The 72,089-nt window shown below is 35.9% G+C and overlaps 1 pseudogene; it reads right to left on the bottom strand.

The window, feature by feature from the left end:
• Positions 1–22,112: 22,112 nt before the first annotated feature.
• On the bottom strand, positions 22,113–69,332 carry LOC100614778 (chromobox protein homolog 1-like; annotated as a pseudogene).
• Positions 69,333–72,089: the final 2,757 nt, after the last annotated feature.

Genomic DNA, 72,089 nt, shown 5'->3' with positions numbered 1-72,089 from the left:
AATGAAATCCAATACATTATTTTTGAAACTTTGAAATTTTAAAGGAGTCTGTTTAAGTATGATTCTTTCTTTTAATTCACTCTTAGCAGCACTTGGAGGAGTCTTTCAAACTGAAGACTTATCTCTATCTTTACTTCTGAAGAATTTGTTGAGTATTTTTTTTTTTTTTTTTGAGACGGAGTCTCCCTCTTTCACCCAGGCCAGACCTTAGTGGTGCTATCTCGGCTGACTGCAAGCTCCGCCTCCCAGGTTCACACCGTTCTCCTGCCTCAGCCTCCCGATTAGCTGGGACTGCAGGCGCCCACCACCATGCCCAGCTAATTTTTTGTATTTTTAGTAGAGACGGGGTTTCGCCTTGTTAGCCAAGATGGTCTCTACCTCCTGACCTCGTGATCTGCCCGCCTCCGCCTCCCAAAGTGCTGGGATTACAGGCATGAACTACCGCGCCCGGCCGAGTATTTCTTTTTAAGAATTTGTTTCATGCATTTTTTTCCTGCCAACTTTTCGGAGGCTCTTGTTGGACATGTGGAACCATCAAGTACTCTTTATTTCTTTTTTTTCTCCTATAATTTCCATATAATTACACTATGTTGTGAGTTATTTCTTTTTTTTAAAAAGTTTCCATTTGTTATACAAAAGATATACCAAACATGTAAAATATACAATAGATATATTAAAATATTTAATCTTTTAAAACTACTTGTTCAGTAGTTCTGTCAGAGGCATGTGAACGAGAGCAACTCCATCTTAAACAGAAGCTGGGTAAAATGAGTCTGAAACCTACTGGGCTGTTTTCCCAGAGGGTTAAGGCATTCTAAGTCACAGGATGAGATAGCATGTCAGCACAAAATACAGGTCATAAAGACCTTGCTGATAAAACAGGTTGTAGAGAAGGAGACGGCCAAAACCCACCAGAACCAAAATGGCGATGAGAGTGACCTCTGGTTGTCCTCACTGCTACACTCCCACCAACGCCCTGAAGTTTACAAATGCTATGGCAACGTCAGGAAGTTACCTATATGTTCTAAAAAGAGGAAGCATGAATAATCAGACCTATTGTTTAGCATGTCATCAAGAAATAACCATAAAAATGGGCAACCAGCAGCCCTTGGGGCTTTCATTTTGCACTGCGGACTCACCCTAAATTCTTTCTTGCGTGAGATCCAGGAACCCTCTCTTGGGGGTCTGGATCAGGACCTCTTTCCTGTAACAGTTTCATTTTTATAACTTACTTTCTTGTTTTATAGATATTGTATCTTCTTAAATATAACAGATTGCATTAAAGAATTCTTTAATTTTTTACTTCTTTCCCAATTTAGTTTTTCTTGACCTTTCTCTTTCAAGTGGCTGGCATTCCTCATATGCTGGAGATCTTACTTATCTATGCATATTTTAGAAGAAAGAATGGGTATTTAGCTTCAGGTTTCTTTACAGTTGTGTAAATACTGTTTCTTTCCAACTGAACAAGAAGCTGTCTACATGCTTTACTATTTGACGAGAAAGAAAGCAGGTCTAAAGCTGTCTATAATACTTTGGGTTCTCTCTGTGACAGAATTAGAGGTTATAACAGATTTTTTTTGTATCCAATTGTTTTGTGCCTACGTGTACCACAGTCTTCTTGGCCTTGCAAGAATTTTTTTAACCTACATTACATTATAATGTATGCAACTCTTATGCAGCTCAGAATGTTAACTGAGAAGAATTCTTTCCCTGTTGGAAATATAGTTTCTTAATGAGTATGACATTAATGCAAAGGGAGTTACTGGCTTATATATCAGTAACTAGGGCTTCATTCTATGATGCTGGAGGCACCCATATCTATTATAGAATTATAATTCACAAAAGATATGAACTCTCATATCCCTGAGGTGATGCTTTTTTCTCCACACCAGAATGTGCTGAAGAAACATTTTGCTAAAGAAATGTTTAATGGGGTTGTATAATGTGAGCATGCAGGCTAGTAAATTAGTGGAGTAATGCTTTCTTAAGCTCTTGAAGAACTACGAGATCTAGATCAGTGCTGTGTGATTAACATTTCTGTGATGATGGTATGTATTACATCTGTATGCCTAATAGGACAGCCACTAGACATATATGGCAATTGCACACTTGAAACATGACTAGTGTGAGTGAATAATTGAATTTTAAATTGTATCTAATTAAGTTAATTCAAATTTAAATATATAGCCACATTTAGCTAGTGGCCGCCACATTAGACCTATCAGACAGGCTGGATCTAGAAACTCAGTATCAGTTTATCATTCACTAATAGAGTTAATATCTATCTTATTGAGCTGTTGTGAGGATAGCATGATATAATACGTAATACATAGTAAGCACTCCACAGATATTTGTGAAATTATTGAGGGTTAATTTTTCAGTACACATACCAAAGCCAGCCAAAACATCTACCCAGACTATTATCTTAATACCTGGTGTCAATTTTTAGTGAAAATGAATTGTTATCAACTGACCCCTGATGATTTTATTTTCTGTATTTTTATATATATTGAATAAAATTTACCTCTTTACTTTCTGTCTGAAAATCAGTCTTATTTTTGCAGCATTGTATAATTTGGTAAACCGTACTTCGAACTCAGTGATTCAGATAAATTCAATTTAATTCATTTTAGTAAGTTTAAGTATGCCACATGCTCTTTTTCTGGCTGTTTCTTTCTCTTATAATTGACTTAAGCCTTCAATTTTTTTTTTATGAAATAATAAAGGAATCTTTGTGAAATAGCAAAGATCTGTTTGTCTATCTATTTACATATCATTGTATTTACAGGTGTAGATAGTGATTAAAAACTATTTTCACATTAAATTAAAATGACTCATCGTTTATATAATATTTACTATGAGTATATATTATGTAAAGTATAAGGAGGGATTTACTAATAACTTTGTTCATTCTCTATTAAAAAGCATCATGGGGTATAGGATAAAATTTCAGAACACCTACATTTTAGTAATGATTCTGTAACCTTGGCACTATAACTTTGGGGCTAATTATGGAATCTCTCTAAGCTTCAGCGTTTGCATCTATCACATAGAAATGGCAGTCCAAAAGTCTAGTTTAAGATCTTTTGTGGTAATTAGTTAAAACAATAAAAATTAGTAAGTAATTAATTAAAAATATGGTAGATTTTAAAAATTCCCATTGGATATTTAAAAGTTCAACATAAATTTTTGAATTAAATAATATTACAATGTTTAATAATACAATGGAAAATAATTCTAGATTGTATATCTGCTACCACCATTTAAAAAGCCAGTTGGCCTTAAGCAAACATGTGAACTTCCATTCCCCTACCTCAAAGTGTGGATAATAATACCTGCCTTCTCCAAACTCCCTGGACTATTGTTAAGGCCCAGGAAAATTCACATGAAAACAATTGTATGAACTAATGTGCTTATTATTAAAACATTATAAGACAATAGCAAATCACTGAGTGAATAACACACAAAGACATCAGGTGCCTTGGGGCTCAGAGAAGTGACAAATTTCCAGCCTGAGCTGGACAAGGAAAGCTCTGTAGAGGAGGGATTGAAAGCAAACAGGAATGCGCTACACTCAACCCCATGTTTCAACATTTTTTATTTGCATTCCTCTCATTTCGAAATCTAAAACAAATTAAGATAAACTTGAGGGTCAAGGAAAGGGCAGCGGTAGATAATAGTTCTGTTTAATGAAATATTACTGTGTCAACACAGAAATACAGAGTAGTCAAATAAATTGTTAGTGTTTCATTTTATATTCTGTGAAGTCTGTTTTATAATCAGCAGAGACACCAAATTCATGATGTGTCAGAATCATTTCTATTTTATTTCAAATGCTATTTAATATCAATAAAAATAAAAACAAAGGTATAATAAAATATAATAGCTTGATTTCCTTGTATTCTGTCCTTGTTCCTTAATTTCAGTGCAAATTACATTTCAACTCCTGATGATATTCGGTTATTTTTGTTCTCCAAATATGTCAGGCCTCTGAGCCCAAGCCAAGCCATCGTATCCCCTGTGACTTGCAGGTATACATCCAGATGGCCTGAAGTAACTGAAGATCCACAAAAGAAGTAAAAATAGCCTTAACTGATGACATTCCACCATTGTGATTTGTTCGTGCCCCACCCTAACTGATCAATCTCCCCCACCATTAAGAAGGTACTCTGTAATTCTCCCCACCCTTGAGAATGTACTTTGTGAGATCCACCCCTGCCCTCAAAACATTGCTCTTAACTTCACTACCTATCCCAAAACCTATAAGAACTAGTGATAATCCACCACCCTTTGCTGACTCTCTTTTCGGACTCAGCCCACCTGCACCCAGGTGAAATAAACAGCTTTATTGCTCACACAAAACCTGTTTGGTGGTCTCTTCACACGGACGCACATGAAATTTGGTGCCGTGACTCGGATCGGGGGACCTCCCTTGGGAGATAAATCCCCTGTCCTCCTGCTCTTTGCTCCATGAGAAAACATCCACCTACGACCTCAGGTCCTCAGACTGACCGGCCCAAGAAACATCTCACCAATTTCAAATCCAGTAAGCGACCTCTTTTTACTCGCTTCTCCAACTTCCCTCACTATCCCTCAACCTCTTTCTCCTTTCAATCTTGGCACCACACTTCAATCTCTCCCTTCTCTTAATTTCAATTCCTTTCATTTTCTGGTAGAGACAAAGGAGACATGTTTTATCTGTGGACCCAAAACTCCGGCGCTGGTCACGGACTGGGAAGGCAGCCTTCCCTTGGTGTTTAATCATTGCAAGGATGCCTCTCTGATTGTTCACCCAGGTTTCAAAGGTGTCAGACCACACAGGGATGCCTGCCTTGGTCCTTCACCCTTAGCGGCAAGTCCCGCTTTTCTGGGGGAAGGGCAAGTACCCAAACTCCTTCTCTCCATGTCTCTACCTCTTCTCTGCATGTCTCTACCTCTTCTCTGCTTTCCTGGGGGAGGGGCAAGTACCCCTCAACCCCTTCTCCTTCACCCTTAGCAGCAAGTCCCACTTTTCTAGGGGGCAAGAACCCCCAATCCCTTATTTCCGTGCCCCAACCCCTTTCCTGCTTTTCTGGAGGGTAAGAACCCACAAACCCCTTCCCTCCATGTCTCTACTCTCTCTTTTCTCTGGGCTTGCCTCCTTCACTATGGGCAACCTTCCACCCTCCATTCCTCCTTCTTCTCCCTTAGCCTGTGTTCTTAAGAACTTAAAACCTCTTCAACTCTCACCTGACCTAAAATCTAAGCATCTTATTTTCTTCTGCAATGCCAGTTGACCCCAATACAAACTCGACAGTAGTTCCAAATAGCCAGAAAATGGCACTTTCAATTTTTCCATCCTGCAAGATCTAAATAATTCTTGTCGTAAAATGGGCAAACGGTCTGAGGTGCCTGACGTCCCGGCATTCTTTTACACATCGGTCCCTCCCTAGTCTCTGTGTCCAGTGCAACTCGTCCCAAATCTTCTTCCTTCTTTCCCTCCTGCCAGTCCCCTCAGTCCCAACCCGAAGCGTCGCTGAGTCGTTCTAATCTTCCTTTTCTACAGACCCATCTGACCTCTCCCCTCCTCCCCAGGCTGCTCCTCGCCAGGCCGAGGTAAGTCCCAATTCTTCCTCAGCCTCCGCTCCTCCACCCTATAATCCTTTTATCACCGCCCCTCCTCACACCTGGTCCCACTTACAGTTTCATTCCATGACTAGCCCTCCCCCACCTGCCCAGCAATTTACTCTTAAAAAGGTGGCTGGAGCTAAAGGCATAGTCAAGGTTAATGCTCCTTTTTCTTTATCCCAAATCAGATAGCGTTTAGGCTCTTTTTCATCAAATATAAAAATTCAGCCCAGTTCATGACTCGTTTGGCAGCAACCCTGAGACACTTTATAGCACTAGACCCTAAAAGGTCAAAAGGCCGTCTTATTCTCAAAATACATTTTATTACCCAATCTGCTCCTGACATTAAATAAAACTCCAAAAATTAAATTCCGGCCCTCAAACCCCACAACAGGATTCAATTAACCTCGCCTTCAAGGTGTACAATAATAGAAAAAAGTTGCAATTCCTTGCCTCCACTGTGAGACAAACCCCAGCCACATCCCCAGCACACAAGAACTTCCAAACGCCTGAACCGCAGCAGCCAGGCATTCCTCTAGAACCTCCTCCCCCAGGAGCTTGCTACAAGTGCCAGAAATCTGACCACCAGGCCAAAGAATGCCTACAGCCCAGGATTCCTCCTAAGCCATGTCGCATCTGTGCGGGACCCCACTGGAAATCGGACTGCTCAACTCACCTGGCAGCCACTCCCAGAGCCTCTGGAACTCTGGCCCAAGGCTCTCTGACGGACTCCTTCTCGGTTTAGCGGCTGAAGACTGATGCTGCCCGATCACCTCGGAACCCCTGTAGACCATCACAGATGCCGAGCTTCAGGTAACTCTCACAGTGGAAGGTAAGTCCGTCCCCTTAGTCAATACAGAGGCTACCCACTCCACATTACCTTCTTTTCAAGGGCCTGTTTCCCTTGCCCCCATAACTGTTGTGGGTATTGACGGCCAGGCTTCTAAACCCCTGAAAACTCCCCCACTCTTGTGCCAACTTGGACAACACTCTTTTATGCACTCTTTTTTCTTTATCCCCACCTGCCCAGTTCCCTTATTAGGCCAAGATATTTTAACCAAATCATCTGCTTCCCTGACTATTCCTGGACTACAGCTGCATCTCATTGCCGCGCTTCTTCCCAACCCAAAGCCTCCTTTGCGTCTTCCTCTCCTATCCCCCCACCTTAACCCACAAGTATGGGACATCTCTACTCCTTCCCTTGCAACTGATCACATGCCCATTACCATCACATGCCCATTACCATCTCATTAAAACCTAATCACTCTTACCCCGCTCAACGCCAATATCCCATCCCACAGCATGCTTTAAAAGGATTAAAGCCTGTTATCACCCGCCTGCTACAGCATGGGCTTCTAAAACCTATAAACTCTCCTTACAATTTCCCCATTTTACCTGTCCAAAAACCGGACAAGTCTTACAGATTAGTTCAGGATCTGCGCCTTATCAACCAAATTGTTTTGCCTATCCATCCTGTGGTGCCCAACCCCTACACACTTTTGTCCTCAATACCTTCCTCCACAACTCACTATTCTGTTCTCGATCTTAAAGATGCTTTTTTTTACTATTCCCCTGCACGCCTCATCCCAGCCTCTCCTTGCTTTCACTTAGACTGACCCTGACAGCCATTAGGCTCAGCAAATTACCTGGGCTGTACTGCCGCAAGTCTTCATAGACAGCCCCCATTACTTCAGTCAAGCCGAAATTTCATCCTCATCTGTTACCTATCTCGGCACAATTCTCATAAAAACACACGTGCTTTCCCTGCTGATCGTGTCCGATTAATCTCCCAAACCTCAATCCCTTACAAAACAACAACTCCTTCCCTTCCTAGGCATGGTTAGTGCAGTCGGAATTCTTACAAAAGAGCCAGGACCACACCCTGTAGCCTTTCTGTCCAAACAACTTGACCTTACTGTTTTAGCCTAGCCATCATGTCTCCCTGCAGCGGCTGCTGCCACCCTAATACTTTTAGAGGCCCTCAAAATCACAAACTATGCTCAACTTACTCTCTACATTTCTCATAACTTCCAAAATCTATTTTCTTCCTCATACCTGATACATATACTTTCTGCTCCCTGGCTCCTTCAGCTGTACTCACTCTTTGTTAAGTCCCACAATTACCATTGTTCCTGACCGGACTTCAATCCGGTCTCCCACATTATTCTGGAAACCACACCTGACCCTCATGACTGTATCTCTCTGATCCACCTGACATTCACCTCATTTCCCCATATTTCCTTCTTTCCTGTTCCTCACCCTGATCATGCTTGATTTATTAATGGCGGTTCCACCAGGCCTAATCGCCACACACCAGCAAAGGCAGGCTATGCTATAGTACAGCTCACTAGCCCGCCTCTTAAAACCTCTCATTTCCTTTCCATCGTGGAAATCTATCCTCAAGGAAATAACTTCTCAGTGTTCCATCTGCTATTCTACTACTCCTCAAGGATTATTCAGGCCCCCCTCCCTTCCCTACACATCAAGCTCGAGAATTTGCCCCCACCCAGGACTGGCAAATTAGCTTTACTCAACATGCCCCGAGTCAGATAACTAAAATACCTCTTAGTCTAGGTAGACACTTTCACTGGATAGGTAGAGGCCTTTCCTACAGGGTCTGAGAAAGCCACTACAGTCATTTCTTCCCTTCTGTCAGACATAATCCCTCAGTTTAGCCTTCCCACCTCTATACAGTCTGATAACAGACCAGCCTTTATTAGTCAAATAAGCCAAGCAGTTTTTCAGGCTCTTAATATTTAGTGAAACCTTTATATCCCTAACAGTCCTCAGTCTTCAGGAAAAGTAGAACAGACTAACGGTCTTTTAAAAACACACCTCACCAAGCTCAGCCACCAACTTAAAAAGGACTGGACAATACTTTTACCACTTTCCCTTCTCAGAAGTCAGACCTGTCCTCAGAATGCTACAGGGTACAGCCCATTTGAGCTCCTGTATAGATGTTCCTTTTTATTAGGCCCCAGTCTCATTCCAGAGAGCAGTCTAACTTAGACTGTGCCCCAAAAAACGAGTCATCCCTACTATCTTCTGTGTGGTCATACTCCTATTCTCCATTATCAACTACTTATAAATGCCCTACTCTTGTTTACACCACCGGTTTACACTGTTTCTTCAAGCCATCACAGCTGATATCTCTTGGTGCTATCCCGAAACTGCCACTCTTAACTCCCTCTTAGAGTGGATAGATGATCTTTGCTGGCAGGGCACCTTCCAATACTTCCACCCTGATGAAGTTCTATTCTTTACTTTTATACTCACTCTTATTCTCATTCCCAATCTTATGCCACCCTTTACCTCTCCCCAGCTATCTCCACCACACTATCAACCTTACCCATTCTCTCCTAGCCGCTTCTAATCCCTCCTTAGCGAAAAACTGCTGGCTTTGCATTTCCCTTCCTTCCAGTGCCTACCCAGCTGTCCCTGCCTTACAGACAGACTGGGGAACATCTCCTGTTTCCCTACACGTCTGAACTTCCTTTAACAGCCCTCACCTTTACCCTCCTGAAAAACTCATTTACTTTCTAGACAGGTCCAGCAAGACTTCCCCAGACATTTCACATCAGCAAGCTGCCGCCCTCCTCTGCACTTATTTAAAAAACCTTTCTCCTTATATTAACTCTACTCCCCCCACATTTGGACCTCTCGCAACACAAACTACTATTCCTGTGGCCGCTCCTTTATGTGTCTCTCAGCAAAGACCCACTGGAATCCCCCTAGGTAACCTTTCACCTTCTCGATGTTCCTTTACTCTTCATCTCTGAAGCCCAACTACACACATCACTGAAACAAATGGAGCCTTCCAGCTCCGTATTACAGACAAGCCCTCTATCAATACTGACAAACTTAAAAACGTTAGCAGTAATTATTGCTTAGGAAGACACTTGTCCTGTATTTCACTCCATCCTTGGCTATTTTCCCCTTGCTCATCAGACTCTCCTCCCAGACCCTCTTCTTGTTTACTTATACCCAGCCCCGAAAATAACAGTGAAAGGTTGCTCGTAGATGCTCAACGTTTTCTCATATACCATGAAAATCGAAACTCCCCCTCTACGCAGTTACCCCATCAGTCCCCATTACAACCTCTGACTGCTGCCCCCCTAGCTGGATCCCTAAGAGTCTGGGTACAAGACACCCCTTTCAGCACTCCTTCTCACCTTTTTACTTTACATCTCCAGTTTTGCCTAGCACAAAGTCTCTTCTTCCTCTGTGGATCCTCTACCTACATGTGTCTACCTGCTAATTGGACAGGCACATGCACACTAGTTTTCCTTACCTCCAAAATTCAATTTGCAAATGGGACTGAAGAGCTCCCTGTTCCCCTCATGACACCAACACGACAAAAAAGAGTTATTCCACTAATTCCCTTGATGGTCGGTTTAGGACTTTCTGCCTCCACTGTTGCTCTCGTTACTGGAATAGCAGGCATTTCACCCTCTGTCACGACCTTCCGTATCCTGTCTAATGACTTCTCTGCTAGCATTACAGACATATCACAAACTTTATCAGTCCTCCAGGCCCAAGTTGACTCTTCAGCTGCAGTTGTCCTCCAAAACCGCCGAGGCCTTGACTTACTCACTGCTGAAAAAGGAGGACTCTGTATATTTTTAAATGAAGAGTCTTGTTTTTACCTAAATCAATCTGGCCTGGTGTATGACAACATAAAAAAACTCAAGGATAAAGCCCAAAATCTTGCCAACCAAGCAAGTAATTATGCTGAACCCCCTTGGCCACTCTCTAATTGGATGTCCTGGGTCCTCCCAATTCTTAGTCCTTTAATACCCATTTTTCTCCTTCTTTTATTCAGACCTTGTATCTTCCATTTAGTTTCTCAATTCATCCAAAACCATATCCAGGCCATCACCAATCATTCTATATGACAAATGTTTCTTCTAACATCCCCACAATATCACCACTTACCACAAGATCTCCCTTCAGCTTAATCTCTCCCACTCTAGGTTCCCACACCGCCCCTAATCCCGCTTGAAGCAGCCCTGAGAAACATCACCCATTCTCTCTCCATACTACCCCCCAAAAATTTTCGCCGCCCCAACACTTCAACACTATTTTGTTTTATTTTTCTTATTAATATAAGAAGGCAGGAATGTCAGGCCTCTGAGCCCAAGCCAAGCCATCGCATCTCCTGTGACGTGCACGTATACATCCAGATGGCCTGAAGTAACTGAAGATCCACAAAAGAAGTAAAAATAGCCTTAACTGATGACATTCCACCATTGTGATTTGTTCCTTCCCCACCCTAACTGATCAATCTCCCCCACCATTAAGAAGGTACTTTGTAATTCTCCCCACCCTTGAGAATGTACTTTGTGAGATCCACCCCTGCCCGCAAAACATTGCTCTTAACTTCACCACCTATCCTAAAACCTATAAGAACTAATGATAATCCACCACCCTTTGCTGACTCTCTTTTCGGACTCAGCCCACCTGCACCCAGGTGAAATAAACAGCTTTATTGCTCACACAAAACCTGTTTGGTGGTCTCGTCACACGGACGCACATGAAAAAATATACTATCTGAATTTAACAAACTATTGCTAAATTTTTTGAAATAAATTTTTAAATACTTTCTCATTTTGTACCAAAAGTACAAATTTTACAAAATGATTTATGATTTTAATAATTACTACTAACAAAACATTTTTAAGGAGGATGATTCCATTTGGATTATTAAAGTAATTTATTATAAAATGTAATTATCTTTTTAAAAGTGTTTCTTGTTTCCAAGATAACTCAACTGTTTATTTTTGTAAGCTTTTTTCTTGGATGGAGATACTGTTTCAAAGTATTTTATTTTAGGTGAATATCAGTAAAGAGCCACTCTCAAAACAACAATCACTTGCAAAGATTCCCCTAGGATTAGATAGATTGTCAACATTTTTCTAAATTGTTATTTTCCCAGAAAATGCATGACTCCTTGTCTACTTTTTTGAAACAATAAAATATAGAAAAATTATTTACAATCTCTAATTTCTAGAATTAAATAATAAAATGTCATTTAAAAAACTATCACACAATCTGAAATAAATTAAGAAGAAAAATAAGCAATCATAATTGTAATGCAAAAATGCATATTGTTAACTTTTTATGTGGCATTTTCTTCTGTCACTACCTGTATGATTTTCCTATTTTAATTAAGTTTTGTACTTGAGAAGAAAAGGTAATTGTTTCTAATACATATTAGTTATGTTTAAATTCTTAGTTTCCACAAAAAATTTTTACTTTTAGCTATTTTAATCACACATAGATTATTATAATAGGAAATATTATAAATATAAAAATAACAGAAATATTTTACTTTATAAGACACAATAATATTTGATCGCAAGAATTCAAATTCACACAAAAGATGTTAAACTGTGAACCTGGAGTCTTTTTTTTTTTTTCTGAGACGGAGTCTCACTGTGTCGCCCAGGCTGGAGTGCAGTGGCACCATCTCGGCTCACTGCAAGCTCCGCCTCCCGGGTTCACGCCATTCTCCAGCCTCAGCCTCCTGAGTAGCTGGGACTACAGGCGCCAGCTACCACGCCCAGCTAAGTTTTTATTTTTTTTTGTATTTTTAGTAAAGACGGGGTTTCACCATGTTAGCCAGGATGGTCTCGATCTCCTGACCTCGTGATCCGCCCGCCTCGGCCTCCCAAAGTGCTGGGATTACAGGCTTGAGCCACCGCACCCAGCCTGGAGTTGTTCTTTAATAAAAGAATTGCAGGCAACATTACTGCAAATGTTTCATTGCATCTACATAAGGACAGGAACGATTAATTATAAACAGCTTCTGCTGAGACTTTGGTGGCTAAATCACAGTTTATTTAATAACTGATATTTTTGTTGAGTCGGTCTACAAGACTTGTGGTATTTGTTCCATGTGTGATTGATTTTCACTGAACATATCAACAGTGAAAAACAAAACCATTTAAAAAATTAAGGTCATTGCCCTTCCATAACTGGAATAAGTTTTATATTTAACTATATTTTAATTTTATTTCATAGCTACAATGATACTAAAATGTTCTTTGCATGCATTTTCTAACCAAAAAATTTACAATAAAAATGATAGATTTCTGCAATGAGAAAGATGCTTATGGGCCCCTGCAGACAGAAATCTGGAGAGTAGCAGTTAGTTATACAAATGCTTCTGAGCTTCATCCTAATTCATTACAGATTTGATTTTAGATGCACTCTATATTTTTTCCTGCTCTATTTTATAAGCCTAAACTTTTGCGACCCAATGTAAGACTGTATTTCTCTAATTTCCTGAAGTTACCTCCTCTATTAACCATTTTCAAAGCCTTCCTGAGCTCCCACTCAGGTCATTGGTTATAAGGAAAACATTAAATTTTAAGTTGTGTCTTATTGGAATGAAAGATTAAATTGGAATCATTTAACCTGATTGTCCTCATTGCTGGTTCATGCTTAAGTTAAATGTACATTCTCCACTAGAGCTAATCAGCCTCTGATAAACTATGTAAATTAGAAGACCTGGGTTTCTTTCTCAACTCAGCCCATTGCATGTAGTTTGGCCTTAGGAAAACAAGTCATAGTATTTACATGTAATTATAGATTTCTGCCAGAGTTTTTGCCCAGTTACACTAAGAACATGTTTGGACATAGTAATATAAAGTGTTATTTCCACCCTAATTAATATAATCTCATGTACTGATAATTTACATTGAGTTAACTATGTCAAAATTTTGGAAACTCTGAGACATCTTTTAAGTTCTTCATCTTATCTTCAAACATGGCTCTTCATTTATCTATTTTTCTCTCTGATAGCGTACAATGTTTTTGATGTTACAAACACTCTATACATACTTATCTACTACAGAGGTCCAGATGCTTTGCGAATTTTCAATATACTGATTGAAAGAAAAGCGTTTTCTAAAGCTAGGATTTATTCTTTTAGGTGAGGAGTGTGGGATAAAGATCTTATGGCATATACCGCACTATCAGAGCACATCTTCAGAAAAAGAGATCCTAGGATCTTTCAACAAAATAGTCACAGTGTTATTAACCATACTTATTCTCCACTTAATTTTGTCCTAGTCAGCCTGAACACATTTCCTTTTGTTTTGCATCTTCTAGTTTCTTGCTTTTTTATTTTTGTTTTTGAGAGGGAGTCTCGCTCTGTCGTTCAGGCTGGAGAGCAGTGGCATGACCTCTGCTCACTGCAACCTCCGCCTCCCAGGTTCAAGAGATTCTCCTCCCTCAGCCTCCCGAATAGCTGGGATTACAGGGGTAAGCCATCACACCAGCTAATTTTTGTGTTTTATTAGAGATGGGGTTTCACCATGTTGGCCAGGCTAGTCTCCAACTCCTGACCTCAAGTCATCCGCCCACCTTAGGTTCCCAAAGTACTGGGATTACAGAAGTGAGTCACCATGCCTGGCCAATTTCTTGCTTCTATTGCCTGACATTGAGATCATCTTATATATGCACATTCTTATAAATAGCATTTCACATTATTTTCTTCTGAACCAAACACACTAAACTCATACACAAAGCCCTGAAAAAAAAAATTCAACTTCTCTAGTTTGTGCTCTCTACCATTCAGTCACCAGTCTGAAACAATTGTGTTCATTTTTAGTATCTAATTAAACACAGTTTTATTATATTTTTGGAGACTCAATATTTTTTCAGAATTAATTTCAATTGTTATAGTTTCATATTTAGTTCTATATATTAATACATATTCTATATTTAAAAAGGCACAAGAAATCTAAACTGTTTTTTTCTGCAAATTTTGTGGTAGAACATACTCATTTTTTAATGAAAAATAAATGGACCCCAATGGACTTAGTGCTAAAAGTTAAGAGACCAGAGGCGGAAACCACAGAGCCAGATATTTTAGCCTGTTTAGACAAAGCTTTGAGATAAATTATTAGGATAAGGCAGAATATTACTCTCACTATGAGTTTATGATTAACACAATTTATTTTATGTAAGGTCATGGGTACTGAGGACATTTTTTGTGTCATGTAAGTAACAAATAGAATCGGTTAAACATTTGTGATGAGGAGTTTATATGTGGGGAAAGAAAAAAAATCTGCAATCAAGATATTCCCAACAAAAAGAAAATAAGTGAAGCTCTTTGAGTTAAACTATGTTTTATTCATCTTGGTGCAAAGTAGATCACATATGGTAGGTACTCAAAGTTTGGAGAGTGAATGAATACAAGAATGTTAAATGAATACTCTAGGTGATGAGGAATAAAATAAACTAATATTTGATTGCTATTTATCTTTTGTAAAACACTTTTGAATAGATGATCCATCCCCTTTTTATTACAAGGAACTGTGAACTAAGTTGAGTGACCATTAATTACTAAATCCTTTTCAAAAAAAAGAGTGTTAAAGCTCAAAAAATTTAAGGAAAGGTGCAAGATTAAAAGTTGCAAAACAGGTCTGGTTCCATTGCCACAGCACCAAATTCTCCTTTTTAAAAATAGCCTCAGGTGCCTCAGTAAAACACATACAAAGTAATTCAAACAAAAATGTGTTCAACATAAAACAGTGGTTGAAAATGTTATTTAGAAATACTTTTAGCTTCTGACATTAAATTGCATGGTACTTGAAAATCTTTTGTAAGAACTTAATTATGTTATAATTTCAAAAATATAGTTGCTATACATTAAATATAATACAACTCACATACTACTAAGTGTTGTAAACTATGATTTCTATACATAAATGTAGTTGCATTATCATTAGGCACATTAAAATTAATCTCATGTCCTTGAATACAAATAAATTGGAAAAATTATTCAAATTTTATTAAGTTCAATTGTACATATTTTTGAATATTTACATGGTCACTTTTAAACATATTTTATTAAATAAGTTTTATGGTAACTCATTAAAATATTTAGAATATTTAGTCTTTCTAAGAGGAAGTTTTATGTTTATTGGAGAATGAACACACTTTACATACTAAAGCCTTCAGTTCAGTTCCAATCTCATAGCACAATAGGTTTAATAGTTTGAACTTTTTATTAAGTGGATCTTTTGGTCATAATTTATCACCATTCATTCATTCCATAATTTTTTGTTGAGAAAAGACTATGGACAGGCCGTTATCTAGTTATTAATAGTATAGTGGTGAAGGAAGGAGTCAACATCCATGCCATCATATAACTTATCTTGTAATGTGAAGAGGACATATCAGAAATACATAAAATAATAATATATAATATATCAGTTGGTAAGAGCTACGCAAATATTTAAGGAGAGAGGAGAACAAAGAAAGCAATGATGGTACTGGAGGTTATTTGAATTTTAGAGTCAGGAAAGTCTTACTGTTTGAGAAGTCATTTGGCGCCATGTAGAGAAGAGAATAGACAGTGTAGTATGTAGTAGTGGAAGGAGAGAGGGATAGTGGTAGTATTCCAGGTACCTGCAAGTTCAGTGCCTTGATTTTGCATTATGCTGGAGAGAAGAAAGCAAGGATAGGAGAGTAGGAGATGAAGCCAGAGACAGCCTAGGAATAGATCACCTAGGACATTGTAGGTGTGTTAGTAGCTGTATTAGTGGCTGGGGAGGATTTTTATACTGTCTTCCCTCATTTTATTTTAAAGGGTATAATGAAATGGTCAAATTTATTTATTTATTTATTTATTTATTTATTTATTTATTTATTTATTTTTGAGATGGAGTTTCGCTCTTGTTGCCCAGGCTGGAGTGCAATGGCATGATCTCGGCTCATGTAATCTCCATCTCCTGGGTTCAAGCGATTCTCCTGCCTCAGTCTCCCGAGTAGCTGGGATTACAGGCACGTGCCACCATGCCTGGCTAATTTTTTGTATTTTTAGTAGAGATGGGGCTTCACCGTGTTAGCCAGTATGGTCTCGGTCTCCTGACCTCATGTCATCTGTCCTCCTCGGCCTCTCAAAGTGCTGGGGTTACAGGCCTGAGCCACCGCGCCTGGTGTAGAAATCACTGTTTTTTTTGTTGTTGCTTTTTTGTTTTTTTAGCTGGAGTCTCACACTGTTGCCCAGGCTGGAAGTGCAGTGGCTAGATCTTGGCTCACTGCCTCCTGGGTTCAAGTGATTTCCCTGCCTCAGGCTCCCAGGTAGCGAGTAGCTGGGATTACAGATGCACGCCACCACAACCAGCTCAAATTTAATATGAATAGTGAAAATGTGGATAAACATGGTACCTATTCAGTGCTGCTGAGAGTGCAAATGTCTCAATCACTTTGGAAGGCAATGTAATGCTATACTTTGAAGTTGAACATTTATATACTGTATAAGCCACCAATTCTGTTAATAGGTGTACTCCACAAAGAAACTTGCAAATGCATATTAGAATGCATGCACACCATTTCTTATCAGCACTGTTTACAGTTGCAAAAATCTGAAAAACCCTAAAATATTCATTGACAAGGAAATCCATTATAATGTTGGATTATTATGTAGAAGAGAAAATGTATGAGCTAGATGTCAATGCAGCAACATACATAGATCTTAGAATCAGTGGATAGTAAAATCAGCAAGTTCCAGGAGATGACACAGGGTATGGTAGTATTTTTATAAGTATCTATAAAAACAAAAATAGTTTATTTGATAACTACATATATAACCAAGCTAAACCAAAAAAAGTAAACAGAATGATGAACAACACACAACAATTAACGAGGTAAGATGAGAGAAAACTACATAGATACATGCAATAGTATTGACAATTTTTCCAATTCATAAAATTGAGGGTAATTTAAAGCTGTTTGTTTATCATTTTGTTTATATGTATTATGTATCAAACATTTTATAAGACTTAAGTAATTAACATATAAATATTTACTTTGAAATATTAGTAGAAAAATACTAACTGATGAAAATAATTTTAGTACAATATAAATCAGAAGCATGCCATTGGTATATAAAAAATTGATCAGGAAAATGCACGTTTGTTATCTGAAAAATACTTTAATGCCAAAATGCATGAAAGGCACTGTATAGTTTTGAGCAGAGTAATATGGTCAGACTTTCATTTCAAGGTATTGCAGGATTGCTATGTAAAAAATAGACCACAGGTAGATAGAGATTGATGCAGGGAAACTAATTAGGGGACTATTTCAGATGAGGGATGATTGTAGCTGGAGTAGACCTAGCAGTGGATATCGTGAGAATTGTTTTGATTCTGGATATTTTTCATAGCTATATCTATGAAGGTCAACATTAAAGAAAAGAGATATCAAGGTTATGGACCTTGACATTGGAGTAGAATGGAGTTGACATTTAATGAAATGGGGAAGACTGTAGGAAGGACAGGTTTAGGGGATGGAACACAAGAGTGTGGCTTTGAACATTTTAGACTTGTGATGTCTATTACACATAGAAGAAAAGATGAGAGATCAGTGTCTAAGTTCAGGGGAGGTATTAGAGCTCCAGCTATAAATGTGGATGTCATCAGTATTTGATATTTACAGTCAAGAAACTAGAGTTGAAATGATTTAGAGGTTAAGCCTTGACAACCAAAGGAGACTGAACACGTGAGGCCAGAGAGTGAATACATTGAGGGAAGGCAGTCCTGATGTCCAATAAGGGTAGCATTTGAGAAAAAGTAAATGACCAGTTGTGTTAAATGTGGCAGATGTTATATAAGAGAAAGTTGAGACCTGATACTGGATCTGGTCTGATAAAGGGCATTGATTAGAGTGACAATGGAGGCCCACATACTATGCCTGAGTATTCACAAGTTATGAATCAAAGCAGTCAATTCTTAAATTACCTCTTCATTTCCAAGTTTACAAGTATATCTTCATAAAATACAAAAATATGTAAACTTATTTTGTCAAATTATTGAAGATGAGCCACAAAATTAGATTTTAAAGAAAAAAGGAAAAGCAAAGGGAAAAAGTGACATATGATGTCACTAAGAAACCTTACAATTTTCTGCAAGAATCTACTGTATTTATTCTGAGAGGAGGGATTTGTGAAGCTAACTTGCCTTTTCTACTACTTAAGTATTATGTTCAAATCCACTATTCAGTTCACATTATCTGAGTCAGTCATTGATGGCAGCAGATTCAAAAGCCACAGACTTTCAGAGCACCTGGATGCTGGCGCATGTTTTTTTGAGAACAGAAGGCAGGAGATGTGGAGAAGTATTCTCCAAAGCCTGAATAATATTCAGTATGTGAATGAATGTTTTAGGTCACTGTGTGACGTACTAAAGATCACATGCCAAGTGATGGAGGCATCTATGTGTTCTTAAATAACATTTTTTTCTTCCTGTGGGCAGAGGTGGTAAGCTTTATGACTTGTATATGCCCCCAGATACAAGTAAATATGATTATTCCTAAACCTCATCATCTCTACTTCAAGGTTGGCATGGTGGAACGTGGAAATGAGGAGTATTGGAGCTTTGATTCCTTAGGATTCCCTTTGTTGCACTCTCTCATTTCAATGCTTCGGATCAGGGAACATGTGGAACTCAGAGGTTGTGGGCTTGAACAGCTCCAAATGCCATAGCTGAAGCTGGATGCTTTTTTTTTCTTTGTCTATTAAAGGATGTAAATATTGAAAAAAAAATCAGGCCTTGGAAGTTAGTTAGTTCCATCCGTCTTTACTTCATGACACCTTATATTTTCTAGAACTAAACAGATAATCTGGCATCATTTTTATGCATTTCTGATATTCAGAATTGAATCAAGACCTACTTTCTAAGGACTGAGTTGGCAAACTGAATATTTTGTTTAAGGTTATTTCTCAGATACTTATATTTTTTATGACAAGTGAAAAAAATTGAATTTGAATGAGGATATTTGAGGAGAAAAATAATTTCTTTGCTAAGTGGAATTCAATATAAGTGCCATTTAGAATTTAGATATTTTCAGATACTTATTTTTCCGTGCATGCGAAGTTGAATATTATGCTAAATATGAGAGTCAAGAAAATATTTTATAAAATGAATTTAATCAGTTTTAGTTTGGTTGCATAAAAATATGCTATCAGAAGCTATGGCAAATTGATTTTTGGATGGAGAGGGATTTCCAAGGCATTAAGCGATTTGCTTTTGCTTGTCAGCAACATGGAAGCAAGAAATATTTTATCTCATTTGGGCCAGTAGTTCTTGTCTGGTTCATTAGTTTTCATTCAAGTTCATCTACTTGCCACGGTTAATACACGAATGCTTTAATGAGTGTGTATAAATAAGCTGAGGCTGAATTTGGCCTATAAATTTCTAGGATGTAATTGCCTCTAGAATATACGTACATAGTTGTCCTTCTTCTAATTATTTTCAATTAGTATAGAATATAAGCCAAACTAGTACTTTTTACGTACAAATGTGTGTGTGTGTGTGTGTGGGTGGGTGGGTGGGTGGTCACTGCATTATTCAGAACTCTGGAAATTAGTTAATTAGAGTTTAAGTTCTTGATGCTTTAATGAGCACAAAATCTAACTATTATAACATTAGAGAACTTTCAAACAGATTTGATAAGATATCAACTTCCTTCTAAAATTTTTTAACTTCTTCACCTCAGCACAGGTATAAATAGCTTCTTTATTGCATGGAAACTTTACTAACTTTTCTATTTTAACATACATCATGTTTACTATAATTTTAATGTCATCGTCACAAAGAAAACATGGGCTTCTTGGGGGCGGGAACAATAAAGCATTCACTGATGTTTTCAGTAAAAAACTGCAATGGATAAAGCCAAGTAAGCTTAGCAAATATTTATTGACTCTTATTATGATCTTCTTCCTCTTACTGCTTCCTTGTAAATAGTTTTCCTCCTCTTTCTTTGTCCTTCCTCCCAATATTTAGTACTAAAGCTTATAGCCTTATACATGTTTATTACATCTGTCAGAGTTCATCTCTTTTCATAGCTATAGCTGCTACCTCGAAAGCAAAGAGTCATGTATTTAGCCTGTCCTCTCAATTGCATCCTGTCTCATATTAAGCTTGTCACGGAAGGATTCCATATCTGTCTGATGCATTTCCCCTGTTTTCTTCACTGCTTTTGCTTCCTAAAATCTGGCCTACTGGTATAACCACCTTTCAATTTGTGTTCTTCACTTCAGTACCTTTTCCTTCAGTCTATCTTTATTGTTTGTGTATTTGGAGATTAAAGAACTGATTTTATTAAGATAAAAACTGAGAGCATGCATGGTATGAAGTTTACAATAAAACAAGGTTTTCACAGAAACCTAACAAATGACTAAAAAGATTTCACGATGTAGTACTAGATTCAGGTCTAGACAATGTCAAGAGCTTGTTGTTCTCATGATTCAAGACAGAGCACTTTAGGTATCAGTTAATTCTTAGAATATTTTTTAAAAATGTTTTTCTGTTGAGGGGTGTGTGTGTGTGTGTGTGTGTGTGTGTGTGTGTGTGTGTGTTTTAAAGTGAACCGGTAACCCAGTATGAAAGTTTAAACTTCTCTTGAGGACAGAACTTTTGAAATTATTCAACCTTTGAGTAGATTTAATGAAAATTGTGCTGTCTGTGGCTGACCCCTTCCACCAGTGGTTTCAGAGTTCGAAACTCAAAAAAAAACAGAGACACTTCAAGAATTCTAACAATGTGGGTTTTTTCCTTTTCCTACTCTTCCATCTACTATGCCACCTTCTTCCCCTCCCCAAATAGTTCAGCCAGTGCATTCTATGAACAAGCTGATATTTGTAACTTCATAATTAAGAAATCAAGGGTCTTCTTGTCTAATTTCAAGAATTAACACCTCCGATACAGAATGATATGCCTGTTTATACTCTCCAAGAAAAGACTTTCCTCCTCAGTCAGTTACCATCTTCAAAATGGCAGCTTTGGAACTTATGAAATGGTCTTTGTGGAGAAGAGCATTAAGCTCAGGCAGGGAACACCTTCGCTTATAGATTTCAGGTATTTACAACATCTAAACAGTCTATTATAGTCCTCATTTATGGTGTCAATGACATTTTTTGAAAAGGTAAAATATTGTGAGCATAGAAGCAAGTAGTTAGTTACCTGTTCTTTCCACTGTTTTATCATTTCCTGAATCAGGCCCCAAATTTTAACCCAAAAGAACCTGTCCATCTCCCTTCCTCCCTCCACATCCCTCCCACCCCCAAATAATACACCAGTAATAGCCCCAAACTACACACATGCTATGCTGTAAAAAATGCATAGTTAACACTACTGGGAAGAGGACTGTGGATTGTAGAGAGGCTCTTTGAAGATCTACAGTATCTTTTTTGCTCTCCCACACATCCAAATCCGCAGATTTTGTTCGTCATTGAAGACCCGTTGTTTTTCTCAGCAAAGTGCAAAACTGGTTGCCTTGAAACATTTATCCCCTTCCCCTTCCATATGTGCACACTATATAGCTCCGAAGGACGTTAAAGCACTTGGGTTGCTGCAGGACACAGAAAACTATACTTGCTCTTCAAAGAACATCGTCTCAAGCCACTTCTATGGTGACAAGACAAGTAGAACTCTTGCCCTTCCCTCTTGAAACCCACAGTCAGATGTCACAGAAGCTGGTACTCAGAAGAATTAATTCTTGTCATCATTCTTGTTATCATCCTCTGAGGGGTAGAAATACCACACTGGCCTTTCCTCACATAAGGATATGTCCGTCTGTGAGCACTTGACATTGGCTTCCGTGGCAGAAGCCAGGTCAGCCTCATTAGAGGCTTTCCATTTCATTAGGAACACGGGCTCTCTCTCCACTGGAGTCGGTAGCTCCAATAATCCTCTGTGACTCAAAACCCAGGGCAAAGCCTCTCTCGGCTTTTCTGACGACTTCTTCTTCTTAGGTTTGACCTCCTCTCTCTTACCTCCAGAATCAGAAACAGCTTTTTGCCTGCCTCCCTCTGACTCATCTGTCTCGTGCTGTTTTCTGTGACTACAGAAACTCAGCAATGAGGTTCTCATCTGGCTCCCCCTGTGTTTGTCGTCCTCATCTGAGAAACCCTTCCACTTTAGCAGCTATTCCACTTTACCCTTCACCACACAACAGTGGAGAAGTTCTTCCACCACACACTCCTTTTCCTCATTCGGCACCTCTACCACAGTTTTTTCTTGTTTAAAGTTTTCCACATGGTGCCTGCCAGCTTTCTGGTGACGCTGAAAGGGTCACCAGACGCTACTCAGAGCAGCACCCAAGAGCCAGAGAAGAATCGGTGCCGTGCTGCTGGCTTGGCGTGCGGCTCGCTGGGGACTGGCGCCCAGGAAAGCAACAAGCCTGGTGGTTGAGGTGGAGCCCTTCACTGAGGTGGTGAACCGCAGGCCCTGGACAACCGCTGTCTCCTCTTCCGAGCCCCTTTCATCTATCTTTTATCCTAACAAAAACATTTTTATCTAAAATATATAATATCCCTGCTCTTTCATAGCACCATAGGGTGACTATCGTCAATGATGATTGTATTTTTTAAAATAACTTAAGGAATAAAACTGGATTACTTGTAACTCAAAGGATAAATGCTTGCGGGAATGGATACCCCATTCTCCATGATGTGCTTATTTCACATTGCATGCCTGTATCAAAACATCTCATGTACCCCATGTATATATTTCTCATGTACCCCATGTAAATATATATACCCACTATGTATATACCCAAATATATATACTCACAAAAATAATAAAGTATTCAAAATAAAAAATAAAGTACATATTAATTTATATCACTCTTCTGTTTCAAAAATCTCCCACATACAGCCCTTTGATATCCACTATGAAACTTAAGCCACATTTCTTTACTCATTTCTCAAAACTTTCCACACTCTATAATTCACTATTCTCTAAATATTGCCATGGGATTCTTTAGCTTGATGTATTTTATTATGATTTATTTTCTATATCAAAAAAATTCTCTCATCTATTAGTCATTTTTAAATAACTAGCTTAAATATGAAGACTTTTCTGCAGTTGGATTTAATCTTATGTTTTTGGAAATCATATTTTATTTGAACTTCACATCATATCTTGAAAATAATCATTTATGTAAATATTTATCTTTTTTACTATATTGTAATCTTCCAAAAGACAGATAAGAGAGTGCTCGGTTTAGTGGAACATTTGTCCAGTATGAGTGATGGTAATGTTCTCCAGCCACATCTTTCTCTCCTGACTGAATCTCTCTCTATATCACATTGAAAAGGACCAGGAAGACTTTTATCTCTGAACCCTCTAGACTTATGACATTAAAAAGCATGAACCTAGCTTATAGTTCTATGATTTTACCAATTCTTGATAAGCAGTCAGAGACAGTAATATAATTGACAAAGTAAATGTTACTAACAGAGTAACATTTAGTTGCATTTCACATCATCTTATTTCTTCTTTTTTTGTTTGTTTGTTTTTTGTTTTTTGTTGGTGGTGTGCTACTTCTTTTTGTTGACTTAACCAGGAAACTCATGCATGATAGCAAACATGTTCTTACCTCTTATTGTCTCCTGACAGATACTACTGATAATACCCAGTGGAGTTCTGTAAACACAATATAATCTGATTAGGTAATTGGGTTTTTGTTTGTTTTTTGTTTTTTTTATCCCTTTGATTCTTGTCAATATGTTACACTTAAAACTATGTTATACGGACATTTCTAGTTCTTTAAGCCACATATAAATTCAGTAAATGTTCTGCCACAATTAAATATACTAGATGCTTAGATGAGTATATTCTTATTTTATCATTTATACAGTATTTTAAATTACTTTATCTGCTTTTTAAAAACAATTGTGCTATTAACTTTTTCTTTCTTTTCACTCAGATTTCATCAACACGTTGGAAATACAACACATTTGCAAATAAGTTGTGATAAATAAATACTTATAATGTGGCTGGAGTTTTTATTTTTAGTTTTTAATTTTTATGGGTACATTGTAGGTATAAATATTTATGGGGTACATGAGATATTTTGATACAGGCATACAATGCATAGTAATCACATCAGGATAAATAAAGAATCTTCATACCCCATTGTGTATCAAAATATCACCTCAAACATTTATCCTTTGTTTGTGTTACAAACAATACAACTTTACTTTTTAGTTATTTTGAAATGTACAATAAATTATTATTAACTATAGTCACCCTATTGTGAAATGTACAATACATTATTAACTGTAGTCATCCTATTGTGCTATCAAATACTAGATTTTATTCATTCTATCAAGCTATTAATATATTTTGGTACCTACCAATTATCTCCACTTCACCTGCTCCCCAGCTATCCTTCCCATCCTCTGGTAACTATTATTCTCTATCTCCGTAAATTCAATTGTTTTAATTTTTAGCTGCTATAAATAAGAGAAAGCATGCAAAGTTTGCTTTCTTTGTCTGGCTTATTTCACTTAACATAATGACCTCTAATTCCATCCATGTTTTGCAGGGTCTCATTTTTTAATGACTGAATAGTACTCCATTGTGTATATATACTACATTTTTTTTATCCATTCATCTGTTGATGGACATCTAGAATGCTTTCAAAGCTTGACTTTTTGGAATAGTGCTGCAATAAACGTGGAAGTGCAGATATCTCTTCACTGATTCACTTCTTTTTGGGTATATAACAAGCATTGGATTTCTGGATCATATAATAGTTTTATTTTTATATTAGAGGAACCTCCAAACTGTTCTCCATAGTGATTGTATCAATTTACACTCCCACCAACAGTATACTATGTTTCCTTTTTCTCCACATTCTTGCCAGAATTCATTATTGCCTGTCTTTTGGATGAAAGCCATTTTAACTGGGGTGAGATTATATCTCACTGTAGTTTTAATTTGCATTTATCTGATGATCAGTGATGTTTAGCACCCTTTATGTATCTGTTTACAATTTCTATGTCTTATTTTAAGACATGTCTCTTCAGATCTTTTGCCCATTTTTTAAACAGATTATTTGACTTTTTTCTGTAGAGTTGTTTGAGCTTCTCTTTTTCACGGTAAACATGTATTTTAGTTATGAATTCCTTGTCAGAATGATAGTTTGAAAATATTTTCTCTTATTCTGTTGGTTGTCTTTTCACTTTGTTGATTGTTTCTTTTGCAGTGTGGAAGCTTTTTAACTTGCTTTGATCTCATTTGTCCATTTTTTATTTGGTTGCCTGCCTTTTGCTTTTTGCCAGTTCTTGTAGGGTATTCCTCAAGAAATCTTTGCCCAGAACAATGTCCTGGAGAGTTTCACCAATATCATTTTTCAGTCATTTCATAACTTGAGGTCTTATATTTAAGTCTTTAATCCATTTTGATTAGATTGTTTTTTACAGGGTGAAAGATAGAGTTTTAGTTTCATTTTTTTGCATATGAATATCCAGTTTTTCCCACACCATTTAATGAAGAGACCGTTCTTTCTTCAATGTATGTTCTTGGTATCTTTGTAAAAGATGAGTTTGTTCTGTTCCATTGATCTATATCTCTGTTTTGGTACCAGTACCATGCTGTTTTGGTTACTGTAGCCTTGTAGTATAGTTTGAAGTCAGGTAGTGTGATGCCTCCAGCTTTGTTCTTTTGGCTTAGGATTGACTTGGAGATATACCTAATGCTAGATGACGCGTTAGTGGGTGCAGCGCACCAGCATGGCACATGTATACATATGTAACTAACCTGCACAATGTGCACATGTACCCTAAAACTTAAAGTATAATAGAAAAAAAAAAAAAAGAAAAAAAAAGACGAGTTTGTTGTAGATGTGTGGATTTGTTTCTGGGTTCTTTATTCTGTTCCATGAGTATAAGTGTCAGTTTTTATGCTAGTACCATTCATTTGTTTGTTACAGCTCTGTAGTATAACTTGAAGTTATACCGTAAATGTGATTCCTTCAGTTTTGTTCTTTTTTTCTCAGAAGAGCTTTCACGATTCTGGGTCTTTTGTTGTTCCATATAAATGTTAGATTTTTTTTCTATTTTTGTGAAGACTGTCATTGGTATTTTGATAGGAATTGCATTAAACCTGCAGATTGCTTTGGATACTGAGGACATTTTTAACAATATTGATTCTTTCAATCCATGCTCGTATTTTTTTTTTTTTTTTACATTTTTGGATTTCTCTTTAATTTATTTAGTCCATGTCTTATAGTTTTCATTGTAGAGACTGTTAACTTCTTTGGTTCAGTTAATTCATACACATTTTATTTTATACTTAGCTATTGCAAATTAGATTATTTTCTTGTTTTTGATTTCATATTATTCACTGTTGGCATAAAGAAATGCTATTGACTTTTCTATGTTGACCTTGTATCCTGCAACTTTACTAATTTTTTTATCATTTCTAATAGTTTTTTGTGAACTCATTATATTTTTAAAAATATAAGATCATATCATCACAAACAAGGATAATTTAACGTCTCCCTTTCCAATTTAGATGCCCTTTATTTATTACTTTTGTTTAATTGCTCTAGCTAGGACCTCTGTTACTATGTTTAATAACAGTGGTGTGAGTGGGCATCCTTGTGTTCCAGATCTTAGAGGAGAAAGGATTTCGGTTTTCCCCGATTCTGTATCATACTAGTTATGTGGCTTTTATTGTGTTGAGGTATTTTCCTTATAGACCCAGGTTTTTTTTAGGATTTTTATCATAAAGGGATGTTGAATTTTTTTCAAATGCTTTTTCAGCATCAATTAAAATTACCTTAGGGTTTTCATTTTCATTTTATTGGTATGGTGTATCATATTGATTGATTTTCATATATTGAACCATCCTTGCATCCCTGGGAATAATCTCACTTGGTCATGATGGGGTTCTCTTGTAGGTGACCTGCACCTTCTGTCTAGTTGCCTTTAAGATTTTTTTCTTTTGCATTTATCTTAGAGATAGGATGGCTGTGGGTCTAGGGATGGTCATCTTGCATGGTATCTCACAGTGGTTCTCTGAATTTCATGAGTTTGAATGTTGTCCTCTTCAGTGAGGGGGAAATTTTCTTGGACAATATCCTCAAATATGTTTTCCAAGTTGCTTGCTCTCCCTTCCTCTCTGCAGTAATGCTAGTGAGTTGTACATTTTGTTTCTTTCTATAATCCTATTATTTTCAAAAGTTTTTTTCATTCTTCTTTCTACTTTTTTTGTCTGACATGTGATTTGGAGAACTGTCCTTTGCTCTAAGATCCTTTTCTCATCTTGATGTATTCTCGTGTTAATTATTGATTCTTCTATAAAATTCTTGTAATCAGTTTTTCAGCTGTATCAGATCAGTTTGAGTCTTTCTTAAAATGGCTATTTTTGTCTTTCAGCTCTTGTATCACTTTATTGGATTCTTTAGATTTCTTGGATTAGGTTTCAACTTTCTCCTGAATCTCAATTATCTTTGTTGCCTTCCAGATTTGGAATTATGTTTGTCATTGGAGTCCTTTCAGCCTGGTTAAGAAATATTCCTGGAAAACTAGTGCAGTCATTGGGAAGAAGACACTCTGGCTTTTTGAGTTGCCAGAGTTATTGCACTGGTTCTTTGTCATCTGTGTGAGCTGATGTCCCTTTTATTTTTAAGTTTCTGTCCTTTGATGTGGCTTTTTGTTTTTTATATTATTTGATGCCCTTTTGGATTTAACTGTGGTATAAGTTGGGAACAGTCAATGGGCTCCATTACTGGATAATTTTAGGAGGTAAAGACTCAGCTCAGCACTCCTGGGCTGTGTGTTCTCACCCTGGCAGTGGAGCCAGGCCCAACTTGGTTCTCTGGACCCTCTAAGTTAAGCACCTGCTGCACTGGGGGGTCTGAGGTGTTCCTGGTCACTGGCAACAACACTCAGGTGGTAGGTGCTAGCAGAAGCACTTTGTTGGGACAGTGGAAGCAGGGTATACTCTCATGTGTGCATGTACCACTGGGGGTGGGGCAGTGGAAGCAAGATCCATGCAAGCATGTGTTCTAGCAAAGCAGAGGGTGAGTGGTGGGCAAGTGCATTCCAGCAAAGCAGTGGTGAGAGGCTTCGGTTGAGTGTGTTGGCAGGAACCTGTGGGCAGGTGCATGATGGTGGGGACTCATCTGCAGAAGCTATCTGATGGTTGTGTTTGCTGGCAAAGGAGCTATGGTGGTGGCCACTGTGAAATATGCTGCCTGGACATCTGAAGCTATGCTACAAGTGGCCATGACAAGGCAGGGATCCCAGTAGAGGACAGCAGACACAGGGGTGCTCACATACACTGGCCCCATCCCATGTGCAAGACAACTGTGCTCTTTCCAGGTCTGACAGTCAACCAAAGACCAAAGCCATCTAGAGGAACACGGCAAGCCTTGGGTGATAGGTGTTCTTGGCTGTGCTCCACTGCAGCTGTTCCCATGAGCTTCACTCAGGCTGGAGGTCTATCATTGCCACCTTTCCAAGCAGCTCTTGCCTCCAGCTCAGATGTTTGTGGTGATCGTGGGGTATCCTGCAGCTTGGGTTTCAAAAGTCTGTGGAGACTGTGGGCCAATGCTTTCCTATTTCACTCACTCCCCTTCCAGGAGCTCCTGGGAGGCCAGGAATCAGTCCTGGTGCTAGGAAGTACTTTGCAGGGTTCTCAGCTTCCTCTCCAGTCAGCCCATGGTCTGTATCCTCCCTCTGTCTACTCTCAATGCCTTCTCTTTGAAGATCTGGTTGGAGTGTACCAGTATTCTTGATGATATTGTCTCTCAGTGGGAGATGCTCGTCCTGGCTGCATCTACTTGGCCATTTTGGCTATTCTCACCAGACTTGTTTTAATGCCACAGAATTGCTCACAGTTTCTTTATTGATTCCACTCTTTCTTTGTCCCTCCAGGCCATTCTTTCTCTTCTACATGCTGCTTCATATACTGGGAAGCTAAACTGATCTATTTACAGAATTTGGTATTAGTCTGCTCAAGAATTTAGTATTTTCCAGGTTTATTCTTAGAAGGTTGTAGTTTCCACAGTTTTTTAATTTCCCCTAAATTTTTATTTTGTATATATAGAAGTGTTCATAATGATCTGTGAGGCTCTTTTGTACTTCTGTGGGATCTATAGTAATGTCACCATTGTCATTTCTGATTGTGCTTATTTAAAAACCTTTATTTTAAAATAATTATGCATTTACAAAAGTTGTTGAGCTAGAATGGAGAAGTCCTGTGTATTCTTCACCCAGGTCACCCTGTGAGTTAAACATTTTAAGTTTTTATGAAGTCCAATTTATTCATTTGTTTTCCTTCTATGAATGGTGCTCTTGGTGTCTTGTCTGAGAATTTTTTCATAATCCTTAGATCTCAAAGACTTTTCAGAATATTTTTTCCTAAATGTTTTGTACTTTCCATTTTATATTTAAACATTCTAATTTGCGTTAACTTTTGTATAACGTATGAGGTTTCGGTTGGGGCTCATTATTTTGACTACAGATAAATTGTGATATAAAATTTCATCAAAATAATTACACATACACTGTATAAATAGAGCATTCTATGTAAAATATCATTAAGTAAAATGTAGAATTTGTTAAATAATAAGCAGAATTCACAATGGTATATTTACCTTGAAAGTAAATTTACTTTACTAATTAATTTGTTTTCTAACTTATTCTTCACAAAAAAGATCTCATACAACTTGATTTGAAGTACTAAACTGAATTGTTTGATTATAAAAATTGGAAATCAAAAGGATTTGTAAGAAATATGTTTTTTCATGACAGTTAAATCTATTTTGTCACTAAGCTGTTGTTTTTCTCCTTTTTCAGATTTTTGTCCAAAATATATTTTATAATTTTATTATAATTCTGAAATAAAATATAAATTTAGAAAAGGGAAATTAAAAACTTGCATTTTATATATAAAACATTTTAATAATTTTAACCACTTACAGCCAAATAATTACTTTTATGGTTGCAATTTTTTAAGTGACGCTGTCTGCTCCTAATGGTGAATCATTCTTGTAAATAAGAATATTAACAAAAGTGTATATAGGGTATACTTTATATAAATCCCATTAGTATTCTTTCAAAATTTTAAACTTTTGGATGTGAAATAGTTAAGACAATTTTGTTACATGTTCATGTGGACTCCTCCTCATTTTGCTAGGATATCTAAATGTTATATTACTTGAATACTACCTAGTAACATTTTCAGTGATATAAGCAGTTATCAGTGTTTGATTCTTTCCCAGTGCTCAATTATGTACAAATTATGTACAAATACATTTATTTTTTATTAAAAATATAAATGAAACGTTACAAGAATAAAGAATACTTCATGATTTTAAAATTCCTGAGAATGTCTCAGAATTCTAATTTTTCATTCCAAAATGCTAGTAAATAATAGCTGTTGGGATTTGAAAAGAGTATATTTTTAGTTAATGGATTCAATTAAAATTGGACACAACATATTATAAATTTTTTTATAAAGTAATGGTTAATATGTTTTTAAAAATATAAGTTTATATCTGGGACAAAACTATAAACCTCATTACAAGACAAAAAATAATTGAAAAGGTAAAACAAGTAAAATATTTTAAATAAGATATACATAAATTAATATGTAATATGCATAATAATTATAAAATATTTTAACAGAGTTGAGACGTAATCTAGAAATTGTATCAATAAATATGAACAGACTTAATTCAGTTATTAAAATAAATAAATATATCTTTTCAATTTTAATTACAAAGCAAAACCCAACTCTGTGCAGTGTATGAGATGCACCTAAAACAGAATGATTTGGAGAAGCCAAAATTGAAGAAGTAGATGAAGATACATCAGAGAAATAAAAATGATAAAAAAGTTAAAGGTAAAAAAGCAACAAAATACCACTGCATATGCATTAAGAATGATTAAAATTCAAAACCCTGACAACACAAAATGCTGGCAAGATTATGGAACAATAGAAACTCTCATTCACTGCTAATGGGAATAAAAAAATGGTACAGTCAATTCGGAAAACAGTTTGGTGGTTGCTTAGAAAGCAAAACACAGGCTTAATATACAATCCGAACTGGGGGCAAAACTAAATATATATTTTTAAGAAAGAAGACAACAGCCAGTCTACAAAAGCTACATACTGTAGAATTCCTATAAATATAATAATAGAAATTATAATGAGTATGTAGGAATTCCTACTGTATAATTCCTATAGGCTACATGACATTTTAGAAAAAGCAAAAGTTTAGAGTCAGTAAAAAGTTCAGTTATTGCCAGATAGGACTGAGGGAGGGTTGGATAGGTGGAGATAGATGTTTAGGGCAGTAGATCTATTCTATATCATACTCCGATGATGAATATATGAGTACACATTTGTCGAAATCCATGGAGTGTAAAACACAGAGAGCCCTATATAAACTATGGACTTTAGTTAATAATAATATTTAAATACTGGCTCATCAATTATATCAAATATATAACAACAATAAAACATTTTTAAAAATAAGGGAAACTATGGGCTGGAGGAAATGAGTTATGTAGTAACTCTCAGTACTTTCTGCTCAATTGTTCTGTAAATATAAAATTAATTTTATTACCATGTGATCAGAATGTCGTTTGCAATGTTTCTATTCACCTATGTTATCTTTGTGACCTAATATAAGTTCACTGTTCCAGATGTTTTGCACTCACACGAGAAGTTGCATTTTTCATTATCGGGGCATAAAGTTTGAAATATATCATCATAACTGTTACACCATTTTTTTGTTATATCTTTTCATGTCTATTTAGCCTGTCTCATAGCAAGAGTGATGTGTTAAAGTGTTCTGTTTTTAATATGGTTATTGCTAGTTTTCTGGCATGTCCCTCAGTTTTGTTTTATAAAAATAACTAGTATGTTATTTGGGGCAGATATATTCATATTTGTTCTATCTTTTTTTTTGTTTGAGACAGAGTCTTGTTTTGTCACCCAGGCTGGAGTACAGTGGCGCTATCTGGGCTCTCTGCAAGCTCCGCCTCCCAGGTTCACGCCATTCTCCTGCCTCAGCCTCCCGAGTAGCTGGGACTACAGGCGCCCACCACCACGCCCTGCTAATTTTTTGTATTTTTTTTAGTAGAAACGGGGTTTCATCGTGTTAGCCAGGATGGTCTCGATCTCCTGACCATGTGATCTGCCCACCTCGGCCTCCCAAAGTGCTGGGATTACAGGCGTGAGCCACCGCGCCTGGCCAATTGTTCTGTCTTTATTTTAATTCATAGGTTTAAGTTTTACCTTATAGTCTCAGGAAAATAAGAAAGAATTGCAAGATATTTTAAAATTTAGCCCCAGAGTTCACACAGTACTACTTTGGTCATACCCTTTTGTTCAAGGCAGCCACAAATACACCTACATTCAATGAAATGGGCATAGATATCACCACTTGATGGAGGGATTTTTAATATCATATTGTAACTAAAGCACTTGAGAGAGATTATGTGGTGGGTACAATCGTTAGAAAATTCTAGCTGCCACAGATGGCTATTTACTTGTGATAATAAATAAAACCAAGATTATGGTGGATAAGAAAACACTGGAAGCATTACCCTTAAATGCAAGAACATCCATTATCTTCACTGCTATTCAACAAGGTGCTAGAGGTATTAGCCAATAATTTTGCCAATTATTAGGCAAAATAAATCAATTGGAGACATAATTATAAAGGTGAAATAAAATAAAATATAAACACTAAATAAAATAAAAGATACAACTAATATCCCTAATAGCTAGAGAACTCTTTAAAATTGAGACAGTAAGGACCAAAATCCAATATGAAAATGGAAGATATATGTATAATATTTTATACTGTAATATGTAAATAATAAAACATATTACATAAATATATTATATCTCTAGAGATAGATTACTCCTAAACATAGAAAGAAATGTCCAATTTTTTTAATTATTAAAAAAAGAGATAAATTCTACTATCTGCTTAAAATGCATCAATCCAACCCCAAAGATAGGAGAAAGTCTACAAAATCATAATTTTTCTTGAACCTGTGATAAAGCTGAGAACTGAGATTCTATAGTCATCAAGTAGATTGAAATCTAAAGAAAGACAGGTGCCTCCAAAGAGAAAAGGGACACAAAACACACTTATCTTGGTGAGAACCCAGAGATAGGGATTTTGTCACCATTAAGGAGTCACATTTCTGCTAAAATTTTCAGTAAATTGCTAAAGACTGGGTGTGGGCTAGTAAGAGTTCTTAGAGCCCTGGAAAACCATGGATACAAGGGGGAGTTCATATTCATTCTTAACGTTCTTGATAGGTTTCCCTCCAAATGCTCATTAGAACGATTGAAGGCAGGGCAGGTGACTGCAAAACATGCAGGTCATGGCGTGTGTTGTTGCAACCACTTCTGTGAAAAAGGCATAAAAGTCCACCAAGATTATTTTATTCCTTTACCGAAGCTGGGTGAGGGCAACAAACACAAGAAACAAAGCCAAAAACACATAAAAGCCTTCTTTTCTTGAAGAAGGAGCAGGAAAACATCCGGGGCCCAGATCACTGGAAATTCTCCACCACTACTGGCAGGAGCAGGATCACTACAAGATCCTTAGCACTGAAATCAAGAGACATAGTGCCTACCTATAACACTAAGACAACAGGAAATGCCCTCCATCTCACCACTTCTTCTGCACTACACTGACACTCTAGTCCTTAGTTAGGCACAAAATAGTGCTAGAGGAATTTGGAGCCAGTTTTGCACTAAAGATAATCACAGTAAAAACAAAATCCCTGAACTAGCTCAACTCTTGATTAGACTGGCTTAAACTCTGTCAAATATTCACCTAAATCCTAGCAGAAAAATGCTTATTTCTAGGCAAATATATATATTTTTGTCTCGGTCTTGATTGTTCAATACATGATATCCAGCTTCCAACAATCCCCTCACCCCAAAAAAAAGGCAAACAAAAAAGTGGGAAACACACATACACACACATATATAGGTATAGATATACATACATACAGTATAGAAACAAAGAAATCAACTGAACAACTCAGAGATGACCCAGATCTTTGAATTATCAAATAGTGGCTGTAAAAAACTAAGATTAATATGTTTAACATTTTTAAAAGCAAAGGTGGGCAGCATACCTGAACACCTGAGGAATCTCAGCAGGGAAATGGAAACCAGAAAAGTCTAAAAATACACAAAACACCATTTATTGCCTATGTATCAGATATGTGAAATGTTTAATACATGAAACCTAAAATAATAATATATTGTCTCAGTACATCTGTGATGATACTGACACTCATATACTTGTGGTGAAGAGGCGCACTCACAGAACTAACATGGAAGGGAATTTGCATATCTTACAAAACTCCCAATTGATCCAGCAATTTCCACTTCTAGGAATTTATCCTGAGAATAAATTTCAATATGATAAAAACGCACACGGTCAAATGTATTTTCTGCAGCACTGTTTGTAATCGCAAAAATGGGAAACAACATATGTTCATATGTGGGGAGGGTGAATAGACTATAATGTATTATTCAGTAGTCAACTATGTAAAAATAATGATAAATACTTCTATGAACTGATACCTAACTTTCAGAGTACATCTTGATAATTTGCTGTGACAAAAAGCAAATTAAGAAAGATTGTGAACTAACACAATAGAAAGAAGAAGCAAGATGACATTACTCGAAACAAATAAGAATGGTTATCTTTGGGGGTGGATGGGTATGAGACACAAGCACAGAGGCATGGAAACATGGTAAATAAATTGGGGGTTACATTTCTTTCAGAATACTTACTTTTTAAACAGTGCTGATTTTTAGATCTAGGTTAATATTTTATATACTTACCAAATAAGTCAATTATAATAAATAAATAAATGAGGGTGAAATTTTAAGTACAGGAAAAAATTACTCATTTTTTAAAATGAGATGGTCTCGGAGGGGCGCGGTGGCTCACACCTGTATTCCTAGTACTTTGGGAGGCCAAGGTCGGCAGATAACGAGGTCAGGAGATCGAGATCATCCTGGCCAAAATGATGAAACCCGGTCTCTACTAAAAATACAAAAATTAGCTGGGTGTGGTGGTGCGCGCCTGTAATCCCAGCTACTCCAGAGGCTGAGGCAGGAGAATCACTTGAACCCGGGAGGCGGAGATTACAGTGATCCGAGATCGCGCCACTGCACTCCAGCCTGGCGACAGAGCGAGACTCCGCCTCAAAAAAAAAAATAAATAAATAAATAAAATAAAATAAAATAAAAAGATGCTTTTTCTCTTTTCTTATGTCACTCTTTCTCTGTTCTTCTCTCTCAAAACTTTGTTTGAAACAGTAACACAATATGGACAGTTTCTATATAATCTTTATCTTTAAAATTTTCTGACCAGCCATGGAGAAATATTATACAGAAACAGAATAAGTACTAAATTCTGATTTGGAATCTTTAAGTTCAGACTTAAGAAAGTCATAACATTTATGGTCTTCAGAGTCTATATTTATGTACAAAAAATACTAATTCTTATTTCTGGAAAATATGATTGAAAAGTTTGTAAGATAATATATTTAAAAATAATCCTTGAGGAAGTAAGGTTCTGAATAATCAACTAAATTTGTTTGCTGGCTGTCTTTGTCAGAATTATTGAATAATTTATTATATAATCATGCTTATTAATTCAGCGAACTAAAATCAAACAACAAAGGATTAATTGCTGACTTTTTATTTTTCTCAATAATTCTATTTAGCTAATTTTAGGCTAATTGGCTCAGTAGTCTTGAAAAAGTTTCTCAAAGAGCATGGACCATAAGTGGTTTGGAATCTTAGATTCCTGATTTTAGTCAGGTACTAAATTCCTACCTATGCTATATTCTTATCATGTTAGCATAGTACATTTTTCTTAAATTTGTTAGGCTTCTTGATTTCTTAAGCAGTCTTAAATTTCTTAAGCTTCATGTACTATGAGAATAACAAAATAAGAGTGCCTACCTAGCAGGGTAACATAACAGTGATTGCTTAACAGTAGGCACTCAGTGAATTTTAACAATTTATTATTGAATAAACTAAGACATAGATTATTATTTTATAATGATTTAAATCAATAAATTTTAAAACAGAAAAAGGTAGGTCTGTTAAATATAAAAACAAGATATTCAAAAGAAATGTAAAATAAATCAACCTACTGTATTATATCAAGAAAAACGGGAGAAAAAACAAATTCATAAACAGGAAATAATAATGGAGAAATAACTAGTCAGAGAGCTATTTCAAAGAATCAGGAATGCTTTGCATATAGTTCGGAAAACATGTATTTAATATGGGATTTTTTAAAAAGATAAACGTACATGCCAAGAACTGATTTTATCAGCATGGAAATCTAAGCAGAAAATTACCATCAGAGAAATAGATTAAGCTGTCAAAATACAATACTTCATTTCCTTTAGAAAGAAAGCACTTGAATAAACAGTTTCATGTGATAATAGTACAATGCATTTAAGTAAGGGATAATTCTAATGTCCTTTTCACTGTTTCTGAGAAAAAAGAAAAATTGCGAATTATATCTATAAAGTTAATCTGGCTTATTTTGTTTTGTTTTTTAATCTTTAGAAAGTTTTATTGAAATTTTTTTCATTGTTTCTTTCTATATTTTAAATTTGGATACTTAAATCCTTTATAATAATTATTTCTCATTTCTTAATACAATTGTATCAGGTAATGCATTTTCCTCCCCACTTATTTGGCTATATCTTTAAAAAATATATTGATATATAATAATTGTATACATTTCTGGGATACATGTGATATGTTGATGCATGCATACAAAGTATAAGGATCAAATCAGGGTATTTAGAATATTCATAGTCTCAAACATTTATTTTTTGTCTGTTTTGGAAAAATTTCAGACCTTCTCTCCCACCTATTTTGAAATATACAATGAATTATTGAACACAAAACTTATTTTTTCTATTTAACTGTGTATTTGTACCCATTAACCAATCCCTCTACTCTCCCCTCACTCAATCTCTGGTGAAGATTATTGTACTTTCTACCTCCTTGAGATCACCTTTTTAAGTTCTCACCAATGAATGAGAACATGTGAAACATAATGACTTCCAGTTTCATCCATGTTGCTGTAAATAACAGAATTTCATTCTATTTTACAATTGAATGGCCTTCTATTATGTGTGTATTTATACCACATTTTCTTTATCCATTCACCCACTGATAGAAACTTAGGTTGATTCTATATCTTGGCTATTGTGAGTAGTGCTGCAAGAAATATGGGGACATGGGTAATACTAATTTCCTTTCTTTTGGATAAATAGCCAGTAGTTGGATTGCTGGATTGTATGGTAGCTTTAATTTCAATACTTTGAGAAAACTCCATACTGTTTTCCACAATATTCTCTCCAACAGTGTATAAGAGTTCCCTTTACTCTGCATCCTCACTATTATTTGTTACTTTTCGTCTTTTTCACAATAGCCATTCTCACTAGGGTAAAAATGATAACTCATTGCGTTTTGATTTACATTTTCCTGATGGTTACTGATGTTGATTTTTTTAATAAACCTACTGGCCATTTGTATTTCTTCTATTGAGAAATGTCTACTTAAATTCTTTGCCCATTTTATTGGGATTATTCATTTTGTTTTGTTGTTTCTGTTTTTAGTACTGAGTCCTTTGTATATTTTAGATATTATTTCATCACTGGATGAATAGTTTGCAAATGTTTTATTCCATTCTGCAGGTTGTCCTTCTTTCTGTTGAATATTTTCTTTGCTGTGCAGAAGCTTTGTAGTTTAATCTAGCTGCATTTGCATTTGTCTATTGTTGTTTTTGTGGCCTGTGCTTTTGACATCTTAACCATAAAATCTTTGCCTAGATGAATGTCCTGAAATGTTCCCACTATTCCTTCTGGCAGTTATAGTTTGGGGTCTTACATTTATATTTTTATTCCTAACAAATAACATCTTGCTTTTGGTGATTTTTCGGACATGTCTTCTTTAAATAGGAGTTAATTGGTTTTGTGTCTATTTTTTTGAATAGTTTGAAATTTGAAAGAGTGGCTATAAATGTATTCCAATTTAAATGTTATTCTGATTCATTTAAAAATTATATGGATTGCTAATTTAACATAGCTTATTCTATGGCATGCTATCTTTAAGATTATGCTATTGCCATATAGGAGATATTGAGATTTCTAGCATATAATAGCAATTTTTTGAAACACTATATACATGATTTAATTTATTATGATGAAGTGTGCATGTTTCTCCTTGTCTTTATATTGAAGATATTGTCATGGAAACTTGGAATTCATTTTTATTAAAATCATATGCTAATAGCCAATGTGCTCTCTTCTATTAGAGATTTAAAAGAGAAATTATTTCCAGCTTCATCCATGTCCCTACAAAGGACATGAACTCATCATTTTTTATGGAAACCGTCATTCTCAGCAAACTATCGCAAGGACAAAAAACCAAACACCGAATGTTCTCACTCATAGGTGGGAATTGAACAATGGGATCACATGGACACAAGAAGGGGAACATCACACACCAGGGCCTGTTGTGGGGTGGGGGGAGGGGGGAGGGATAGCATTAGGAGATATACCTAATGTTAAATGACAAGTTAATGGGTGCAGCACACCAACATGGCACATGTATACATATGTAATTAACCTGTACGTTGTGCACATGTACCCTAAAACTTAAAGTATAATTTAAAAAAGAGAAATTATTTAAATTCAATTTCAAAATATTAATGTATAGTTTGAAACTCTGCAATATTTGGGGTAGTGAAGAACAAAATATGCCTATGTTTAATAATACAGGCAATTTGTGAATGCACATCCCTTTCTATGAGTTCTATATGTAGACATACATCACAAATCTCTGGATTTTTCTTTTCTTATGCACCTATTTTAATGAGGCAAAACTGAAATACCATGCAAAAATATTTAGCCTATGCAAAAAATATTACAATGTTTAAAAGCAAGAGATAAAAACAGATTTATTAGCTGAAAGGCAGGCTGGCTCAATGTGATCTGATTCCTTTGACAGTTTCTTTTAAGAAAAAGGCAACAATCGCAGTACTTGGTAACTACTGAAAGGAAATGGGATTGTATGAAAAAGACACACGCACATGTATATTTGTAGCAGAACAATTCACAATTGAAAAGATATGGAACCAACCTAAGTGCTCATCAACCAACAAGTAGTTAAAGAAAATGTGGTATACATACACTATCGAATACTACTCAGCCATAGAAAGGAATGAAATAATGTCTTTTACAGCATCTTGGATGGAGCTGGAGGTCATTATTCTAAGTGAAATAACTCAGTAATAGAAAACCAAATATTGCATATTCTCCCTTAAAAGTGAGAACTTAGCGATGAATATACAAAGGCATAAGAATTACGTAATGGACTTTAGGGGTGAGGGATAAACGACTACATACCGGGTACAGTGTACACTGCTCAGATGACAGGTGCACTAAATCTCAGAAATCACCACTAAAGAACTTACCTATGTAACCCCAAAGCACCTGTACCACAAAAACAATTGAAATAAAAATAAAAATTAAAAAAAAGAAGCATCAATTTGTATTCGATTGACCTAAATAATCTAGGTGAATAGAGGGGTCTAATAGTAACAAAACTTTAGACCAGGCTTAGATAAAGCAGAGTAGAAGACAATTACTTTTCCTGGTAAAATTAAAATCATGATACCAAGAACTTGGGCACATGTTACATTTTTAGATTTTACTTTAGTTTTAAATTGATATTATGGGGAAAAACAATATTGGTGAAACAAAATCCTGCTTTATAAGTGTGAGGGAGCACGCTTTGATGAGCTTACATAGATTTTGTTCGATAAAATGATAATCGGAAGCTTATGGAACTGAGAGGACTTGAAAGAAAGAATAAGAAAAGATATTACATCCATAAGCAGCAGTGTGTTTCAGAGTACACACACTAATGAAGTTTGATAAGCAACATGATTTTCATCAAAGAGCAGTAGTTATTCTTTGATTAATTCTATCAAATTATGCTATTATGATTTGTTGAGGTTGATAATATTTACATTCCAATGGAGATGCTTTTAATAATTTATTCTTTCTTTGTGATAAAATATAATTCAAAATTTTAAGCTAGTAGAAGAAAACTGACTTGTTGAGCATGGGCTATGGAAATCTTTGCTCCTCTCATTTTAGCTACCTATTCTACTTTTTGATTTCTGTTTCATCTTTATAAGAGACCTCAAAGCTTTTGGGTATATCAGAGACAGATTTTAATTTGAATCTTTGACACTTATTGTCATGATGGAGGTTAGGCACAGTAACTCATGCCTGTAATCCTAGCACTTTGAGATACTAAGGCAGGAGGATTGCTTGAGTCCAGGAATTTGAAACCAGCCTGGGCAAATAGTCAGATTTTGTTTGCTTAAAAAAAAAAAAAAAAAAAGTGTGATGCTGGGGAAATATCTCTGACTCTCAATTCTCTCATTAGTAAAATTTAGATTAAAAATCAATCCAGTGGGATATGGATATTAGGTAAATTTTGGTGGCTTCTTTTAGCTCTCTTTTTTTCAGATTCTGTCCATTCTGTCCATATTATTTTTATGAAAATTGATTATCCTCAAAAGATACCACTCAAAGAAAAGCTCAACATTTGGTATCTCCCTTCAATATATTCATAATGTATATTATAGTCAATCTCACATAGTGTCATTTCTTTTTCAAGGTTATTGGTGAAAATTACACCTTTCTGACCAATGCATCTATTGTATGTAATGAATTAACTTCTTTCCATGCACCTAGAATCGAACTGGTTATATAATTGCCTTACAAGAACTGAATAAAGCAATATCTTGATCATTTTTTAAATGTTTGATTAGAAGAGAAACATCAGTCAAGACTAACATTGGAATGTGTGTTTATTTTGCTAATTTTAGCATTTTCCTGAATTCCTGTAAGATGCATCTAGAGTCATCAGTGGGCTAGAAATAATCTCTCTGAACTCTGCTATAATTGTGTTATTTCAATTTAACTGCTCAGGTTGGTGAGGCAGAATGTGTAATTGTCAACCAAATAATTAGATTTCTTACTTTAGAGAAAACAAAAATAGTTTGAAATGCATATTTTACAAAAAATGCTTGCAAATTTTCTTAGTTTGATCCTGTGTATTCCATGAAACTTACAGTGAAATGTTAAAGAACTTACCCAAGTAACCCCAAACTAAATTTTTTGACCTAGATATCTTAACCCAAATCACCTGTACCAATTTAGTTCAAAAAACTTAAAATTCATTTTCTAGAAATTAGTTATATAAATTATGGTATTTTCCAACAATACAATACTATTTAAAATTTGAACAATGAGGCAGATCTGCAAGTACTGATGGGGAACAATTTTCATGATGTACTAAAGAAAAGGTAGAGATGAGTATTTTCAATTGCTACATCCTGTAATCAAACAAGCAGAACAGAAACTGGTAATTTGTGATTATGGGCTTGGGGAGCACATTTAGAGATGGATATCTTTTTATCATAACATTTTTTGGCTATTTGATTTTTTTTTACTATGTGCATCTGTTAATTCCTAAAAATAAAATAGATAGTAAGAAATTAAACATGAAAAATATTTATTAGCGTGAATCCTCAATCTAAAGCATAAAATTTAATTCCTTTTTTATTAAATGGATTTATAATCTATCAATTCTACCTCTAAGTATAGACACAAAGGAAATAAAATCAATATGTCGAGAAGATATCTGCTCTCCCTTTTCATTGCAATGTTATTCATAATAGGCAAGATACAAAACTAACTTGTGTCTATTGATGGATGAATGGATTTTAAAAATGTGGTACATGAACAATGGAATACTATTCAGCTTAAAGAAAAGAAGGAAATCCTGTCATTTGACACAACATAATGAACCTGGAGAACTTTAGGCTAGGTAAAGTCAAATACTGCATGATCTTGCTTATTTCTGAATTGAACTTATAAAAGCAGAGAGAAGGATGGTAGTTGCTGGAGCTGTAAGGAGTGGGGGAAGTGGTGAGATGTTGGTCAAAGAGTACAGAGTTTCAGATAGACAAGAGGAGTACGTTCTGGAGATCTACTGTACAGCATGGTGTTTTAATTAATGATGTGCATATAAAATTGCTAAAAGAGTGTATTTTACATGATCTCACTACAAAAAATAAGTATGTGAGTTGATAAATATGTTAATCAGCTTCATTTAATCATTTCATGATGTATACATATTTTAATTTGTCAATTATACATTTATAAAATGGGATTAAAATAAAAATAAATAAAAGATACAGGCACATATAAAAGATGTTTCTAAGATGCTAAAACTGAATTAAAATTTTTTACATAGTTTACTACTGCTTTTAGAGTATAGTCAAAATTCTGAATAAAAATTAGCACATGTGGAAAGAAAGTTATATTTACTTGTTAAGATATCTATGTCATTTAAATTTTTCTGTAGTTATAAAATAGTAAGAATAAAGCATGCCAAAGAATTAAAAAAGAAAATGACCTTCAATATGTTTATACAAGCAATTCAACAAGCTACAAACAGAAATACCTAATGTAAATGATGAGTTGATGAGTGCGGGAAACCAACATGGCACATGTATACATATGTAACAAACCTGCACGTTGTGCACACGTACCCTAGAATTTAAAATATAATAAAACAAAAAAAGAAAAGAAGACAATAGAAATCCATGAATCTACCATTGAAGGAAATCACATTTTGATACATTTCTTTCTAGTCATTTTCTGAGCATATTTCTGTTTACATTATTAAAATCACGCTGTATGTAAAAAAATTTTTAAGATAACTTTTCATAATATTGAAGCCTAGAAATAATGTATTCTTAAAAAATAAGTGATTGTTGTAGAGTCATAATCTGTGAATTGTAAGTTCAATGAAGAATGTTAATGAGTAATTACCAAGGTCCTTTACTTTTAATTACATAATTTTCCAGTTGAGACAACCTGCTGTCACCACCAGTAGAGTTAAGACATCCTTTTGCAGCATAGCAGATATTTATCATTAAGTGGGTTTAATTAAATTAATAGCAACCAGCATACTTTTATTTAATGCATTGTACAATTTTTGAATACTAAATTATCCACAGTTTGTGAAATTAACTTCTAAATGAATTTTAAGCCAGGAAAAAAAAGTTTTAAAGTTTCACTTATAAACTCCAATGAGCAAAAGACTCCTTAGATCACTCTCACTTTGACTCTAAAATGTAATCTTTAAAAAAAAAAATCAAAACTACTTAAGCATCACAAGTTATGCTAACAACAAAGTTATAAATTCCCTGAAAGAGATAATTTTTTTATAAAACCATTCTGGTGGCTCTAATACAAGTGTCCCTTTCTACTTAAGAAGCAACATTACGTCACGTGCAGTAGTTCACGCCTGTAATCCCAGCACTTTGGGAGGCCGAGGTGGGCGTATCATGAGGTCAGGAGTTTGAGGCCAGCCTGACCAAAATGGTGAAACTTCATCTCTACTAAAAATACAAAAATTAGCCAGGAGTGGTGGTGCACGCCTGTAATCTCAGATACTCAGGAGGCTGAGGCAGGAGAATCGCTTGAACCCGGGAGGCAGAGGTTGCAGTGAGCCAAGATCACGCCACTGCACTCCAACCTGGGTGACAAAGTGAGACTCCATCTCAAAAAAAAAGAAAAGAAACATTATATAAGGAACTTTATTTCTACAAAATCATTTTTCCTTTTCTATCACACTTAGAATTTTAGTCATACAATTCATTCTAGTTTTTTAAATGTACCATCTGACATTTATTTTATTCCAAGGTGCTATTATATGACTTAATATTTTTAACTTATCAATTCCTGACTTTTTGTCCTTTTATGGCCTATTTTCTGCTTTTTAGTATTACTTTCTGTTTTTGACTCCTTCCTTCCCTATCACCACCACGTATCATCTTTCATTCTATGTCTCTAGAAAATGTCCTCACATGACTTCTTCCTGTCTGGTCCCTAACTCAGCTATGATCACCTGACCTTGACATATTCTTTGTTTATTAATGCAATAAACACAATCTGTATTGTACTCTTCATTTATAATTTGCTTTCTCTAGCAAACTTTCCTGAGAGCAAAACTACCCAACTGGCCACACTTTTCTCTGACACCCTATAGTGCGATATATATCAAAATTGCTTTGTGGGATAAGTCAGTCACCTACTTTTACAGATATAACACTTCCTCAACTAAGAAAAAAACACTTCGGAGAAAATAATGTAATCTGTATTTTATCTCTAGAAATGCAAATAAAACAGTCAAAGTTCTTCAATCAGATGAACCCATAAAATATCCAGGTGAGTTAAAACGAAATAATTCTTCAGCCAAAACTTTGTCATGTGATGGAAAAAACCAACAACAGCAACAAGCTCTACTGGTTCAGTTCCAGTTTCTGAGGTCACATCCATGACTATGACTTTTTACGTGTGTTTAGAAATTGCTGCATCCTGGCTTCATTTTTCTCCATTCCCTCAGTTTGATTTTTCTGCAGCTACAGACATTGTAACTGAGGTACCTGCATCTTCATCTTACTCTTTCCTGAATATACGCTTGTTTTTACTTCTTGTGATAAATATCAGTAATAATGACTTGCTTTCCCTTAACTCTGTAGCAAGAGAGATCTGTGGAAATTCAGATGGGTCCTCACTGGATTCAAACAGTGAGAGAGGCCAGGCATGGTGGCTCACTCCTGTAATGCCAGGAGGAGTTGTAATCCCACCTCGCTCCTGTAATCCCAGCAGGAGTTTAGAAGACATGAGGTCTCGCTATGTTTTCCAGGGAGGTCTTGCTATGTTGTCCAGGCTGGTCTCTAATTCGGCCTCCTGAGCCTGGAAGATCGCTTGAGCCCAGAGTTAGAGACCAGCCTGGGCCACATAGCAAGACCCCATCTCTACTAAACAGAAACAAACAAACAAACAAACACCAAAAAACGTAGTCGGGCATAGTGGAGTATGCCTGTAGTTGCAGCTACTTGAGAGATTGAGGCAGGAGAATAACTTGAGCCCAGGAATTTGAGGAAGCAGAGAGCTCTGATTAAGCAACAGAATGAGACCCTCTCACAGAAAAAAAATAGAAAAGAGGTTAGGGATAGATTGAGGAGAAAGAGAGTAGAGCTTAAATGGAGTCTAAAATTGTGCTAGAAATTGTGTCAGTTTCAATAGAAAAATAATGAAGCTGATTTGTTTTGCATTTTATTTATGTGTATGTATGTGTTTGTGTGTATATGTGATTTTGCAATTGATATTTTTCAAAATGAACTCACAGGTGCTGCTGCCTCAAATTCTTAGGTGTTTTCTAATGTTTGTCCACTGCCTTTAAAAAGGAACAAAAATTTGGGGTGTTTAATATGCTTAGTTCACACTTCACTTCATTGATAATTTTGCCTACCTCGCTATACTTTGTTGTGATTTTTAATGTTGATTTTAATGTTTAATGTCCATGAGGAGAAGTGACTTGTTTCTGTCTTTTACTGACTCTAAACGGTTTGTTTCCTTATTTCTGGATGGCTAAAAATGAACTTTTATTAAAATTCAATCATAAGCAAGTGGCTTAGTATACATTATTCTGGAATCATTTTATCTGGAATATATGGGCCCTTTGAAACTATTTCCAAAGTTTTAAAAATTATATTTTAATGCACTGTCCAATTTGCTGGTTTCTTTCACAGGAATAAATGTTTTCCATATTTTGGAAGGTCTTTATTCATTACATATCTATTATTGTCTTCCTAAATGCTTTAAACTTTTTCTTTTTTTTCACACACTATAATCTTCTTAACCTTTTCTTCTACTTCAGTAAGTTCAATGTTCCTTTTCTGATTTTCAATTAATTTTTTAGTATCTCTAATAATGCTTTATTTGTCTTCATTTTATTTTCTTAACTTAGTAGTATACGTCTTTATGTTTTCTTGTTATATTTTCAGCTTCTCTTTGTCATAGCTGTATTGAACTCATCTTTTTATTAATTTACATTTTCAAGTTTTTTCACATTTTCTTCTCTTTCTTGGCCTATATGTTGTACCAGCCAGGTTTTTCTTCTTTTTAATAATTAATTTTTATAAATTAATTAATGATGAATATGTAAGTAAACAAATGGAATAAATAGATATGATGGGAATTAGGAAAAATAGCTAACTGGCAAGTTATATATATATATCTTGGCAATCAGGTCAGGAGAATGAATGTTGAGTTCAAGAATTTTATACTCATTTATTTCTTTGGTTATCACTTTTTTAATGGTGACAAATCTTACATCATGTCTTATAAAGCTGCTTTAACAAAATTGGCATCTCCTCATAAACTCTTAATATGTAGACACTGAATTGACATGCTCTAAGACAGAACTCATCAGGTCACTGGAACAATGACGAGATAGAGTACATATAACAACTATTTCAGGTGTGCTCTTAATCTGTATGATTTTTATTGCATAAACTGAAGGAATTGGCTGCAACTACATTTTGTAACTCTTCTGTTACATTCTTTTCAGGAGTTGGAATAGATGAAATAAATGAATGTCTAATATGTGCCTTGCCCTGCCAGAACTATTTTGTATGGCACTCTGAACAAAATCCCTTTCATAATATTAACATATATTGAAAAATCCTTCTCACAATGAAAAAGCAAACCCATTATCTTATTCCAGCATAACTTATAAAATAACTATTTAAGTAATAAATATTTTCCTTTGAAGCTTTTTTAAAAAAATAAACTTTATTTTTTAAGAGAAGTTTCAGGTTCATGAACAAATTGAGAGGGATGTACAGAGATTTCCCTTATTCCCTCTTCCCCCCACATATGCATGGCTTCTCCTCTTATAAACATGTCCTACCATAGTGGTACATTTGTTACAACTGATGATCCTACATTGACACATCACGATCACCCAAAGTCCATAGTTTACATGAGTTCATTTTTGGTGTTGTAAATTCTGTGGGTTTGGACAAATGTATAATGACATGAATCTACCAGTATAATATCATATAGAGTAATTTCACTGCCCAAAACATACTTTCTGCTCTATTTATGTATACCTCTTTTACCCTAACCCCTGACAACCACTGATCCTTTTTTTGTCTCCACAGTTTTGTCTTTTTAAGAATGTCATATAGTTGGAATTAAACAGTATGTGGCTTTTTCACTTAACATTAATTTAAGTTTTCTTCATGTCTTTTCGTGGTTTGATAGCTCATTAATTTTTAGCACTGAATAACATTCCACCGTCTAGATATCATAAAACAGCTTATCCATTTACATACTGAAGGATATCTTAGTTCTTCCAAGTTTTTCTGAGTATGAATAAAACTGCTATAATCATTTGTGTGCAGATTTTTGTGTAGACATGTTTTCAATTCCTTGCATCAATACCAAGTACTGCAATTCCTGGATCATATGATAAGAGTATGTTTAGTTTTGTAAGAAACACGCCCAACTGCATTCCAATGTAGCTGTACTGTTTTACATTCCCACCACCAATGAATGAGAATTTCTGCTACTCCAAATGCTCATCAGCATTTAGTGTTGTCATTGTTCTGGATGTTGGCCATCCTAAACAAGTGTGTGGTGGTAACTTATTGTTGTTTTAATTTGTATTTTCCTCATTATATATGATGTGGATTATCTTTTAATATGGTATTTGCCATCTCTATATCTTCTTTGGTTAGGTGTTGTTAAGGTCTTGGGCCTATTTTTCAATTAAGTTGTTGTATTATTTTTGTTGAGTTTTAAAAAGTTCTTGGTATATTTTAGATATAGGCATTTTTTTAAAAAATGAAAATTATTTACAGGTTATATTAAACCCCATATTGCCTTCTATAGGATAATGACCACTATTTTGTTGGTATCTGGCCATACAGATAAAATAAACTAAAGTAACTGTCAAAGTGGTCAAATTATTAGCTCACTCATTTTAAAAGTCTAAGTACAAAAGGTTGGGGACATTTTAAAAACATGTGAAACCTAAATAAAGGCAAATTTACATAAATAAAACAATTGGTGTTGTTGAATTCCATGATATTAAGAACACATAAAACCACATGTCACAGAATCAACAATAGCAGGTGCAGTATATACAGAAACAAGACTGTTTATTTGCATTCTGCATTAAACTTAAATTGATAATGGGCTGAAAAATGTAACTAAAACATACTACGACTTGTGCTTGTGTCACAGATTTATCCATAGGTTTCATATATTCTAAATCTGTATTAAAAACTTTACTCTTTTAATTATCACTGTCAGAACATTAATTGAGAAATGTATCTTATATACCAACAGGAACAATTAAAAGTTTCCTTAAAATAAAAATATAATCACATTTAAAAAAAAATGATAGCACTTGTCTGGGTAAAAAAATTTATCTTTCTACCAAGATTTAACTAGATTTGGCTCCCTTGTCTCCTTTATTATAACAAATATTTGAAGTCTACAAGCCTCATCCTTGCTGACAATGAGAAATTATCTAGCTCTAAGGTAGCATATTTTACTTTATGTATCCAGTAGCATTCAAGTCCTAATTGTGCCAATTAGAATGTGTCTGCATAAGAACTTGATTCAGTGAAATCTATATCAGTAGTTGAGTGCCTAAAATAATATTTCTAGGTATTTCTCCAAGGCAAATAAAAACGTACATTCACACAAAGACTTGTGCACAGTGTTTTATGAAAGATTTATATAAAGTAGCTTAAAAACTGGAAATAATCCAAAAAGCTCACCAAAAGATGAATGAATCAACATATTGTGAGAAAGTCATGTGGGAATTTAAATTAGTTCATCCACTGTAGAAAGCAGTATGGAAATTTCTCAAAGAACTTAAAACAAAAATACACATGCATTCATATGTTCATCACAGCATTATTCACAATAGCAAAGATGTGAAATAAATCTAGACGCCCATCAAAAGTAGACTGGAAAAAGGTAATGTGGTATATATATGACACAGAATGCTACACACCCATAAAAAAGAACAACATCATGTTCTTTTCAGCAACATGGATACGGCTAGATATTTATCCTAAGCAAATTAACGCAGAAATAGAAAATCAAATATCAAATGTTATTTATAAGGAAAAACTAAACATTGGCTAAACATGGACATAAAAATGGGAAAAATAGATACCAGGGACTACTAGAGGGTAGAAGGCAGGGGACGTGTATGCATTGAAAAACCACCTATCGGTATTATGCTCACTGGGTGATAGGATCATATGTCAAACCTCAGCAACGTGCAATTTACCCATGCAACCAAACTAAACCTGTATCCTCTCAACTTAAAAGTCAAAAAAAAAAAAAAAAAGAGAAAGTAAACAAGATACTAACTTATTACAGCTATATAACAAGAAAATTATACAATTTTACTTGTTTATTTAATAATTTCAACTTTTATTTTTTGTGGGGTATATACCCAGTAATGGGATTGTAGGGTGGAATGGAAGTTCTGTTTTAAATTCTTTAAGAAAATCACTGCTTTCCACAGTGGCTGACCTAATTTACATTCCAACCAACTATGCAACTATTTTCTTTCTCTGCAGCCTTACCAGCATCTATTGTTTCAGACTTTCTAATATTAGCCACTCTGACTTTTGTGAGGTACTATATTATTGTGGCTTAGATTTGCATTTCTCTGATGATTAGTGATGATAAGCATTTTTTTCATGTTTGTTGGTCAGTTGTGTATCTTCTTCTGAAAAGCGATTATTCATTTTCTTTGCCCATTGACAATTTTAATACTACATCTAGTGTGCACATATGCAGAAACCCTCATTTCCCCAATGGTGCACATGCATGCATGGCTCCCCTTCCCCATTGGTGTGCACTCCTCTGCTGCTCCATCACTGCCCCATTGGTGTGCACTCCTCTGCTGCTCCATCACTGCCGCATTGGTGTGCACTCACCTATGGCAACCCCCACTGGCAAACTGGTGTGCACTATTCATGGCCTCCCTGCTGCCCCACTGGTGTGCACTCACCTATAGACTCCCCAGTGCAGCATACTCTCTCTCAGCTCCCCGTCACCATGCTGCAGTGCTTTTTCTGGCATTCCCCATTGGAATGTTTCCTGCAGACCAGTAACAACTTGGCTCCTCCAGCACAGTAGATGCTTGTCCTCATGGGCCAGAGAACAAAACCACAAAACTGGTTTTAGTCCCTTAGGGCCAGAGCACACAGCCCAAGAGTGCTGCTCTGAGTGTTAACCCCCTAAAAGCATTCAGAAATGAAACCAACTGGTTAAACCCAACTTAAACCACAGTCAAATCCTCAAGGGCATTGAAGAATATAAAAGCAAGAAGCCCAATCCAAAAGACAGCAACTTCAAAGATTAAAGGAACATCAGCCCACACAGATGAAAAAGAACCAGAGCAAGAATTCTGGCAACTTCTTACCTACAAGCGACTATACTAGCTCCCCAGCAATGGCTCCCAGATTGAAATGACTGAAAAGGTTGAAACCCAATCCAAAGAAATCAATAAAATAATCCAAGACTTTAAAGATGACATATCCATCTTAAGAAAGAATCAAACTGAATTTCTGGAATGAAAAATTTACTACAGGAATCTCATAATGCTATTGAAAGCATTAATAGCAGAACAAACCAAGGTGACAAATGACTCTTAGAGCTCAAAGACCACTCCTTTCTATCAGCACAGGCAAACAAAAATAAAGAAAAAAATAATTCTAAAACATGGATGAAATCACTGAGAAACATGGGATTGTGGAAAGAGACCAAATCTATAACTCATTGGCATTCCCGAAAGAGATGGAGAGACAGCAAGCAACTTGGAAAACATATTTGAGAATATTGCTCATGAAAATTACTCCTACCTAGCTAGAGAGGTTGACATGCAAATTTAGGAAATTCAGACAACCCCTGTGAAATACTATACAATATTATCATTCCCAACACACATAGTCATCAAATTCTCTAAGGTCAATGTGAAACAAAAAAGAAATCTTAAAGGTAGCTAGAGACAGAGGGCAGACCACCTACAAAGGGAACCCGATCAGGCTAATAGTGGACCTTTCAACAGAAACCCTACAAGCCAGAGTAGGTTGGGGGCCTATACACAGCATCTTTAAAGAAAAGAAATTCCAACCAATAATTTCATGTCTAGTTAAATTGAAGCCTCATAAATGAAGACAAAATAAAGTACTTTTCAGATGACCAAATACTAAGGAAATTTGTTACCACAAGAACTGCTTTAAAAGAAATCCTTTAGGGACTGCAAAAAATGGAAATGGAAGACTGATAACTGCCACCACAAAAACACAAATATGTAGATAACCCACTAAAACTATAAAATGACTATATTATAAAGTCTACATAACAACCAGATAACAACACAATGACAGGTTCAAATTCTCACATATCAATATTGAGCTTGAATGTAAGTGGGCTAAATGCCCCACATAAAGGCAGAAACTGACATGTTGGATAAAGAAGCAAGACCCAACTTGATGTTATCTTCAAGAGACCCATATCATGTGCAATGACACCCATAGGCTCAAAGTAAAGGGATGGTGAAATGTCTATCAAGTAAGTGGAAAACAAAAAAGAGCAAGGTTGCTATTCTTATTTCAGACAAAACAGACTTTAAACCAAGAATGATAAAAAAGAACAATGAAGAACATTACATAACAATAAGAGGTTCAATTCAACAAGAGCAGTTAACTATCCTGAATATATATGCACCCAACATTGGAGCACCCATATTCATAGAACAAGTTTTGAGACCTGTGAAGAGACTTTGATAACCTCACAATAATACCAGGAGACTTCAACACACCACTGACAGTGTTAAACAGATCATTTAGGCAGAAAATTAACAAACATATTAGGGACCTAAACTTAACTCTTGGCCAAATTAACCTAAAAACATCTGCAGAATACTCCACTCCAAAACAGCAGAATATACAGTCTCCTAATCTCAAAGCACATATTCTAAGATCAAGCACATGCTGGTACAGAAAGCAATTCTCAACAACAACAACAACAAAAAACATAACTCATACAAACCATACTCTTGGAACACAGTGCAGTAAAAATGGAAATAACTACCAAAAAGAGCTCTCAAAACCACACAATTACATGGAAATTAAACAAGCTGCTCCTGAATTACTGGGTACATAATAAACTTAAGACAGAAGTGAAAAATTACTCGAAACTAATGAAAACAAAGATTCAATACAGAGACTATTTTGGACATAGCTAAAGCAGTGTTAAGAGAAAAGTTTATAGTGCTAACTCACCACATCAAGAAGTTAGAAAGATCTCAAATTAACAACCTACCATCACACCTAGAGGAACACGAGAAACAAAAGCAAACCATTATTGAAGCTAGCAGAAGGAAAGAATTAACCAAAATAAGAACTGAACTTAACTGAATGGAATTAAACAAAAATCCATACAAAAGATCAACAAAACCAAAAGTTGGTCATTGAAAACAGTAAGATTGACAGACCACTAGCTAGATTAATAAAAAGAGAGAGAAGATCCAAATAAACACAATCAGAAATGGCAAAGGTGACATTATCACTGACCTTACAGAAATATTAAAAACCCTCAGAGACTATTTTGAGCGTTTCCAATTCTGTGAAAACAGATGTTGGTAATTTGATAGGAATAGCATCAAATCTGTTATTGCTTTGGGCAGTATGGCCATTTTAGCAATATTAATCCTTCCTATCCATGAGCATAGAATGTTTTTCCATTTCTTTGTGTCACCTCTATGCACACAAACTTGAAAACCTAGAGGAAATGGATAAATTCCTGGAAACATACAGCATCCCAATATTGAACTTGAAGAAATTGAAATCCTCAACAGACTGATAATTAGTTCTATAACTGAATCAATAAAAAAAAAAACTAGAAGAAAACAAAAAACTACCAATCAGAAAAGACCTGGAGCAGACAAGTCACTGCTAAATTCCATCTGAAGTACAAATAAGAACTGGTCCCAATCCTACTAAAATTATTTCAAAAAATGGAGGATGAGAGACTCCTCCCTGACTCATTCTAGGAGGTCATTATCATTCTGATACCTAAACCTGGCAAAGACACAACAACAACAAAACTCTTCAGGCCAATATCCCTGATGAAAATAGATACAAAAATCCTCAACAGAATACTAGCAAGCTGAATCCAGCAAAACATTAAAACCTAATCCAACATGGTCAAGTAGGATTTATTCCTGGGATGCAAGATCAATTCAAATACACAAATAAAAAAATTTGTTTCATCACATAAACAGAACTAAAAACAAAAACCACATGATCACCTCAATCAATAGAAAAAAAAGGCTTTTGATAAAATTCAATATATCTTCCTGTTAAAAACTTTCAATAAACTAGGCATCAAAGGAACACACCTCAAAACAATAAGAACTATCCATGTCAAACCCACAGCTAGTATCATACTAAACAGCGAAAAGCTGTAAGCATTCCCCTTGAGAAATGGAACAAGATGAGGTTGCCCACTCTCACCACGCCTATTCAACATAGTACTGGAAGTGCTAGGCAAAACATTTAGGCAAGAGAAATAAATTTCAAAACATTCAAATGTGAGGCAAGGAAGTTAAACTATCTCTCTTTGAAGAGGATGTAATTCTATATTTAGAAAACTCTATAGTCTCAGCTCACAGGCTTCTAGAACTGATAAATAACTTCAGTAAAGCTACAAGATACAAAATCAATGTACAAAAAATAGCAGCATTTCTATACAGCAATAAGGTCCACCTGACAGCCAAGTCAAAAACGCAGTATTATTCACAGTAGCCACAAATAAAATGAAACAAAACAAAAAAATACCAAGGAATACATCTAATCAGGGAGGCGAAAGAACTCTACGTCTAGAATTACAAAATGCAGCTGAAAGAGACAACACAAACAAATGGAAAATGTTCCATGCTCAAGAATAGGAAGAATTAATATTGTTAAAATGCTCATACTGCCTAAATCTAATAAAGATTCAACATTATTTCTATCAAACTGCCAACATCAGTTTCAATAGAATTAGAAAAAATAATTCTAAAATTAACATGGAATAAAAAATGAGCCCAAATAGCCAAAACAATCCTTAGCAAAAAGAACAAAAAGAGAGGCATGACACTACTCAACTTCAAACTATACTATAAGACTATAGTAATCAAAACAGAATTATACAGGTACAAAAACAGACATGTAGACCAATGGTATAAAATACAGAATAAAGAAATATAGCTACACACTTATAACTACCTGATCTTAGGCAAATATAACAATAAGTAGCAATGGGGAAATTACCCCCTATCTAATAAATGGTGCTGGGATAAATGACCAGCCATAAGCAGAAGATTGAAACTAGACCTCATCCTTTCACCATACACCAAAATTAAGTCACAATGGATCAAATATTTAAATGTAAGACCTAAAACTATAAAAACTCTAGACAACATAAGAAATTTCACAGGTCTTGGAAAATATTTCATGATGAAGCCTTCAAAAACAATTGCAACAAAAAACGATAAATAGACAAATAGGACCTAATAATACTAAAGAGCTTCTGCACAGCAAAAGAAACTACCAACAGAGTAAGCAAACAACCTACAGAATGAGAGAAAACATTTGCAAACTATGCATCTGATAAAAGACTAATACCCAGAATGCATGAGAAACTTAAATTGAAAAGCAGAAAACAAAAAATACCCCCATTCAGACACAGGCAGAGACATGAGCACACACTTCTCCAAAGAAGACATAAAAGAGACAAACAAGCATATGAAAAAATGCTCAACATCACTAGTCATGAGACAAATGCTAATCAAAACCACAATTAGATGCTTTCTCACACCAGTTCAAATGGCTGTTGTTAAAAAGTTTAAAATAACAGATGTTGGTAAGGTTGTGGAGAAAAGGGAATACTTACACGCTGTTGATGGGAATATAAATTAATTCAGCTACTGTGCAAAGCAGTGTGGAGATTTCTGAAATAACTTAAAATGTAATTAATATCAACCCAGCAATTCCATTACTCAGTATGTAACTAAAGGAGTACACATTGTGCTACAAAAAAGATGCATGTATGCATATGTTCATTGCAGCACTATTCACAATTGTGAAGAGGTAAAATCAGCCTAGATGCCTATCAACAATGGACTGGATAAAGAAAGTGAGGCACATATACACCATGGAATACTCGGCAGCCATAAAAAGAAATGAAATCATGCCCTTTGCAGCAGCATGGATGCATTTGGAGTCCATTTTCCTGGGTGAATAAATTCAGGAACAGAAAACCATATACCACATGTTTTCACTTGTAAGTGGGAAGCTAAACATTGGGTACAAATAAACACAAAGATGAGAACAATAGACACCAGGGCCTTATTGATTGGGGAGGGTGGAAAGAGGATGAGGGACAAAAAACTAGTCATTGTGTAATATGCTCACTACCTGGGTGATAAAATCATTTGTAAACCAAACCCCACTAACACACAATTTACTCAGGTAACAAACTTGCACATGTACCCCCTAAACCTAATAAATAAATACAAAAAAAAAATTAACAGGCAACATAGATATAATGGTTTAATGCTTTATTTTTCCTTCTTTCCTCTATTTATAATTCTGGTATGCAAATATGATTTTATAATGAAAAATAAATATGATAAAATATTCCCAATTATTACCTCTGTAATGGTTACTGGCAGAAATAAATTATATAACTGGTGAAGAGGAAAAAGTTTTTGGTGATCTCTATTTTTTTCTTTCTTTTTTTTTTTTTGTTTGTGGTTTTCATGTCAAATCTAAGAAACGTTGACTGATCTAATGTTTCCAAGATTTATGCATATATTTTCTTCTAAGAGTTTCAAAATTTTATCTTTTACATTTAGAAATTTTATTTATTTGGGTAACTTTGGTATGTGGTATGATGTAGGGGTTGAACTTCATTATTTTTTGCATGTGGATATTCAGTTGTCCCAGCCCAGTTTATTAAAACATTATACTTTTTGCTACTGAAGATTTTTGGTATCTTTATCAAAGATCAATTGAAAGTAGATACGAGGGTTTATTTCTGAACTTTCAATGCTGTTTCATTGATTTTCATGTCTGTCCTTGTGCCAATACCACACTGTCTTGATTACTGCAGCTTTACTGTAAGTTTGAAAATTATGAAATATAAGTCCTTAAATCTGCCCTTTTTTTGCAAGATCATTTTGTTTGTTCTGGATCCCTTGAATTTCCATATGAGTATATTGTGTTCGGTACATTTTTGCAAAATTTGGAGAATATTGCCATCTTTCATTTCTGTGATCTATAAATATGAAATATCTTTCCATTTATTTATGTCTTCTTTAATTTCTTTTAGCCATTTTTGGACAGTAGTTTTAACCTATTAGCCAAAACCAAAAATGGTTAAAATAAAATTGGAAAGATTAAGTATCTCCTGAATTTTACTCTCTGTCTATAAAGTTTGAGTTGCAACCAACAAAAGACATTAGCTGTTATTGAAGATCAAAATAATTTCATAAAATTTTAGAACATCCTCAAAAAAGGAAGAAGCAATCAGGATATTTGTTTTCACCAAGTATCTTAGACATGGGATAAGATTATGGAGGTTAACTATTCAGGATATTTGCTTGATTAAATCATATGGAAGAGTAAGCCATTTCAAAAAAAAATCTAGATATATACACACTTATTTTCACTGCTACAATTTTAGCTCTATTTCTTGGAAAATTTTACTGTATTTTAGATATTAGACACGATTGAAATGAAAATGAATATATTTTAGGTCACATTTCTGGTAATAGTGTAGTTGTTAAATGCAATTTTTTAAAAATCCTATTAAAAGTTTTTTTGAAAAAATCTAAAGTTTTACCCTTTAGTTTATGCACTGGGCAGAGTTTGTATTGTTCTATAGGCCCATAACTTTCTGTGAACTTAACACTCTATCTTCATGTCAAATGAGGAGGTAGCCTCGTTGCCTTTACAATATTTAGACTTTTCTACGATATATTCACTATGTAATTATTAACTTTAGGTTAACAAGTTATTTTAACTTTTTTTTTTTTTTTTTTTTTTTGAGACGGAGTCTCGCTCTTTCACCCAGGCCGGAGTGCAGTGGCGCGATCTCGGCTTACTGCAAGCTCCACCTCCTGGGTTCACGCCATTCTCCTGCCTCAGCCTCCCGAGTAGGTGGGACTACAGGCGCCCGCCACTGCGCCCGGCTAATTTTTTGTGTTTTTAGTAGAGATGGGGTTTCACCGTGTTAGCCAGGATGGTCTCGATCTCCAGACCTCATGATCTGCCCGCCTCGGCCTCCCAAAGTGCTGGGATTACAGGCATGAGCCACCGCGCCTGGCCTATTTTAACTTTTATAAAAGTTTAGATGTCATAGTAGTTGTAGACTGTTTCAGAGGTCTGACACATTGTTTTATACCACTTTTAACTAAAAACTCATGTAATTTATATGACTAATGACAGCAACAGCAACAAAAACACATCTAAAATCCATTGAATTCAACATGATAGAATTGTCTTTTTATTTTATAATAATTATTCAGAAATATCCCATTAATATTTTCTTTCATTCTTCAACTCCTAACATGACTTTTCCTCTCTGCATCATGTATCTTTTGATAAGTACCACATCTGCATATAAATATATTGTTTGATTGTGTCTCCATCCAAATCTTATCTTGAATTCCCACATGTTGTGGGAAGGACCCAGTGGGAGGTAACTGAATCATGGGGGCAGGTCTTTCCCATGATTTTCTCATGATAGTAAGTCGGTCTCAGGAGATCTGATGATTATATAAAGCGGAGTTTCCCTGCACAAGCACTCCTCTCTTTGCCTGCCACCATTCATGTAAGATGTGACTTGCTCCTCCTTGCCTGCTGCCATGATTGTGAGGTTTCCCCAGCCATGTGGAACTGTTAGTCCAATTAAACCTCTTTCTTTTGTAAACTGCCCAGTCTTGGGTATGTCTTTATAAGCAGCGTGAAAACAGACTAATACAATAAGCTAGCACAATAGTGGAAGTGCAGATAGGGAGCACATTCCTTTTAAGTTCATGACCTTGAGGTAACACATGCTATGCTACTTCTTTTCAGCTGTCATTGGTCTTACATAAGTCACACGGTCACATCTAGCTGCCCTGTAGGATGTAACATGAACTTTAAAATTGAATGACCATGTTTCCACCTAAATCCAGGAGCTGTATTTTGTTTTCTTTTTTCTTTCCTTCCTTCCTTCCTTGTTCCTTCCTTCTTTCCCTCCCTCCCTCCCTCCTTCCCTCCTTCCTTCTTCCTTCCTTTCTTTCCTTCTTTCTTTCTTTCCTTCCTTCCTTCTTTCTTTCTCTTTCTTTCTTTCTTTCTTCCTTCCTTTCTTTCTCTTTCTTTCCTCCTTCCCTTCTTTCTTTTTTTTTTTTTGGAGTCTCACTCTGTCACCCAGGCTGGAATGCATTGGTGCTATCTTGGCTCACTGCAACTTTCACCCACCCCGGGTTCAAGTGATTCTCCTGCCTCAGGCTCCTGAGTAGCTTGGATTACAGATGCCTGCCACTACGCCTGACTAATTTTTTTATTTTTGGTAGAGACAGAATTTCACCGTGATGTCCAGGCTGGTCTCGAATTCCAGACCTCAGGTGATCCGCCAGCCTTGGCCTCCCAAACTGCTGGGATTATAGGCATGAGTTACCACACCTGGCCTCCAGGAGCTGTATTAATAAAGGAAGGTGGTTAAAATGAATATTGATAAAAAGTTATATTTTTTAAAGGTAGGTTTTAGAAAACATATTTTGAGAGGAAAATTAATATATATACTATGTAGTAAATTATATATGTAGTTACATATGTGTGTAGGTGTATATGTGTGTGTGTCTTTGTGTGCATGTGTGTGTGTGCATTTATGTGTATTCTGATTTGGCAGCTAGATCAGAAATAAAAGTCATCTTCATTTATTTCTGATCTAATTTTCTTGCCGCTAGGAAAAGAGCATTGTAAGGTAATGGAGTAACAGTAGGTGTAATATTTGAATGCTCTTATAATTTAACAACCTGAGTGTCCATCAATAGATGAATAGAAAACTAACCTAGCATTTCCTAAGCATCATGGGGCTGCTATGAGGACTAATTGAAATATGATATATAAAAATACTTGTCACACTGCATATGAACAGCAAATGTAAGTTAATGCCTGCATTTAAAATGATGACTTCCGGGTTTCTAAATCCAATGGTCTATTTTATAATTAATCATAATTAAATTGCACACAACATTTGATGCAGATAACTACTTCCTTTTACTTTTAATTTTGTTCTTTTTCTTACTTTTAGATTACACATTTATAGTTTTCTTCCAACTTATTTGTGTTCATTTTTTTCTCTTGTATTCCCTTCTTTTTCTACCATATCTCTTAACATAGGAGTGCTCCATTGCCCATTCTTTCTCTTTTCTTCTCAAATGGAACTCACTCTCTTGGCAATATTATCCAGATATGAATTTAAATATTATAAATAGGGTGACAATTTCAGAAATTCTTATTGAACTTCTCAACTCCAGACTTTATACCCAATTTTTTAATAGATATATTCTCCTCAATGTTTAATGAACATTGCACATCCAAGTGAAGTTCCCGATCTACATCAAATCTCCTCTATTCAGTGTCTTCCACTTTTTAGGTTATAATAATTCCATTCTTCTAGGTGTTTAGACCAAAAACATGCAGTTGTCCTTGACTCCTCTCTTTATCACAAATTCCACATCAACATATCTATTACCCATGCATTCTGAATGGTATTAAAATATGACCTCTTATTCTTCTTTTGAAGGCTACCACTTTTTGTCAGATTCTCATCATTTCTTCCCTGGGTTACTGGTATCGTCTTTTAGCAAGTTTCTTGGCTTTTATTCTTGGCTTTTTATAGTCTATTATCAAGACAGGAACCAGAGAGCTGTGTCAAAAGGAGTTGTAGCTGAGGGGCACATCTAAGAGGCATTGTCTGTTAGATGCAGATCACAAGATACTAAACCTTGAGCCTGATGCTATAATTGAATGAGACTTCATGCTGTGTGGACATAATGGTTTTATGTTGCATGGAGAGAACAGAAGTAATTGAAGCTATAGGTAAGACCAGGCCAAGGTAATTTGCAAAATATGGCAATAAATATGGCCAATTATCTATATCCCTTTGCAATGTGACTTTCCTACCTTTCCCATCAGAAGATGGAGTTTATTTCCCTACCCCTTTCTATTGAACTGGCCTTGCTTATCTAGATGAATAGAATATTATGAAAATGATTGTATGTAATTTCCATGGCTAACGTCTTAAAAAATCATCAGCTTCCTTTCTTGCTATTGTGAGATACTGCTCTTTGACTTCTCTATAAGAAAGTCAGTTTCACCTCCTGAAGCATAACTGAGTCATTCCTGTCAGGACCTATGGCCTGTGTTGTGAAAGACCATGTTGGACGTTCCAGATCACCACCCCTCTATCTAAATACTGTGTAAATCAGCTTAGGCAAAACCAGCAAAGGAAGTGCACAGGAAACAGGGAATTTTGGAAATAATAAATACAGGTGTTTTAAACCATTAAATTTTAGGATGTTTTAGAATGCAATAAAAAAAATAAAACACATGACAACCCTAGTTGAAATAAAGTTATAAACTGTTCTCAATACTCATCTTTGCTTATTCTATTCTTTTTTTTCCACATCATGCTGGTGATCTTTAAGAAATTAATTAACATTGATAAATTTTATTGTTCATCTCCTCTACAAAAGTGTCAGTACTGCAAAAGCATAAATTTTTGTCTGATTTGTCTAATGATGCCTGATATACATCAGGCGTTAATAACCGAACAAGTGGATAAATCTAAATTATGATATAGCATTATTACATTTAATATTTCTAAACAAAGTTAAATGATATGCTTTATCACTTGTATAATTGCATCAAAAGTGGAAAACATTTTTTCTTATTTTTTTATTTATATGGTATATCTTAATTTTTCAATATTTTAAATATTATTTTTAATTTTTTCATAATATTTTAAATTTTTTTAAACTTTTTTCTTTCCTATGTCATGTTTATAAAATGAAGTTTATATGGGTGATCTCTACAGGCCTTCATATTCTGAGTTGAAAGAATTATGAAATATGAAGACTCAAATATAACAATTGCTATCAGAAATATTTTGTTTAATATTTGGAAACCTAAAAATCTATTCTGCTTCCAATGTCAGTCTGAAACCTAAACCCTGACACCAACTTCAAACAGCAAGTAAAAATAAATCAATTAGTAAAAGGCAGTTTTCAAAGAAAAGTGCCAACCTTTTGCATAGCTTTCAATGTCGATGGATCTCACATTTCACATACTGACTGGGAATACAAGTTTGTTTTAATGAAATCCTACATTTGTGACACTAACCTCTCTACTTATCTCTCCTAACACCATATCAATAGATTAGTTTTAATGACATAAATTGTCCTCAGCAGGGCTGATGTTGACTTCTATGATTTTTCTGTTTTATGATTTAACAATCCCACAGAAACTCTGAATATTTCCAGAGGTATAATTTTTACTTTTTTAGTAACTAAGTTACTTATGAACTGATAGATTCCCCTCTAAAAAGTACAAAGAAAATTTTGAAAAGCCCAATGTAGTAAATAATGCAGAATATGATTTGAAACATTACAAATTAAATACTGTCCATCTCTCCCACTAAGTTATAGCATTCATATTAGTGAAAGATGGAACCTGATATTGTTTGGATATTTGTCCCTACCCAAATCTCATGTTGAACTGTAATCCCCAATGTTGGATGTGGATGTGGGTCCTGATGGGAGGTGTTTGGATCATAGTGAAATGGGAGATTTCCCTGGTTTTCCTCGCAGGATATGTGACGGGGTGCAGCTTGCCTGTTCTGTTGCCAGAGCTGCTCAAATCTCTGAGGGGAGGGGTAGCACACAGATGGGTAGGTGCAGGAGCCCAAGTATGCATGTGTTACACTGTGCCATTTGACCCTTGCCATCTACAGACAGCTTGAGTGTTAACCAGCTCAGTGGACTCTCTGCCTTTCTGCAAGGGCAGAGGGCCAGTGTGACCACTTTCTGTATCCCAAGCTCTTTTCCAGCATCCTTGAAGAATCGGGTCACACAAGGACTTAGGTGAATAAGGTTTTATTGAAAGGTGGAGGTGGCTCTCAGCAGGACGGATGAAGAGCTGGAAGTGGGGATAGAGTGGGAAGATGATCTTCCCCTGGAGCCTGGCCTTCTAGCAGTGGAACCCCTCTCCAACTGTCCCTAGTCGAACTCCTCTTGGCATTCAGACATTCCTCCTTTTCTCTCTTTCTCTGCCACATCATTCCACAATTTGTCTTCTTGTCTCCTTGACTGCTCCTCTGCTTCTAGCGCCTGGGGTTTGGTGTTTATATGGGTACAGGATAGGAGGTGTGGCAGGCCAAAAGGCAACTTTTTGGGTGCAAAAACAGGAATGACTGTCTCCACTTAGGGCCATGGGTCTCAAACCTTGAGGGTGGGGCCTTTTCTGGGGAACTGCCCTCTTCTAGCCAGTATTTCCCTGTCTCCTGTCTGTATCAATGGGTTGGATCACTTAGGAATGTCTTGGGCCATCCCCTTGGTGATAAGTGAGCTCTCACTCTAAGTTCACAGGATATCTGGTCCTTTAAAAGTATGCGACACTTCCTCCCCACTCTCTCTCTCTCTCTTCTTTCTCTATGTGACATGCCTATTTCCCCTTTGCCTTCCGTCATAATTGTAAGCTTCCTGAGGCCTCCCTAGAAGCCAAGCAGATGTCAGTACCATATTTCCTGTAAAGCCTGGAGAACTGTGACCCAATTAAACCTCTTTTCTTTATAAGTTACCCAGTGTCAAATATTTCTTTACAGCAATGCAAGAATAGTCTAATACACACCTTGTCTTACACTTTATATTTATCTTATTCTATTATGACTGTAAGTCTGAAAACAGCAGTTTCAAGAAGTTTGAGTCACCTTAAAAAATGCACTTTGGACATAAAGGAAAAGCACATGTGTCTCCAACTCTATACTCTTTTCACCATACTACACTTCTTCCTGTTTGCACTGAATAGCAGTGTTGCACTTTAGATTCTTTGAAAACTAATATTGGGATAGAGCATGGTTTCAAGATATTATTTAAAAGCAAACACATGTGAAAGAAAGGGGAAGAACTGGGATCAGGTATTGAAAAAAAGTCTGACTGTCATGTAGACAGGACAAACTCTGGAAAACTAGCAGAGGGTTTAGGAACAATTATTGTCTGTCACAGTGTCTCAGATTGGGCCAAGATGACTTTGCCTTTATACCCCTACCTCTCTCAGTCACTAGATATGGGCTGACCTTAGGCGAATCCTGAAGGAGTTGACAGCTCCAGGCTCTCTGTCTGTTGCCTGCACACTCCACAGCCAGAAGACAGCAAGTCATTTCTTGAAGGGGAATTTGGACAACATACTTTGTGTCTAATACAGACATCACTTTTAAAAAACTGCTTTTTCTAGAATTTTCTACAATATTCCATATCTTTTCTGTCCTAAACATGAGCACTTAGGAAGAGAGTAAATCCCTTAGAAATGCCTTTAATTATGTAAAGACCTTAAAATCTCATGGATTCTAGCAATAAAAATAAAAGAAGTACTTGGGAAATAAACAAACTACAATGTAAAAATTTTGATCTTCTATAGGAAACGCTCTCTAACCCTTTAATATATTCCAGTTGGCACACTGAACAATTCCTATTATTTTGCATGCCACATTTTATTGTAATTTTTAAATCTTTTGTGTTTTTAGAAGTTCATGGAGGTTGAACAGAATCTTATTCAGCTTTATAATACATAATACTTACTAGAATGTCTAGCACTTATTAGACAACAAATTAATGTTTTCTGAGTTAATGTAAAATTTTCACCCCTGGCCAGACACAGTGGCTCACGGCTGTAATCCCAGCACTTTGGGAGGCCAAGGCGGGTGGATCACGAGATCAGGAGTTCAAGACCAGCCTGATCAACATGGTGAAACCCCATCTGTACTAAAAATACAAAAATTAGCTGGGTGTGCTGGTGTGTGCCTGTAACCCTAGATACTCAGGAGGCCTAAACAAGAGAATAACTTGAACCCTGGACTCAGAGGTTTCAGTGAGCTGAGATCACACCACTGCACTCCAGCCTGGGTGACAGAGCAAGACTCTGTCTCAAAAAAAAAAAAAAAAGAAAAAAGAAAAAAATCACATCTTTCTCTCTTTACAATTCTGACACTACTTTCTCATTCCAGCTTTTTATTCTTGACTATGTAGAGGGTTTAGTAAGAACACAGAAACAAAAAGATGCATAGTAAATCAATATTACAATTCACAAAATTATTTTGGCAATTCTCAATAGAGACTAGATATTATTTAGGTATTCAAACAATAAAGTAAGTCATTTACTTTATCATAGCAATAAAACTTTTAGACTTCTCAAAGCAAATAATTTATATTTCTATTTTGTTTCTTCTGGAAGCAAGTTGTTACTTTAACTTTTTACTGGTCACTAGACAACTCACATATAAGAAGCAATAAATGTTACCTTATCACATATATCACATTCCTCAGAAAAAATAATAACTTTAATATAGAAACATTGAATAAAAATCTAAAGAAGGGAATAACTTCTCAAGAATATCATAAAAATGAAAACTACATTTCTAAAGGCAAACAGACAAAATGCAAGTACTGTGAATTTCCTTGCAATTTATCATCATTTGAAGGTTTTTATTCTTTGCTACACTATTTGCATTAGAGCCAGGTATGTTTCCATTCTCCTGGATTGCCTTCACTATCTCCAGATTATTTTTACAGCATCACCTCAAATCCTCTTTTATTCAATCCTTGATTTATTTCTGTTATAACACCATATAGTCTAACCCTTTAGTTTTCATCTTCCAGCAACTGTGGTACACTCTTTAAATTTTTAGATGTGTAAATTTTCTTGTTTGGTTTCTGTGATTACCTGAGTCAATTTCAACAGTCAAATTGACGAGTCATCTTAATTCAACATCATAGTATTTGATCTTCTTTATGTTTTACTCGATATTATGTCTGTTAGATGCATCTATGCCAATGCGTTTAAATAGTTTGTTGTTGTTGTTTGTTTGTTTTTTTGAGATGGAGTCTCGCTCTGCTGCCCAGGCTGGAGTGCAGTGGCATGATCTTGGCTTACTGCAACCTCCGCCTCCAGGGTTCAAGCAGTTCTCCTGTGTCAGCCTCCTGAGCAGCTGGGAATACAGGTGCCTGCCACCAGGCCCAGCTAATTTTTGTATTTGTAGTAGAGATGGGGTTTCACCATACTGGTCAGGCTGGTCTCAAACTCCTGACCTTAGATGATCTGCCTGCCTCGGCCTTCAAAATTGCTGGGGTTACAGGCATGAGCCACCACTCCAGGCCTCAAAACATGTAAACAAATAAATTTTGAAAAAGAAGTAGACAAAAAGGAAGGAAGGAAGGAAGGAAGGAAGGAAGGAAGGAAGGAAGGAAGGGAAAAAATTAAAGAAAAAAATTCTCTGGAGCTAGAAAAAATTGCAAATTATCTAGGAATAAAATTATAAACTTTAATAGGAGACATTAAAGAAAATCTAAATAAATGGTTGCAATATATTCCATGTTCATGGAGAATAAATGCCAATATTACAAACATTCTAAGTGTCATTAAATCTGTCCCCATATTTAAAGCAATTCCACTCAAATTAGTTTACATGTTTTGCTTTGTTATACATAAATGCTCTGAGTTTTGGAATAGTGCTCTTAGGTCCTGCAAATCTTGCTAAATTTTGCAATTGTTTTTAACACTGTGGTGATAAAAAAAAATGTACTGGGGATGTGGATAAAGGTATTTACAAAGGATTTAGTGGTGTCCTTTGACTTCTTTTTGTAAGCTGGAATTGATAGAAGGTGATGCTGCCCTCAAACTAGGGTATCCAGCTTCTATGGTGTTAATAATATCTCAGAAAGACAGAAACTACGTGGAGACACTTAGCTGTCAGAAGAAAGTGAGAAAATTACCCTAATGTATAGCAAGACCTTAAGGACATTTAAAGTGCCTTGATCCACAGAGACATGTGATGTTTTTAGATACAAGATGTGCAGAATGAAACAGGAATTGTTTGTACAACATGAAAAAATTTCTTACATCTGGATTTCAGAAGTCTAACTCTGCTGAAATAAAAAATCATGATTTTTTTCAACCTTCATTCTAGATGTAATAGAATACACAGACCCAGAGCCCACTAATTAAATAGCATTCTGTGTCACCTTAAGGAAATGTCCTGTGATGTCACCACAAGCCTATACAGTAATTATACCCCTGAATCTTTTCTGAGCAAAAGAATTTGATGTGACATCTAAATATAAAAGTCACAGGGGACAGAGTTATAGCCAGACATTCAGAGTTACAAAATAAAGTATCTAAGCAGACATTAATACAAGGATCTCTGATATTCCATCTTTTCTGTTATTTGAGTTGCGGCTTATGAATGCCAGAGGATAAAACAGCCCTGGCCTAATCCCATCTCACAGTGGGTTCAATGGGTTCACAGATGTGACCCATGGTTATTTTTCTTATGCCTCAGTGCAAGATTTAGATAAATTATCAGCTGGCTGAACCTTTCTATAGGTTACTTTACATGTGAAGTAACAGCCATTTAGTAGAAACTCAAATGTTTACCATCATTAGGCTCCATTGTTTTAAAAAAAGTGTTCTGAGTAATAAAACTACTTACCTAGTAGGAATCTTTACTCCTTTTTTTTTTTTTTTTTTTTTTTTTTTTTGATTCAGAGACTTGCTCTGTCACCCATGCTGGAGTGCAGTGGCATGATCTTGGCTTACTGCAACCTCTGCCTCCCAGGTTCAAGCAATTCTCCTGCCTCGGCCTCTGCAGTAGCTGGGATTACAGGTGTGCACCATCATGACTGACTAATTTTTATTTTTTGATTTTTTAGTAGAGACAGAGTTTCACCATGTTGGCCAGGCTCTTGTTGAACTCCTGACCTCAGGTCATCTACCTGCCTAGGCCTCCCAAATTGCTGGGGTTACAGATGTGAGCCACTGTGCCCAGCCAGAATCCTTATTTTAAAGTTGAACCTGGTGCTCATGTTGAGATAATTATGGTCATAACTGGCTGTTGTCATGAGGCCAGCAGAAGTTAATATATTATCTGGAAGAGAGCTCATACCATGGTAACATGATTAGGCTTTGTGTCCCTACTCAAATCTCATCTTGAATTGTAATCCCCATATTCCCTATGTGTGAATATAGACACAAGGTGAAGGTAATTGAATCATGGGAGAGGTTTCCCCCATGCTGTTCTAATGATAGTGAGTGAGTTCTCTTGAGATCCGATGGTTTTATAGGGGGCTCTTCCCGACTTTGTTCAGCACTTCTCCTTTCTGCCACCACGTGAAGAAGGTGCCTTCTTCCCCTTTGCATTTTGCCATAATCGTAGGTTTCCTGATGCCTCTCGAAACATGAAGAACTGTGAGTCAAATCTCTTTCCTTTATAAATTACCCAGTCTTGGGTATTTCCTTATAGCAATGTCAGAATGGACTTATTCAGTAAATTTGTACTAAGCTAGTGGGGCATTGCTATGATACCCAAAAATGTGAAAGCAATTTTGGAACTGGGTTACAGGCAGAGGATGGAATGTTTGGAGGGCTCAGAAGAAGACAGAAAGATGTGGGGAAGTTTGGAACTTCCTAGAGACTTGTTGAATGGCTTTACCCAAAGTGCTGATAGTGATATGGACCATGAAGTCCAGGCTGAGGTGGTCTCCGATGGAGATGAGTAACTTCTTGGGAACTGGAGCAAAGGTGACTCTTACTAAGCTTTATCAAAGAGACTGGCCACATTAGCCCCCTGTTCCAGGAATCTGTGGAACTTTGAACTTGAGAGAGATGATTTAAGGTATCTGGCAGAAGAAATTTCTAAGCAGCAAGGTGTTTAAGAAGTGACTTGGGTGCTTTTAAAAACATTCAGTTTTACATATTCACAAAAATATGGTTTGGAATTGAAACTTATGTTTAAAAGGGAAGCAAAGCATAAAAGTTTAGAGAATTTGCAGGCTGAAGATGCAATAGAAAAGAAAAACCCATTTTCTCAGGACAAATTCAAGCTGACCACAGAAATTTGCACAAGTAATGTGGAGCCAAGTGTTAATTGCAAAGACAATGGGACCAGAGCATGCCATGGGTCTTCATGGCATCCCCTTCCATCAGAGGCCCAAAGGCCTAGGAGGACAAAATGTTTTCATGGGCTGGGCTAAGAGCCTTGCTACTTTATGCAGTCTCAGGACTTGGTGCCCTGCACCCCAACCTTGGCTAAAAGGGGCCAAAATACAGCTCAAGCCATTGCTTCACAGAGTGTGAGACCTGAGCCTTGGTCGCTCCTACCTGGTGTTTGGTCTTGAGGTCACAGAAATCAAGAATTGAGGTTTGGGGACATCCACCTAGATTTTGGATGATGTATAGAAATGCCTGTATGTCCAGGCAGAAGTCTGCTGGAGATATGGAGCCCTCATGGAGAACCTTTGCTAGGGCAGTGCAGAAAAGAAATGTGGGGTCACAGCCCCCACACAGAGTCCCCACTGGGGCACTGCCTAGTGGAACTATGAGGAGATGGCCAACATTCTCCAGACCCAAGATCCACCGACAGCTTGTATCATGCACCTGGAAAAACCACAGACACTAAACACCATCTCATGAAAGCAGGTTGGATGTTGGCTGTGCCCTACAAAGTGACATGGGTGGAGTTGCCCAAAACCATGGGAACCTACCTCTTGCATCAGTGTGACCTGGATGTGAGACATAGAATCAAAGGAGATCATTTCGGAGCTTTAAGATTTGAGTGCCCTGCTGGATTTCAGACTTGCACGCAGCCTGTAACCCCTTCATTTTGGCCAATTTCTCCCGTTTGGAATGAGTGTATTTACCCAATGCCTATACCCCCATTGTTTCTAGGAAGTAACTAGCTTGCTTTTAAATTTATAGGTGAGAGGGACTTGCCTTGTCTTAGATGAGACTTTGGACTTGGACTTGTGGGTTAATGCTGGAATTAATTAACAGTATGGAGGACTGTTGGGATGGTACGTTTGGTTTTGAAGTGTGAAAGCGACATGAGATTTGGGAGGGGCCAGAGGACGAATGGCATGGTTAGGCTTTGTGTCCCCGCCCAAATCTCATCTTAAATTGTAATCCCCATAATCCCCATGTGTCTAGGGAGAGACCAGGTGGAGGTAATTGAATCATGGGGGAGGTTTTCCCCATGCTGTTCCCATGATAGTGAATGAGTTCTCAGGAGCTCTGATAGTTTTATGAGACTCTTCCTTCTTTGCTCAGAAATTCTCCTTCCTGTTGCCCTGTGAAAAAGTTGCCTGCTTCTCTTTTGCCTTCTATCATAATTGTAAGTTTCCTGAGTCCTCTCCAGCAATGCAGAACTGTGAGTCAATTAAACCTTTTTCCTTTACAGCTTACCCCACTTCAGACAGTTTTTTAGAGTAGTATAAGAACAGACTAATACACTAAACATGAAGAGCAAAACTCAATCATGAGATGTTAGCTGTAAGAATAAAAAAAAAATTCTAAGTATTCCATGATTTTTTTTGGACTTTTCTCTGCCTCCCAAAGAGTTATGCTTTAATGCAAAGGAAAGAATAAAATCTAAAACGACCATTACATTGCAAATTCCTATACGAACCTGAGGAGCAAAGTGCTAATTGATCGATAGAACGCAATGTTAAAAATATCATAAAATAGAAAGTGGCCTTCCCGTCATTTTACTATGGAAGTGGTCCAGGAGATTGAGGGTTTTAGGGCATTAGTTACCCACGTGTATGGGAACCAGAGGGGAAAATCTTAGGCAAAAAGTTAACAATAAAGAATAGTGCTTAGCCGAATGGGCAGTGTTCCCTATTGGTACAGGGATATTCACAAATGCTCAGCAGATGTAGTGAAAGTGCCCAAGAAGGCCTGTAACAGTGTTTGGATGGTGGTTCTTTGGAGATAGCAGAGAAAGTGGAGAACTGAAAGCAGAGTTGGTCTAAAAAATTGTTACAATTTCTTCACCTGCAGCTTAGAAAAGATAGATTTACAACACACAAATGTCTTACCTGGTAGGTACTCCAGTGGAAGAGTTATTTTTTTTTCCTTTATGTCATCCAAAAACTCTTATTCTGTTCTGTTGCTTTACCATGCTTTAAGAAAATACACGCTTTTCCTATCTTGTGGGATATCTGAGCGTGTTCTTGACAATGTAAAGTTTAAAGAAAACCATTAGAGGCATGTGACATCTTTTTAAGGCATTTTCTGGAATCAGTCCTTATAAATGTTCTCACATCTATTTGATTAAAAGCTAATCATACACCTACTCCTGGTCACAAGAGTGCCAAGCAAAAGAGGGTTGCATCTACTAAAATGAAGTCTTAATAGCAGATAGTACTCTTGACTCAAAAACTCAGTGAATGCAATAGTGCTTAGACAGGATATAAGGGCACAGAAACAGAGAGGTGGCAAAGTGGAAAACAAAAACAGAGACAGGAAAGCATGTCCCATGATATTTGGTTTGTTTTATGGACAATCTAACATCACTCAAGGATGTATTTGACCAACTTTTCAATAGGCTCTGGCAAAAAGCTGAGAATAAAATTAAAATTAAAATAGGGATAAAATATAGTAAAATATGTATACAAAAATATAGCCTCACTTAAATGTTTATAGCAGCACTATTCACAATAATAGCAAAGACGTGGGATCAGTTTAAAAGTCCATAAGCAAATGAGTAGATTAATACGTTATGATATGTTTATACACAATGGAATATATTCAGCCATAAAAAAGAATGGAATCATATTTTTTGCAGCAACGTTGATGGAACTGGTATTCATTATCTTAGGTGTTACAACTCAGAATCGAAAAGTCAAATACCACATATTATTACTTATAAATAGAAACTAAATGAAATATACGCATGGACATACAGAGTGGAATAACAGAACTGAACACAAGGGAAGGGTGGGAGGAGGGTGAAAGATGAGAAATTACTCATCTACAGTATAGGATATTTGAGTGATGATTACACAAAAAGTTGGGACTTCACTGCTACACAATATACACATGTAAGAAAACTGCACTTGTACCAATAAGAGAGAAAAATGTAGATCATATAAGTAATTACTAACTAGCCAACAGATGTTGAACTTATTTATAGAAACTTTATGTCTGAGTTGTATTCATGACCAAAGGAACATAGGATTTCTTGTGAAAAAAAATGTAAAGCTGGAATTAGAAATAAAGTACAAAATAGTAAATTATATTAGTGAATAAGTTTCAAGTTCAAAATAGACACTAATACTCCAAAAACAAGCAATTACTATAAATTTTCAAAAATAAAATAAGATATATGGTAATAGAATTCAAATGCTGTATGTCTTCTATTAAGAAACAAAACTGCAAATCTTAAAGAGTAGATAGTACATCTGTTCTAATTAGTTTATCTTCCTGACTTCTATTTTCTCTTCCTGACTTCTCTTCCTGACTTCTATTAAGAAACAAAACTGAAAATCTTAAAGAGTAGATAGTATATTTGT

Source organism: Pan troglodytes, chromosome 2 (genome assembly GCF_028858775.2).
Source record: "Pan troglodytes isolate AG18354 chromosome 2, NHGRI_mPanTro3-v2.0_pri, whole genome shotgun sequence".
NCBI classification, from domain to species: Eukaryota; Metazoa; Chordata; class Mammalia; order Primates; family Hominidae; genus Pan; species Pan troglodytes.
Note: the sequence above shows the minus strand (reverse complement) of the source record. Positions and strands in the feature narration are given on the sequence as shown.